The sequence below is a fragment of the Conger conger genome, chromosome 4 (genome assembly GCF_963514075.1).
Source record: "Conger conger chromosome 4, fConCon1.1, whole genome shotgun sequence".
Classification (NCBI taxonomy): domain Eukaryota; kingdom Metazoa; phylum Chordata; class Actinopteri; order Anguilliformes; family Congridae; genus Conger; species Conger conger.
The window spans coordinates 65,745,469-65,809,879 of NC_083763.1; the positions used below are offsets into that span (position 1 = coordinate 65,745,469).

At 44.6% G+C, this 64,411-nt stretch overlaps 4 protein-coding genes across 7 annotated transcripts in view; 2 read left to right on the top strand and 2 right to left on the bottom strand.

Moving 5' to 3' along the window:
- LOC133125698 (glucagon family neuropeptides-like) overlaps positions 1-555 on the bottom strand; it is a 6,681-nt gene extending 6,126 nt beyond the window's left edge. The window contains exon 1 of one of the 3 annotated variants that reach the window (XM_061237214.1): positions 251-555. The gene's annotated coding sequence lies outside the window, so the exon portion shown is untranslated. The remainder of the gene's footprint in view (positions 1-250) is intronic. The other 2 variants (XM_061237213.1, XM_061237215.1) reach the window with 2 other exon arrangements.
- Positions 556-7,766: 7,211 nt separating this feature from the next.
- LOC133126139 (tyrosine-protein kinase yes) lies at positions 7,767-48,390 on the top strand. Of its 2 annotated transcripts, none has more exons than XM_061237989.1 (12): positions 7,767-8,185; positions 28,706-28,984; positions 32,428-32,527; positions 32,994-33,092; positions 34,013-34,116; positions 34,650-34,799; positions 35,608-35,763; positions 38,423-38,602; positions 40,906-40,982; positions 42,954-43,107; positions 44,011-44,142; positions 46,055-48,390. In XM_061237989.1, the coding sequence occupies exons 2-12, from the start codon at positions 28,714-28,716 to the stop codon at positions 46,261-46,263; spliced, it is 1,632 nt and encodes a 543-aa protein (XP_061093973.1). In that variant the 5' UTR covers positions 7,767-8,185; positions 28,706-28,713; the 3' UTR covers positions 46,264-48,390. The 2 variants fall into 2 exon arrangements, with proteins under 2 accessions (XP_061093973.1, XP_061093974.1); XM_061237990.1 differs by lacking the exon at positions 7,767-8,185 and adding an exon at positions 8,413-8,506.
- Positions 48,391-49,185: 795 nt separating this feature from the next.
- On the top strand, positions 49,186-56,638 carry enosf1 (enolase superfamily member 1). Its single transcript, XM_061238612.1, has 16 exons — positions 49,186-49,360; positions 49,591-49,693; positions 50,161-50,276; positions 50,454-50,540; positions 51,009-51,035; positions 51,332-51,404; positions 51,580-51,618; positions 52,441-52,523; positions 52,609-52,643; positions 52,741-52,828; positions 53,198-53,332; positions 53,899-53,940; positions 54,815-54,944; positions 55,388-55,487; positions 55,826-55,907; positions 56,206-56,638. Exons 1-16 carry the CDS (start codon positions 49,277-49,279, stop codon positions 56,296-56,298), a joined length of 1,317 nt encoding a protein of 438 aa, XP_061094596.1. The 5' UTR covers positions 49,186-49,276; the 3' UTR covers positions 56,299-56,638.
- tyms (thymidylate synthetase) lies at positions 56,431-60,125 on the bottom strand. Its single transcript, XM_061238613.1, has 7 exons — positions 59,761-60,125; positions 59,375-59,448; positions 58,750-58,924; positions 58,389-58,490; positions 57,575-57,750; positions 57,040-57,111; positions 56,431-56,811 (listed from the first exon to the last, which is right to left on the bottom strand). The coding sequence occupies exons 1-7, from the start codon at positions 59,981-59,983 to the stop codon at positions 56,674-56,676; spliced, it is 960 nt and encodes a 319-aa protein (XP_061094597.1). The 5' UTR covers positions 59,984-60,125; the 3' UTR covers positions 56,431-56,673.
- Between the last annotated feature and the right edge of the window lie 4,286 nt (positions 60,126-64,411).

The window sequence follows — 64,411 nt, forward strand, 5'->3', positions numbered from 1 at the left end:
TAGAAAGGAACAAAAAATTACAGACATTTTCCCTTACTAAAAACCCAAAGAAAACTTTCTGCATGCAAGTGCAGCGGTGTCCATTTGATGAACGACAATATCGCAACCAAAGAAATAAAAGATGTAAAAAGATTCCCGCTTGATTGTTTTTATCCTCATTGCGCTCCATGTTTCGTCTTCACATGTTTCCCATTTGTTTCATGCCTGCAGTAGGGTCTGACGATTTCAGACATCAAAGATGGTCACATACCTATTGCAGAGTAGAGAGGAGAGCTGGATGCGATCCGGGTGAGGCTGCGACTGTGAGAATGAGATAAAATCTTTCTCACTGCACTACTTCAGTGAAGCGCCTCCGCCGTTTCCTTATGTGCCCGTCAATGTGTCCAACCCTCTACACTTTTATATACAATAAGCAATTATCAAGTTTCTGTGCAAACAAAGCTCCGTGAAAAGGAGTGCAAACATTTGTCTACATATTATCTTTAGCCGAAACTTTTTGCTCTGCGCTCCGATTCCCTCGGATTTTTATTCATGAATCCTGTGGCTTGCCTTTTTCATAAGTCGCATTAAGGATGCTACAGACGTCATCAACCCTTCCTCCCGGAATATAATAGTACTTCTCCTTCCTCGTCAATGAACTAGGCAGAGTCATAACCCTCGCATGGACGATTAGTTAAAAACTTCATTTTCGGACAAAGGATGAATGCTAATGTTTGTCAATGTGTCATATACGACTAGCTGAGGTCAAGATGGGTTCAATAGCATTGGAACAAGTCAGCTTACGCCCTTAGTTGGACGTGTATATATTGTCTATATTTATATATAGGCTAGGAGTATATATAAATAATAATAATAAATAGACGTAAATAATAAATATAGAGATATTCTTATGTTATGGCATGGCCTTTGGGGATGATTGGGCTACTTTGACATGATGCATTGCTGTTAGGAGCTGTCCGTTCCAATGGTTCTGAAATATTAAACCTGAGTTTTACGCGCATTCAAGGCGCTGAAGCCATGGTACCAAAAACAGTTTTCATTAACAGCAGCCATAATTAAGCCACACAATGTTTAACAATGCGACAGATCACGACGATTGTAACTCTAACTAGGATTTCCCAACCTGACATTTTTTTCCTCCGTGATAACAAACACTAAAACATTTTTTGGACGGAAACATTGTTTTCCAAATCAGTTGTTCTAAAAAGTATGCGTTTATAACACACCACAACTGTAGCCTACGTTTTTAAATGTAAATTTAATAAGGTGAGCCGTGAATATTTATTACAATTAGAGTAACAGTTTTATATTTTAAGCCAAGGAAACTTGAATCGTATTTGAGGTCTAATAAATCGGGGGCACTAAAACTCCAAATTCAAAAATTAACTATTACCCTCAAAATAAGAGAAACCTCTTTAAATATAAATTGATGCTTTCATTATATTTTTATATTTCAAATATAAACTGGCGGATGTTGTTCACAATGTATTATAGCCTAGTCTATATTTTTATTTTGCTTATTTAATCGTGCTTATCAGCCTGTGAAATAATTATTTGCTAATTGTAATGTGGGCTTTAAAGTATGAAAATGACGAACTCGGTCTCGGTAACGAATCAATCAAATTCCTTCGATGTTCTGTATAGGAAATACGTTGGTTCACGTATGAATCATGCAGGGGTAGCCTATCCTTTCGTTTACTCCGACGTAAAGTGACGAACGTTTAAAGTCTTGCGTGCGGGAACTTTTTTTTTTTTTTACCAGGGGCCGATTCTAAAAATGACGTAGAAACCCCATGCTTACATAAACTTGTGAAAGTGCCGAGTGAAGAGTGCCATCAAGTGGCCGCTCGAGAAATATTATTTAGTTCGCCTGTACCCCAGTCGTTTCGTAGCCTACAGCTCCTTTTCACATGACAGAATACCACGGGAGCTAATTTTGTCATGGACTTAACTATTCTCACAAAAGTCATTCCTAAAGCTGACGAATTATTGTTTCAGTCATGATAAAACAATTTGTATCAGCTAGCCTAACTCAATGGATACTATAGCCTACATATAACTAACTATCTGTAGGCATAGTTCAAAATGTAAAAATGATCATTGGAGTATCCTTCATTTTCAGACAATGAGCCAATAGCAACTACATTTAATACTTTATGCTTTTTATGAAAGTACAGTCCCCCCCAAAAGTATTGGAACAGCAAGGCCAATTCCTTTGTTTTTGCAATACACTGAATATATTTTGGGATTTGGATAAAAAGATGAACACAAGACAAGAATTTCTGCTTTTATTTCCTGGTATTTATAGCTGGATGTGTTATATTAGGGGAGACCAGAGATGATTATCACACATTTTACTCACTCGTGACAGTATATGACACGTTCAATTTCAGTGCATCATATAAGACTCATTTCAACACTAGTGCAAATGTTTAAGTCTCAGGTAATAGTATGTTTACCTTTTATCCTCACAAAGTATACTCACTGTCACTTTGTATATAAATATTGTAAATATTGTAGTCACCAAATAAGTTTCAAATTTGTAGAAATGTTAAATATAGATAACATCAAAGATGTTTATTTAGAACACAGTGACTATTTAAATTAAAGAAAAATATGCCTGGAGGTGTGTTTCTTTCCAGTTTTTTCCACCAACCTTTCATAGCAACCTTTTCTTAACGAGGTAAAAAGCATTCCTTTGATGGATATAACGAGATAACATTTCAACTGTGTAGGGATAGACATGTTTTTAGGCTAAATATTTGACATGAAAAATGACAAGTGACAACCAACCCCAAAGTAAACGTGACAACCATCCCCAACAGTGCATTTTTGCTAGAATTGTGAGAGGAAAAACCTATATAAATGATAGCCCTCCCTTCACAGCTTTCAATATTGATCATTGTTTGAAGATGAATTAATGGCATAGAAGTATAGAAGAAAAACAGCAATGAGTTGAAATGTTTAAAAACATTAAGCCCCCCTCACTTCAATGATGTGTGGCTTATTCATGAGGTTGAACTCTGACCCCAAAACTGGACATCTTGATACCAAAGTCTTTTTCTGAATTCAAAAGTCAACTTCTGAATTCATCCTGCTGCTGCTATCAATAAAGATTAGTGAGCGCACTCCAAAAGCAGCCATGCAAGCCCAAGCCATGACACTTCCTCCTTTGTGCTTCACAGATGAGCTTGTATGTTTTGGATTGTGAACAGACCCCTTCTTTCCCCACACTTTGGCCTTTCCATCACTTTGGTAGAGGTTAATCTTGGTCTCATCAGTCAATAAAACTTTGTTCCAGAACTTTTGTGGCCCATCTCTGTATTTCTTTGCAAATTGTAATCTCACCTTCCGATTCTTACTACTGACGAGTGGTTGGCATCTTGTGCTTATAGTCTTCTTCAAACAGTTGATTGAGATACCTTAACCTTACCCTGTGGATATTGTTTGTGGTGACACTGGCTGATGTTTTGGGGATTTTCTTCACAGCTCTTACGACTGCTGTTGTTTTCCTTGGTCGACCTGTTCAATGTGTGTTGCTCAGTAAATAGTAAATTATTGGCATTTATATAGCACTTTTATCGAAAGCGATGTACAACTGATTCTTCTCATTCACCATTCATACACACATTCACAGTGAGCATTTGGGAGTTAGGTGTCTTGCTCAGGACACTTCGACACACCCAGGGCGGAATCGAACTGGCAACCCCCAACTGCCAGACGACAGCTCTTACTGCCTGAGCCAATGTTGCCCCAGTATGCCAGCAGTTTATTTCTTTTTCAGGACATTCCAAGTTGCTATCCCCATTTTTCTAAGCTTTAAATGGCTTTTCTCCCAAAGACCCAGGGCTAAAAGCAGGAGTAGACATTCAGAACTATTTATTGTTTAACCAATCAATCTAACAGGACACATCTGGGCAACAAGAAACACCTGTCAGTCACATGTTCCAATACTTTTACTCACCTGAAAAAGGTGATATGTTCTAAGTTGTTAACAAATCTAGATAAAAAGACCAGCAAATAAAAGCTGAAATAAAAATAAGTGCATTCCAAATTATCTACATTCTGTAATTTGCTGTTACTAAGAGCCAATGGAAACGTTTCTGCCTTGTCAGTGTAAAAAAGCTGGTGAGTTGGTCGAAGAATTGAGGCTTCCTTCAGAGAGCTAAATAAATGTATTTCTATCTCCCTTTAATGACATAACTTTGATAGATATCAAGTAACACAATTTCACAAGACATAGCTATTATCCGATTACAAGAACAGAGGAGTGCAATACGATGATATCATTGCAGGGAAACGTTTACTTTATGCCCAGAAACAGTTAACGTTCCTCCTGGGGGGGGGGGGGGGTTAGGGTTAAGTCATTACGAATAAAATAAAAAATAAAAATACACACCAAGATGAATAACACTATTCAACAGTAATGATCAAAAAGTGCATTTGTGCAAAATAGATTCAACTTGTTTGTACAGACAACATTTTTTTTATCACAAATATCTACATAAAAAAACACCAGGAGGCCACTGATTAGGCAACCAGTGGAGGATTTTTCAAAGATTAATTTGGCACAGACACCTACAGGAATCTGTTTGCATTGCATTAGAGTCCCAAAAAGGGAGTTAAGCTTTGAAATGAAGAAATTAAGGTTTGTTCTTTAAGCAGTCAGAGATAAAACAAACAAGACTTTAGTGCCTTATTTGATTGGATAACATTTTACTATCCTTTTTCTGCAGAGAAAATGGACACATCTGGTCCTATTCCACTGTCCATATAAAGGTTTTCTGTGCTGTCGGCTTTTGAACAGTATCACCTACAATTACTATATTTTTTTTACACATTATAATGCAAACAATTAATCAGCACACATAATAATAGATCCACAGAATATTTATATAAACCTATAAGTCACAGGAGTTTTTTTTTTCCTGTCAATTGCACTTCCAATCTAGTGGTCACATTATGCATGAATACTGTATATCACTGAGGGAGGATTAGTACATGAATTATAAAAACATTGTATTTTAATATTATTGCTCAAAAAAAGTTGAAACCGCCCATGCCAAATAAAGTTGATAAGTTACTTGAGGAATGTTGTTTAATGATTTGTATTAACAGAAATACAATAGACAATAGATAAGCTCAGTTATAGTTAACAATGTATGTTGTGAAGCTGAAGAGTACCTTTATGTGAACATTAAGATATTTACATTATGACTCCATTCTGACTCCGTCTGCTTTATTGGTGCCAAGTTAATTATGGGATATAAAATGTAAAAAAAATAGGTGCATGGCCAGGGCTTAAGCAGATGTGTACATTTGAATGCTAATAGCCAACTTTTTGCACAAACCTGTTCCTGCAAACCTGGTTCAACCACTGTAATACTGTTAACATATTGTCACCATGTTGACAATATGACAGTGAAAATCCGTAAACATAACACTTCCTGTAGTTCAACCTTTTTAATAATTTATGGCCCATACTTCCTGCATCTGAGATAAAGAATGACAAGTTGGTCACGGCCAAATATCATTTCCTTATCAGGAAGGACAGGGGACACGGGACGGGAGGTTGTATATCTTAATTAAGCCATATTTTCTGCAAGAATGGGTGCATGCTATGTTTACTCAGTAAATAATTTAGTTGCACATAAACTACATATTTCAAACCATAACAAGATTAATATTTAATTTACTATGCAAAGCTAACTTATATTTTATAGGTTGTTAATGTACACGTATGGCCGAACTTGTAAAGCGCAAACGAAATCTATATCCCATATAGTGAACATTTATGAATAGGCCAACTAGATTTATTCTACCATTATAGCCTTGACCACAACATTTTGTTGCACCCCGTCAATATTTCAGAGGGTTCATCTTACCTTATCCCAATTATAGGTCGATTGCTTCACTTTCCACCAACAGAGGGAGATATTTAGCTGTGTGTCGTAGGCTTACTTGATACCAGCTAGTGTTGGTGTGGAGCAAAGCAAGACAATGCCCTGGAGGTATGAATAAGTAGCTACACTTACCACCAATTAATATTATTTTTTATGGCCCCGTTCCGTTTGAATTCAATTGAGCGCTTACCTGGGTAGGTGTGGTTTCAGCTAGAAGGTGTGGTTTCAGCTAGAAGTCTTCAGCTAGAAGAAACTTGAGGCTCGCAAAACAATCTAAAAATCTACCCCGTAGACGTGATTTGTTACATTATATTACATTATTACATTATTGCCATTTGGCAGACGCTCTTATCCAGAGCGACGTACAACAAAGTGCATACCCATAACCAGGGGTAAGTGCGCTGAAAGACCCTAGAGCTAGAGGGAAGTCCAATTTCAATTGCTACCCGTACAACAAAGATAAGGACCAGGGCCTATTTTTTTTTTTTTTTTTTTTTGTCAACAAATAAACAAACAACAACGCAAAAGTGACCAAACTTAACTATCCAAATACTGCCTACCTAGCCAACTAAAAATACCGAAACACTACGTAAATCACAAAGACAACAATTAAGGTTCACAGAGAGGTAGGGAGGGATGGGGAGAGGTGCTGCTTGAAGAGGTGCGTCTTCAGTTTGCGCTTGAAGGTGGGGAGAGATTCTACAGTTCTGACCTCAACGGGGAGTTCGTTCCACCACCGTGGAGCCAGAACAGACAGTAGTCGTGAGCGTGAGGTGGAGGTTCGGAGAGGGGGAGGTGATTGGTTTACATGACATTACAGTCATTTAGCAGACACTCTAATCCAGAGCGACGTACAATAAAGTGCAAATAATAAAATAAGAACCAGGGACACGTGAATGGTTGGCATTTATATAGCGCCTTTATCGAAATTGTACAATTGATGCTTCTCATTCACAAACACACTCACGATCCCGCCCTGGGTGTGTCAAATTGTCCCTGAGCAAGACTAACATCCAATTGCTGGTTGGTGTCTCGCCATTGGTGCGGACCGGCAACCCTCCGACTGTCAGACTCCGACTGCCAGACGACTGCTTTTATCTCCTGAGCCAATGTAAAAGTACAGTTCCTAGAGTGATTGATAGAGAGAGACATTGATAAAACTTGAACCCTGCATCAACTTTCCAAGTAGGCTAGCATACCACGGTTTTACACTCAAATCTGCAGGACAGTCCACACAGTTTACAATACTATTTAAAATGCGATGCTATTATGAACCCATATCCTTATTTGTAACAACATACCCTATTCATAGCAACAATTTAAACGTGATTAGCTAGATTAAAGAAACAGTCGATCGTTTGGGAACCCAAATTAGCATCCTACAGCGTCCACCTTTCTATGAATAGCCGGCAGATTTAGCCTACGCTAACGATCTACGTTGAACTGCACTGCAGTCAAAGACCTAAGCATTTCAGTAGGCTTTGAACAAGGCAATGTCATTTTACTCTTGAAGAGACATAATGGCTTGGGTTTCATAACGTTGTCTTCGCTTCCTGCTATGTCTTGTATCATTCCCAACATTATTCCTTGACGAAACTAGAGGGCAGCAGAGCATTTGTCACACACAAAAAAACATTGTAGCATGGCAGAACCGATTAACATGCTAGCTATTTATATTATGTTCTGATTAATATTTCCATCGCTACAGTCTTCCTTCTTCGATGTTTGAAATACAGGTTATTGTAAGAGAAATACAATTGCATCTTTTACGCAGCCCCCTCCCCCCAGAGGCAGCTGAGTTGCTATCTCCAGCTGCTCCGTCACTCCCAGGACAGAGGGCGGCCATGTTGTTGGATGGGTTGTTGCAAGTTTAGAAGGGAAGGAAGTAGCTGGAGGAGCTGGGAGAGTTTGCAGGCAGTTGTACGTCCTTTATCATGTAGCTACGTTAAGTACCGATTTTGTTCACTTGCCGTTTTGTTTACCCTTTTTTATTTTATTATTTTAATATAGCGTTTGTCCTTCTGACACTGTAAATTGTTTAGTTTTTTTGTTGTTGCTTGAGTGTTGTGTTATTCCTCGAACTCGATAATCACTGTCACGGTACTCGCCGTGGTGCGTTGGATATGTCGAGATGGGAGAAACTGTGATTTCAAGTTTGAAATAACAACAGTGGCTAACAAGACCGGCCAGTTAGCTGCTGAGGTTCTCTTCGGAAGCAAAGTGTTACTCTGGGCAGAAATACAGAGGGACGTATGTAACAAAGGAGGGAAGATTTCACAACGGTAAGATTATTATAATGGGAAAACGACAGACATTCGGAATGTAGGCCTTCAGGCTGTGTGTGTGTGTGTGTGTGTGTGTGTGTGTGTGTGTGTGTGTGTGTGTGTGTGTGTGTTGTGTCTGTCTCCTTCTCTCTCTATGTATGCGCGCGCGCGCGTGTGTCTGTGCATGCGTGCGTCTATGTCTGTGTGTGTGTGTGTGTGTGTGTGTGTGTGTGTGTGTGTGTGTGTGTGTGTGTGTGTGTGTGTGTGTGTTGGCCGGTGTTCCGTGATTATCGCCATTGATAAACTGCTAACATTGTCTTATATCGCTGCAATATAACGGTAATTTACATATTTTGTCGATGCTGTGCACCTATTTGAGTTTATTATTTTTAAAATTCATTTTGGATTTACGGCCGCCTCCAGTCTGTCTGTGTTGTAATTAATGAACACGTTCGTTAACCACTAACGTTAGCTAGCCACGTACGGACGCTCCTGTATGTTACCGCCTCTGTAAACAACAGTTTCATTTCAGTCTTGTGATACAAACTCGAAAGCCGTCGTTCACGGACAAAGTAGCAAGCTCCTAGTTACGCCAGAGCCTCAGCCTATTTCAAAGTGTGTTTCAAAATGTAATCTGCTTTATGGCCCCAGATTATTATAATGGCAATAGGACAGAAGAAACAGTCTGAATGTAGGCCTTCCAGCGGCGTGTGTGTGTGTGTGTGTGAGAGAGAGGGAGAGGGAGAGGGAGAGGGGGGGGCATCTATGATGAGCTAATATTTTTTTAATGCACATGTTCCTTTTCCTTTACACAGAGTCTGTAAACAGTCTCTCTCTCTCTCTCTCTCTCTCTCTCTCTCTCTCTCTCTCTCTCTCTCTCTCTCTCTCTCTCTCTCTCTCTCTCTCTCTCTCTCTCTCTCTCTCCATCTCACTCTCACTCTCACTCTCTCTCACTCACTATCTGGCCAGTCTTGTCCTCAGGATATGACTCAATGCAGGTAGCCTAATGCTGTTGGAATCTGACCCTGCCATGTTTGTCTTGTAGTCTTGTCATTATTATACAAATTAGTGTGTTGGCATTGAGGCAGCATTTCCTTAGTTGCAGCAGTGAATGCTTGAAGTGAACAGCTGCAAATGGTGCACACCTGACAAATTGCTGCAGCTGCACAGACAAATAATGAGCTACTTGGATAAATCTACAGTGAACCTCAAAAAACACACAGTTCGAAAGATTTGCTGTTGTATGCATCTCATTCAGTGTACTGTTAATATTCCAGTGGCAGTTTTCTTCAGATGCCTAACATTTGCCATAAGTACCGTTCTGCAACGTCAGTTTTGAGCGCTGACAGACTTGTGCAGTTGTGATTTGTTCAGTTATTTATCTGGATCTTGTCAGTGGGCAAATGGATGCAAAAACTAGTTTCTCTTTTTTTACGGCAAGAACTGTAACCAAAGACATTTGCTCAATAAATGTCCAAGCAGTGCTCTGCACATGAGAAGGCTGGGTCTGAGTAAAAACTGGGGATGGAGGCTTGCAGTTTTGAGTGCCAGATTAGCCTATTTCTTCTCAAAACCTTCATGTTGGGCAGGGGTCTCAAACTCCAGTCCTTGAGGGCTGCAGTCTCAACTGGGTTTTGTAGTTTCTTTTCAGTCCAATTTAGGCACACAATTTGCCTAACAGGGTGTGCAGCGTTAGCTAATCCCTGATGTAGGGGAATCTGTATGGCTTGTGTTTTTGTGCAATTTTTGCACATTTCCTTTTTCATATTGGCTGGAGTCATCCGCTTTGCCAGGATGTCCCCGGGATGCATTCTGAACCATTGGCACTGATGAGCTATTCATAAAATTTATGGTATGATCATGTTTCCAGATAAGATTGTGTGCTATAAAGCATTCAGCAGAGTTCAGAGTGTCATGTGCCTACATCCTGTGACCCTGCAGTGACATTGTAGATGGTAGTATTTGTAAGGAGTTCAATGTGGGCAGCAAGTCGTATGGGTACTGGAATTATTTTGCTTTTGATAATTCACAGCAATTGGTCTTTTCGCTACCAATGTGGTTTGAGACGCCTGACTACTGCAGGAGTGGCTTGTGTAGAACCCTTGTCGTGCATTTGTTTTGGGGTAGAGGGTCGGTAATACCAGCAGTGCAATGCTAAAAAATGACCAGGATGCTTGTGTATTCAACAAGCTTCCCAAGCCGCATTCTGCCTCATTGCAGGTGCATTTCTCCTGAGCTGTGGGCTTCTGGGTCACTGAAGCAGAGAAGAGTGATTTTGCCTCGCAGTTCTGCATTAACTTCTCTTACTCAAATTTTAGGTGCTTAAGCATCAGTCAGCCTGCAAATAAGTGCGCACATTTGCAGTATGAAAACGATTTGGCTAGTTGTGTGGATTAATGAAACTCGTGTAGTTCTCGCTGTCTCGTGCATGGAGAACGAGCGCTGCCTCCTGTGGGGGGGAGCGGGGATGCTCGCGTGGATGTGGAGCGCCTCAGCGATTCACCAGAAATGTGGAGAATTTCCCCGTGTCTGTAACCAGCACGACCGGATCACCAGAGGCAATGTCGCCGCGTGGGTCCTGGATGTTGTTCTGGGCCCGTTGCAGCCGGCCGCAGTGGGGAGCGCTGGGTGTCTGCGCATCGCGGCTGGCCTTGTGCTGAAATGACACTGCCGCGGCTGTGCAGAAGCAGCTAATCCCCCTCATGGACATCCTGCAGGGAGAATGCAGGCGGCCCTGTCTGCTGGCGCTGGGCCATACCCAGGCAGCCAATGGTTTTAACACCATCCCTGGCTGTGACTGACTGACTTTAACCCGTTATGGACTGAGGCGCCCGATAGAAAAGCCGTAGAAAGGCCTGGGAATCACAATGCATTTCAACGGTAACGTGTCTTGAAAGGCAGGCATATGATCAAGTACAACGCTGGCGTCACTTCCATGCGTTAAGGGAGATGTAACACGCAGGTCACATCCGCCCATAAGGGGTTAACAGTGCATCCACCTGCAGCCTTCCTGGTGCTGTCATCCAAATGGGCCGTGTCTTGATGGAGATGCACTGGAGTTTTTACGTTTGAGAGTAGAATGTTCCCAAAGAAAAATAAGCATTGCTTTCCCACGCCTGGGCCCACTTGGGATTTTGACTGCAACAAAACAAGCCAGGGGACATTTCCGCTAATCACGCAAAAAGATTAGAATGTCGTCCACGCTGTGTCCGTAGTCTTGTTTTCTGTGAACACAGAGTCAGTGTAAAATGCCTGTGGCGGTATCATCATTTTACAGTGGCTAAAGGAACTAGTTAAAAGGAATTTCGCTTGGGAGAATGATACTGCACTTGCAATAAACGGTTTTGTTTGAATGTTTTATAGATCCCTGGTCAGCGGTAATGATGGGTTCCAGCCCCTTGGCGTGTGGTTGAGGAAGCAGCGGAGGTGCTCCTTTGCTAGCACATCCAGTGTGGCGTCTGCAGCACCCCTGAGCCCTCACAGGATTCTGTTTATACAGCACATTACTGTTTAGGCCCTCCAGTCTCCCACTGGGATTTAAGTCAAGTCCAAACAATGCCTCCAAATTCAGTGCCCTACTCTATGAAATCAAGATAAGGCTGTGCTCCATGTCAAAGAGCAGAACTTTTTGTAGACGGGCTGTAGAATGTGTGTGTGATGAGTCATTCTCTTTGACTGCCAGCACGTTTCTTCTCTGGTCCCCTTTCCGCTCAGAATAATGAGCACAAAAGCTGAGGGAGCCAGACATTTCACACTTCAAATCCTGTATTTAGATTTGATTTCTTTTGTAATTCATGCAGCCCTTGATACTGATTATAAAGTGGTGATGTTATGATGCAGAGGCTTCCCATGCCCTGATGCAGAGTAGCCCTTTTGTGGGCTGAAGCAGAGGTGGGGCGCCACATGCATCTGTTTGTGTTTAAAGTGCGGTGCATCGGCCGCCTCTCACTTGAGCTATGAGAAGCCTGTGTCCATGGCGATGGTAGTATCCTCCTGTTTGGTTGAGCTGTGCCAGGACTTGGACCGTTCCTGAGGCCTTCAAACTCCAGTCCCTAAGATCCCCAAATGTCCATGCTCTATGCCAATGTGAGGGAGGACTGGGGTCTAGAGACACCCCTAATATCCGATTCCTCTCCACATGAGGCAGATAGCATTTCTTCTGTTTTATCAATGCCTGTTTCTGTAGAGACCAGACCCCAAGCTGTCCTTGCCTCTCTGTGATTTTGGATAGCTTTGAACTAGGTCACAGGCGTGACGTTGTACGCTGGTAGGCCTACTGGGGCGGCTTGAGTACTAGCATGCAAACAGAAAACGGAGGCGTATGTAAACCCATTATCCTTCAGTTCATGCTCCGCCAGTCCTTTTGTGTTATGTTCATGTTCTAGTGTCCTGGCACCCTTTGTGCCTTTCAGCCAGATTGTAACATAAAAGTGGTTTTATTTATTTGTTCTTTTCTTTACCTGAAAGTGTGCTGGCAGTGTGGTAATCGTGCTGCAGTGTTATTGAGATGCGGGGTTTGGGCCAGCTAGGGCTCGACCCTGATCTTCAGCTATCTCATTTCAAAGTGGGCCCTGTTTGTCTCTCTCGCTCGAGCTGTTGTGGGATTTGTGAGGGGGAAAGCATAGAGCGCTCATTGAGGGGGCCGTTCTGGGCGCGCTCAATGCGAGCATTCATCGGCGGGGAAGCCTGCCTTCAGTTGTCGTCTCTGGCATTCCTGCCGCTGAAGGGTGTAGCAGGTGGCCTGGCGCTCGACGCCTGCGGAAGGAAGCCCCGTTCAGGGGAGAGAGCGCTCGGTAACTAACGCCGCCACGCTAATGAAGCCGTCTCCCACCCCAGGGCTCCACGCTGCCCCCGTTTTAGGAGCGTTTTCTCCCGATGACTGATGAACGCTAACTGGAAAAATCGTTTAGGAGCACATCTACTAATTGAGGTGATGCGTTCCTGTGCTCCTACATTGCATGTGTGTTCCCTGGAGATAATGTTAGGGTAGATCCCGGCACCCGCTTCCCCCTGCCCCTGTTACATACGTATTCCCATGCTTGCTGTGTTCACGGTTGTTGAAAGGAAATTAGTTTGCGCAGATTGACTCCACAGTTAGACTAGTTTGGTTTTTTGTATTTCTGCCGGCGGCGCTTAAGCTGTGAGAATATTTTCTTTGAAGAAGGCAGCTGGAGCTAAAGGTCTTCCCTTCCACTTTATTTATCTCTAAATGAAGTGGTGCATTATTTATGTTGAAGTGAGTCTTTTATCTTAGGCCTAAACTATTACTGTCAGGTCAGATTCTACAATCAGTAGTGTAGCCCTGCCACCCCTGAGCCTCCATCTATAAGGGTTTGAGATTGGGCCAGCCTGGAGCAAATTTAGGGTAAACTGAGATTGAATCTAGGGGCGGTGACAAAGGAATGTGACCTCTCAGTACTGGTTAGAATGACCACAAGGCCATAAATTGACAACAGGAGATTGTTGTAGTTTAGGGTGGGAATTTGGTTCTTTTCACACTAATGGTTGGGGGAGGGGTTCATCCAATGGCTATTTTTGCCTGTTTCTCTCCTCTAGTTTGTCTTGTGTTCCTGGCTCCCTGTGTTTCTGGACTAGGATTTCAAAAATCCTGTTGACATCTCCTTGAGGTGGAACCCGTTCTGCAGACCTTTGCATTTGTTCATGAGTGTTCTGAATTCAGCAGCTTTCCAGTGCAGTGCATATATGGTGTTGCATGTTTTTAACACCATAATAAAATCATCTCATGTTTTATTATTGAATTTCTTCAACAGGGATGGGAGTTATTTCCAGCTAGTTTCAGAGTTATTTTTTTAGATGTACTGTAAAGGCCCAAATGTACTTCACTGTTGACTGTTGTGGTTGGAGCCATAGGCTAACTGATGGACTCCTCATAAGACTTTTTCACTGAAAGAACCTCACTCTCACTGGCAAATGTGACTTAAGCTTCCAGTGGACCGCAACTTGAAGTCTTAATGTGAACTAGCTTGTTCATTTGACTGGCATGCATACACACACATCATAAACACTGGCAAATCAGGACAAAATGTGATTAATTTTGATTAGTCATAGCTGTCAATCACATTGGAGGAGACAAAAAGAATCATCCTGTTTATTCAGGTGTGGAATTTTGGTAGCTAAATGGCTCAGGAAATGGTGCCCAAAAGCACGGGGAGCTTTTGGCATTGACTGATGCTACGCCATTATGCAGTGCACTAGCCCAGCCTCTGGCTACTTTGTGACTAAGATGGAAGCAGATAAGATATAGGGCTCCATTTTCCCGGTTGGTGGTAGCCTGACGGTAAACGCGGTCGTGAGTGTTCCCAGGCCCGTGTGCAGAATGTGACTGTGTTGCCCACGCGGTGCTTTTGGACCGCTGAGTAGAAACCGCACCTCTCTGCCACCAGCCTGGGGCTTTTCGTGACGCGTGTGTGGAATTTTCTGCCGAGCACAGAGGGAGGGATTCTTGGGTTTCTGAAAGAAAACGTGCGGCTGCTAGTCATTCAGAGTTCACTGCATCGCTGGGTTTTTTTTAGAGTAGGGTAACGGATTACTCCAGATGTTCCCAGCGTACGCAGAGGGCGGGATGGATTGGCTCTGGTGTCCCGTTTGGGTTTTTGTGCTGTATTAGCATTACGGATGTGGGGGTCAGCAGTACAGTGAGCAGTTACTTCCCCAGCTGATGAAAAGCAGTTTCCCCTTTGACTCACCGGGCCTCGACGAGCGGGTCGTTCCTGTCCCTCTGTACTCTCGTCGGTTTGAGACTGGCATGCATGTAGCGAGGGCGGTGTGTATGCGTATGCGCCCCCCTGAGGCTACCGGTACCCATTAGTCCCGCCTGATGATCTCGGCTTGTGTGTCTGTACGTCCACCACACGCATGGGAAGTGCTGCATGGTACTGTTCCCCTGTCCTGGGTGGGATGGAGGGCAGGTGTCGGGGGCTCAGAGGAACAGCAGGCCACACGATCTGTCCCACTGCTGCCTGCCAGAGACCACACAATTCCACATTCACCCCCAAACCCCCCCCCCCCTTCTCACACCAGCTGATGAGATAAGGGCCACGTCCACTGGGATGAGCCAGGCTGGATCATGTGCCAGCTGTGCCCCCCAGCACAGACACACACAGACACTGCATGCACGCACACATGGACACTACACACACAGGCGCCCACACAGCAGAAGTCTGGGCCTGCTTTCAGATTCCCCTGAACATGGGCGGGCCGACAGGGCGTTTCCCTCATCTGAACTCGTGGCCTCAGGCCGGTGACCCCAGAAGGCAGGGCAGTGGAGACCTTTTCATGAACTCCTGCACTGCCCTCACTTTCAAAGCATTTCACCAATAAAGCAAAATGTCGAAATGTTTTATACTACTCTAGGTGTGATCCCAACACCCTCCGCCTCACTCAATATTCTATGTATTATGACTGTATTTGGGTCATATGTTGTTGCTGTGTGTGCGCACAAAGCATTCTGGTTTTTGCCGGTTTTGCAATGTTTTTCGTATTTGCCTCTTCAGATCCAGAGTCAAACATTACATTACGTTATTGCCATTTGGCAGATGCTCTTATTCAGAGCGACGTACAACCAAGTGCCAAGTGAATACCCATAACCAGGAACAAGTGTGCTGAAAGACCCTAGAGGGAAGTACAATTTCAAGTGCTGCAACAAAGATAAGGACTTGAGCCTATTTCATTAATCTGACAATCGATTCTATCTAAAACCGTTTTTCTACAGCACAACACAATGGAACACTAAGCATCTTACATAGCCAAGCAAAATTGTTATCCTAGTGAACAAGTTATGATACAAGTAATGACACACTATTGAGAACTGAAAAAGAGATTACAGGGAGGTAGGGAGGGACAGGGAGAGGTGCAGTTTGAAGAGGTGTGTCTTCAGTCTGTGCTTGAAGGTGGTCAGAGTCTCTGCTGTTCTGACCTCTATGGGGAGGTTGTTCCTCCACTGTGGAGCCAGCACAGACAGTAGTCGTGAGTGACCGGGATGTGGGAGTGTGCCAGGCGTCCGGCAGTGGCTGAATGAAGAGGTCTGACAGGCGTGTACGGTCTGATCTTTTGGGGATAAGCTAGGGCTGACCCCTTAACTGCTTGGAAAGCTAACGCCAGTGTTTTGAAATGACTGGATGAGTTGGAAGGGTCTGAAGGCAAATGCCGGAAGGCCAGCCAAGAGTAGTCCAGTAGGGACAGAATCATCGCCTGGACCAGGAGCTGGGTTGAGTAGGGGGGTGAGTGGGGCGGATTCTCTTGATCTCCAGATTCTCAAGGAAGATTCTGTATGACCGGGTCACCGCCGTGATGTTCTCAGAGAGAGACAGTCTGTTGTCCATCACCACTCTGAGGTTCCTTGCACAGGGTGTTGCTTTCACCGGGTAGTCCCTACGGAAATGGAGAAATCAAGAAGGGGAGAGGTTAGAGCAGGAATGATGATCATTTCAGTTTTAACTTGGGATGGTGGTTGTCTATCCAGCATGTCACTCAAATAAGTAGAAATGGGGGCTGAAACCTGTGTGTCAGATGTTGAGAAGGAGAATAAGGTGTCATCAGCATAGCAGTGGTAAGACAGACCATGAGCAGTAATAACGGGGCCAAGGGATTTAGTGTAAAGGGAGAAAAGAAGCAGGCCCAGGACTGTGCTCTGGGGAACATAGGGGCCAAGGTGTTGATACTGTACCTGTCCAGGCAACCTGGAAGGAGTGACCAGAGAGGTAGGACTCGATCCAGTTCAGGGCTGTGCCACAGAAACATGTTGCTGACAGGAGTGTGGTCGCTTTCGAGTGGCTTGGTCTGAAGCCAAACTGGTGGGGGTCTAGCAGTGGTTCTGGGAAAAGAAAGAATAGAGTTAGAAGCAGCTCATTCAATTGTTTTTTTTTTTTAATAAAAAAGGAAGAAGAGATACCAGACGGTAGTCTGTAATCTTCTCATAGAGGAAAACTGCAAAGTCATCACTGGTGAAGGTGGACTGAGGTGGAGGAGGAGGAGGTGTGCTGGGGAGAGAGGAAAAAATTAAGAGTAGTCGCCAAGGGTTAGAAGTGGAGTTAAGAATTTTCACCTTGGTAGCGGTGACCAGAGAAGAGAATGCCCTCAGGAGAGACTGGTAGGTTGAGAGGTCCTGGATGGGTCTCTGGATTTCCCCCACTTCCTCTCAGATGTGTGAAGATGGGCCCTGTAGGTACGTAGGGTGTCGGACATCCAAGAACTGGGAGGAGATGTCCGAGGTGGCCTTGGGACAGGGGGACAGAGAGATTCAACGGCAGAGGAGAGAGATGAAAGCAGGGTGGGAAACACAGCATTCTATCAGTGAACCCTCTTTCAGCCCATCAGTCAGGATCACAGAAAGAGACGATTATGCAGAAACCCAAGGCTATATTTTGGCATGGGTTTGTATTCAGCACAAAGGCCGAAGCATGATTCATTCAACCATAGACAGCTCCAGTACAGTAGTGTGGCATCTCGAAAACACTGCATTCAGTGTTTCCCAGCCTTGCACAAACTCTTTATCTTTTATATTTGGAAAGTTGTCTTTTATGAAAATGGCAGTGCAATTGCCAAGCCAGGATACAGAGAGCAAAATGCATTGAGCTCCATATTATATTAATGGTTTTTTTATAAACGAGTGATTGAAAGGGGAGAGACAGACTGGTGGCTCTTGCTGGTTAATGCAATCTCCATTATGGACTTATGCAGTCGTAGCATCATACCAAATGAACTGATGCTGGGGGGTCCATTGAAGCTAGAGAGAAGATGAATCCAAACAACATCCTGCAGGGTCTGCTTCTTAAGCTTTTAATATCACAGTTCCAAGATTCTCATTTACCGAGAGGCTTACAAGTCAAATCTGAGCGAGCGGTTTTAAATAACGGCTGTTCGTCCTCCCGCGGTAGCGTTATTAATACGCTGTTTTCTTGTGGGATCGCCTGCAGGGCTTGTGTTCCACGGCCTTCGGTAGGCACGCGAAGGAGGCCGCCAAACCAAAGATTAAAAAAAGAAAGGACGGCTTGTTGGATAACAGGAGGGGGAAAGGGAAGCAGAGCTGTGACTACAAATGACCGTTTCAACCATGCGATCCACGTCAGCGTCTAATCCCGTTTCTTGACATAGCATTACCTGTAGCGCACATCTGCAGCAACATTGATACGGTTTGTATGCCGAGTGAATGTGCAACAGGTCTTGCAGTGCTGTACTTAATTAACATTTAACATGACAAATACCATTCTTAATTAGCATTTAGCTGTTGAGTTGGTTGTGTGGATATTAGATGTTGAGTTACAGTTAAGAGTGGTATTTTATGATGGTGGTAATGAGAAGGTGAGTGCGGATATAGAGCAGGAGGCCTAATTAAAATCCAGTCCAGCCCGGTCTGTTTCTGCGTTGCCGTGTTGATTCAGTGCTAATGGGCTGTGAACTGATTGTCTCACAGCGAATGCGAATGTGGCCTCTACGGACGTTATTGCTGTTGTGCATTTAAAGTCACTCTCTCCACCCCCCAAAAACACACATTTCCTCTGAATGTAGGCCTTCTTTATGAATAAAGTATTTCAGAATTAAACCCAGTAATCAGGACTAAGGTCGGGTTTTTATATAAAATCGAACTAGGTCTTCTCATTGTGTTACCAGCCTAGCACTATTTGAACTAGACACTGCATTTAAGCAGGAGCATAACAGTAATTGCTAGTATAGCATCCTCCATTTTGTATCCGTTCATGTTGTGTTTGATCTCTATTTGATGGCCAGGCTGACTGATTGTATCTGATGCAGATACTGCAGGTATATGTGTTGACTGACCATCGCCACTGTGCCAATGATTATTTACCATGTTTGGCTTTCTCTTGCCTTACTGTGTGGATTAGGATGTAGTAAAGCCTGTAAACAATCGGACATTGCAAAAACGGATTTTTCTTCTTTTTTTCTTCAAGGAAAACCTTTAAGCCGCTTTAGATTTAGTGTGCTTGTGTATTGAGCCTTGTAACGGCTTCTGTGTAGGGCTAAATGATAATCCATTGATACTTGGTGCTATGACGCCAAATTATGCTTATTTGCTGACCTATCAACATCAAAAGATAGGGCTGATTCTTTCATTTTTTTATCCTCTGAAGGATCTCACGTGGCCTCTAAAGTTTGCAGGTGTGGTTCAGCATCTGATGTGATTTGAGCAAAGAGACTAAGGGAAGCCGATACGCACACTGATGATTATTGTTACTGCGCTCCGAATGTTTCTCGATGATTATCATTGTGGTTTATTGCCCAGCCCTACTCCAGTACCAGCCATTAGGCTAGTTCTAATGTGATGCCTCCATCGATACCAGATCATACAGTCTATGGTTTTACTGCAGAAAGTAGCCTATCGATTATAACTTGGCATTTAAATGAGGCCCTTAGATTTTTATGTTTTCCTCATATTGCCAATGCATGTTGCAACAGTTTCAAGGCACAGATTAAGCCTCGTCCAAGATGGAGATTCTCCATATAAAACTCCATTTAGTCCAGGACTAAGGTTAATCTGTGTCCTGTGAAACTGGCCCATTGTGTGTTTGACTGACTGTGTTCCTGCTTCCCTGCATGGGTTATGCACTGCAGTGGGCAGTTCCCACTTTACTGCCCGTTCTGTGCGCTCCTAAGTGTCACCGCTGTCATGACGCAGCCTACGTTTGTGAATTCTGTGTTAGTGGCCCAGTCAGTCACTGTGAATAAAAGCGGAGTTAGCTGAGAACGGTATCGCAGTGACTGATCGGTTGGCCTGACGCGGTGGGTGTTCTGCTTGTTCCCTTCCCCGGTGGACATGGAAAGACATGTCCGTCCTCCTCTGGAAATGCAGAGGTTGGCGTCTGCTGCATTCCAGACATACCGACCTGCACTAGGCTGTTCTTTCATGTGCCACTTGGTTACAGATAGTCGTGCAGTGCAGTGCAGTGCAGAACTTTACTGAGGTAGAGCAGCCTACCCATTGTTTTGCACTGGTGGTTTGTGGGTAGGATTGGCCTGTGTTTTTTGTATGCATTCTCTCTCACATCAGGGAGAGTACTGGTATTGTTAGCGCTTCCCTGTATTCTCAACCCGAGCTGCAGAATTCATTGAAGGCCAGAACAAGCTTCCACGTGGCAATGCACATTAGTCACCCCTAGGGAAGGGAACTTTCTGAGGAAAATGTCGATAGTCCATTAATGAACACCAGATATGTAGATGAGATGTATATTTCTGTCTTTGCAGCTTCTTTTTATTTATATTTTCAGTTGCTGTAAGAAAACAATTAAGAATAGAAAGTACAACATAATCAATTCAAGACTAGTCTTATGACTGAATCAATGATTCTGTACAGCGTGTACGCACGGGCTGTAATTCAAGATGGATACAGGCATTTTTACTCCTGCTCCCTGTCTGTACAGGTCGTGATTAGTGCAGGCTCAGGTAGAATGTTGTGGGGGAGGTGTGTGTTGTCTGTGTGCCGCTGTGTCTGTGGGAGACTCTGTAATGAGGCTCCCCTGTGGGTGTGCGTGTGTGGGAGGTGTGTGTGTGTGGCATGCTCTGTAGTGAGGCTCACCTGTCTCTCTGTGTGTGTGTGTGTGTGTGTGTGTGTGTGTAGGAGGCTCTGTAGTGAAGCTACCCTGTGTGTGTGTGTGTGTGTGTGTGTGTGTGTGTGTGTGTGTGTGTGTGCATGTGCATGTGCGTGTGTGTGTGTGTGTAGCAGGCTCGGTAGTGAAGCTACCCTGTATATATATGTGTGTGTGTGTGTGTGTGTGTGCGTGTGTGTGTAGGAGGCTCTGTAGTGAAGCTACCCTGTGTGTGCGTGCGTGCGTGCGTGCGTGCGTGCGTGTGTTGGAAGGCTTTGTATTGAAGCTACCCCGTGTGTGTGTGTATATGTGTACAGGTGTGTGTGGGACGGTCTGTAGTGACATTGCCCTCAGGCCATGTCTGTCTCTGGGGAGGTGGTGACCTAGTGGGCTGTTTGCCTGCAGTGCGGTCTCCCAGACCCAGGGGAGTCTGCTCGCCCCAGAGATTTAAGGCAAAGATCCCGTCACACTATACGTCACGCCAAACCCTTTCACAAGCCACCGACTCGCTGCCCTGCGTGTGTCTGTGCTCCTGCTCGAGTCTCCTGCCACATACTGTGTTTATCGGGACCCGTGGGCCAGGCTGACTTTCCGCATCCAATGCTAAATGCTCACTGGCATTACTCTTGTCCCCATGGGGCATTTTCATTCTTCTTTCTTTTGGTCGCCCCTCGACCAGTTATTCCCCCGGCGTGACTTCACCGGCGCAGTGTCACTGGCGCGACATGGCGACTGAGCTCCCGCAGGCTTGGTTTGTGTTGCCTAATGCGCTCATGTTTAGGGGCGTAACGCAGTCTGGCTGTGCTGCGTGAGTCATCGCATTGTGTTCCTGCCCTCGGGCTGCCGAATACAGAGCCCCGTATTTAACCGTCCCAATTTAAATACCTGCCAGCGCCGTTCGCTGCTGGCGTTTAAGTGCCTTTACTGTAACCGCCTCTAATGCGTCCACCGCTGTTACTGTGACAGAGGAGGTCCTTGTCCTCCTTCCCCGCTACAGGATTTACGTGCACCGTAAAGCCAGTGTCAGCTTTTTAATGATGAGACTTTATCCATCTTGTACGGCCATTGTTTCCCACACAGCTTAATGGTGCAATATTAAAGTGGATTAGACCGCTTAAAGGCCGCTCCTGCTCCTGTGCCAGTTGGGACCATGCGCTTGAAGCTGTTGGCAGCTTTAATTAATTAACAGTCCAGCTAAAGATAGGAGCGCTTCTACAGCAATGGATGGAAATGTTCTGCCTCCAAGCCTATTCCGCCGTGTGTTTGTGGGCTGATCAGATGACGGAACAGTTGCAGGACCGGTTTTTCTTCTCTGATTTAACGTGTGGTTTGAATAGCAAAGCGGGTATCAACTGCTGTCATATTTTATAAGTGTTCTCAAGCAAAGCCCCCCCACCCACCCCATTTTGTTCTGTTCACTCTTATGATGAACTATTTTCAGTCCCTCCCTACTTCCAGACTAAAGACTTCACTGAGGTAGAGGTTTAGAAGTTGGGATTTCTTTTGTTGCATTGGAACCATGACATTTTTAAAGAATACTGTCTGTATCTAGCCTTTGAAATTTGTGTTTGTATGAGTTGAAGAGTGTTGTTATTGTTCAGCTAGGCTATATAAAGTTTGGACAGCTGATATCTTGGTTTTACTATGATGTTGGTAGCTTTGTTTTCCCAGATCGTCAGTTCGTCGTCTTGCTGTCTGTGCATCAAAGGCTGCTGTTTAACACACCGCAGATTGTACTCGGCAAAAGGTTGGGTAAAAAGTGGCTGCTTCAGTCATTTAAAGCAATGAAACCTCTTCCCATACATGACATAAAAGCTTTTACTCATATTTATGGTCGATTTCATAGTTGATTAGTAGTAGGTTAAGTTTCTTGACATGGAGTTATTCGAGAAAATGTAAAAAATGTTGTATCCATGTGGAATAGATTTGAATGGGGCGTGGGGAGAGCACGAGCAGGTGCGATGGCTGCATACCTTTGACCCTGCACCGGCTTCCCTGCGTTCCCTCAGCGTGCTCTCGTGAAGACCGAGAGCCGTGATGTCAGAGATCAGAGGCCTGTGCGGGGAGCGTGATTCACCCCGGGGTTAATGAATGGCCGTAATCTAAACGCGATGTTCGGCGCTTTGCTCTCTGGTGTGTTTGTCATCTGGGAGCGGCTCCGCACCTGATCCGGGATGTGGAGGAACGTTCTGGAACATCCCGTGTGTGTAATGGTGCCGAGCCTACGGTATGCGCATGTACCACGCATACCTGGGTCCAGTTTCACGCTGGCGGGAGGAATGTACGCAGAGGTTAACGTCTCCAGCAGCTGTCCCGGGATGTCTGCGGGACTTCTCGACACCCGACATCAAAAACATGAGAACAGCTGCGGGCCGGCACGTCTGCTACTCGGAAACAGCCGGAAGGATTGGATATCGCCCCCTTCTTCGGTTTTTGGATCGCAGAGGTTTTTTGTGTGTGTGTGTGTGTGTTGGCCTAGCTGAAGACGCAGTGGCCTTTTGTGAGCTGGATAAAACCTGGGAGGACAGAGACTTCAGGCCCAGCCAGGTCATAGTGCCCCAGTTCATTTGTGTACAACACAACTAATCCCCTGTGTCAGCTTCTGGTACCATCAACACTTTTTTGCTTCGGGACACATTTTTAATAGCCTCTTCAGCAGAGAACTTCACAAGCAGCCTCTGCTGAAGAAACGGTCTGATATTGTGTTGTTTACTTTTGTTTTGTTTGTTCAGCATTTATTCCCAAGTAAACCTCTGCTGATGTAATGCGTTGATTATAATGAAATTGCCCTGCTTATTTCAGAGTTTATCAGGCCACTTTAATTTGAATTGCCTGCGGCCTCCCGGCCCATATCACACTCCATCTATCAGCAGGCCTATTTAATTAATTGGTGTAAAAGGAAATGGCCGCTCATGCTCACGAGTCGGTGTGGAACGGTTAGCCCTCGAGGCTCGTGTCATAATCGGGCGCTCATCTTCGCTGGGGAAATGCGGCACCCCTGTTAGGCTCCGCAAAGAGAGCTATGCTATGAGAGCAGAGATGCTGAGGGCAGAGCAGTATTCTGACAGCTTTACGGAGTGCCAGGGGAAGAAACACAGTGTGTAGCTAGGGGCACAAGGGCAGCTCAGTCAATCATTCTTTTGAAGAAAGCAGAAGTAGTTGGTGTGGTATGTCTCCCGCTCCCTCCCTGTAGCCTGTAGTGTAATCTCTGTTGCAGTCATGAAGTCTGAAGTCTGCTCTTGCTTTCTCTTCCCCCCGCACGGTCCCCACAATGCACCTCCTCCTCCTCCTCACATGGTTCCCCCTGTGTTCAGCTGTTGGGTAGGCCCTGTGAGGAAAGTTCTCTGGGCTGGGAGGTTATTGTGGTTATACTGAGATCCCTCTCTGCTCACTCATAATTAAACAGTAAACTAAGGTTTAGCAGTTTCTGTTGCTTCCTGCTTTAGCTTGTTGGCTCCCTGCAGGATCTCAGAGGAACGTTTTCATCGGGCTGTTTACTCGTGGATTCTTCAATCCTGTATCACGAAGCATCTATCAGCAGTCTCACTGAAGTGTCTCTGAGGCTCTCTCATTGGTACCTCACTTTGTCTTGCTCATTGTTGAAAAATTATAAATAAGTTAAATTTGTTTAAAGTTGTTTATCACTGCCATGTTAATGTAATGGCCTGGTAGCTGAGATCATAATGTTCCTGCTCTGTGTAATGCCAGCAGAGCAGGTGTGAGGGAGCAGAGGGTGAGTCTTGGCCCGGCTGCTGCTCTCACCGCTGTTCATGCGCTCACACAGCTGTGGGGCTCCAGGTACCCTCGTGTGCCAGCTGTCCTCAGGCTCTCCATCTGCTCTTCTCCGGGCTGCGCCCACAGGCCGGCTTTCTACACAAAACTTCAGTCCACAATGCTTCTGATTGGCTAGAAGTGTGAGTGACCCTTCTCATTGGCTAGAAGTGTGAGTGACCCTTCTCATTGGCTAGAAGTGTGGGTGACCCTTCTCATTGGCTAGAAGTGTGGGTGACCTTTCTCACTGGCTAGAAGTGAGTGACCCTGGGTGTCACTCGGCATCTGTTTGAGTGAAGGCTTGTCGCTGGGTCCTTCTCTTGGCAGATTATCGTACTGTGGGTGAATAACCCCGTGGAGACACCAGGCTGGTACAGGCTGAAGGTTCTTATCGATGAAGCACTGGCTCTTCCAGAGGAGAGGTGTCCCGTTGGGATACATCTGTGACCTCAATATCGCAGCAGCCGGAAAGGCATATCCCTTTCATTTTATTCTGCTGCCCGAACACACGCTTCAGTAACCGCACAAACACTTCTGTCCGTTCAAACAGTTGGGCCTTGATGCAGAATGGTGGCTCGAGTTCTGCTCCGAATCCCACCGATGACGATGAACTAAAGAACCTTTGAGGAACCTTCGCCTCCCAGGCCTTTGGATGCCGTAGACTGCCTCGCTGAAAGCGGTGCGGCGGACCCTGGGTTCGGTACATGTTTGTTTTGAAACAAGTCTCCCTGCAGGCTATCAAAGGGCCTTTGTTTTGATGTCCCCATTCCTGTGGAGAGCGAGTGTAAGCCGGTGCTCCCTCCCGGCAGTGTTCCGGGCGGGTCTGTATGAACGGTCTGCGCTCATTATTCACGTGACGGGGCTTTCACCCGGGCGGCCGTCACCCGCGCGCGTTTCCTGATGACGTGTTTATCCGACGGGGAGGAGCGCCTCCCCAGCTGTGCACCTGGGAAAGGTCAGGAGCCGTCAGAGTGACAGCCGTGACCTTCTCCACGCTCTGCGCTGCTCTGCGCAGCTGTCAGCCCGCGAGGGAAGGGGAAACGAAGCACGGCGGCCCCCATCATCCATCTTAAACGCCTCTGAAGACCTCCCCCTTAACTTCCTGCATCAGAACCCTCCCACCGATGGCTCGTTAAGGGAAAAAGTGGGACTTTTCGCTTTTTAGCCCACCGTGTGTAGAGCAGCGTCAACAAAACAAGTCCTACAGAAGCTTCTGGATCAAGCAAAACAACCTACATTCTTTGGAAACTGGCATTCTTCGGCAGTTGCAAAGCCCCTTTTATTCGCTCGTATCTGATTTACTTTGTGTGGGTGTTTTCTGCTGTACTTACACAGGTGTACGTGCCCAGCACCGCACACATACTTCTCTACAGTATGGCTCCACAGTCCACAGACACACACGTACATGTGTCGTTGTGAAACCGGAAGCTGTCGGATGTATCTACATGTAAAAGGCGTGTTTAGTGTTGCGGTGTTGATTATGCTCACACACTGCCTGTGGAGTGTTGCTGGGTTGCATGTGCCACATTAATGCAGAACTTTATTAATCTCTGAGGAGTAACAGTTCTGCTGTAGCACCCGGCACTGAGTGACTGTGGAGGCATATATTTGAAATATACTTTGATAGAAGGGAAGTAATTTTCTTTGCGCTGGAGGATTAGCACTGCTGTTCTGATGAATATAAATTCTAAAAGTTTACCTTCAGAGTAATTAATGCATTTTTGTCCATTTAGGGGTGGAAATGAGTAGGCTATAAAAATTGAATTGGTCTCATGGCTGTCAGATCCAGTGGATGAAGTTGGCTACAATGGGGACTTTAAAATGGTACAATGGATAATCTCTCAGGTAGCAATAAAAAATAATTGGAAATATGCCTGCGTTATGATTGAACTCATTTGCAGAAAATATTACCTTTATGATTACGAAGTTGAAAGATGTGGGTTTTGAAGTGGCCTAGCTCAAGAACATTTTCCCCATCTAGTACAGCCAACCAGGAACATGTAACTCTACCCTTTGAATTTGATTTTATATTTCAATGGGAGTGTCTTGCCATCTAGATTTGACTTGAATCCTGATTTGGAGTTGCCCAATTTTTCCTATAAACCTCTGGATGGCCAGGAAGACGAGTGCAGTGTATCTTTAGTTGTGCAGACTTCCAGAGCACCACTGCATAGTTCCTTTCAAACCCACTGTTTTTCTGTGATTCTATCCTGGTCGACTTGAACTGCCATCTTGGCCAATGTATGTGATGTACAAGGATAGAAACCGTTTTCATGGTTGGCCTAAATTAACTGAGTGCAGTGAAATCTAATACTGTCATTACTGTGAGACTGTGTCTGTGTGTGTGTGTGATTACTGTGAGTCTGTGTCTGTGTGTCTGTGTGTGTCTGTGTGTGTGTGTGTCTGTGTGTGTGTGTGTGTGTGTGTGATTACTGTGAGTGTGTGTCTGTGTGTGTCTGTGTGTGTCTGTGTGTGTGTGTGTGTGTGTGTGTGTGTGTGATTACTGTGGATTAGGCAGGGTGACATCATGATCCACACTATATCTGTCTCTGTTTGCATTGTGTGGGACTACACCATTTCAGATAAAATGTAGTTGAACAGGGGCATTTTTTTGGTGAATCTGGCCCAGCTTCATACAGTCTCTTTGTAATTTCTCCCTTCTCTTTGTGTTCGTAATGTGTTCATAATGAGCGCTTATCTTTGCAGCAAGGGGGGGAATTACAAGATGTCTGGGGTTTGTGCTGTTTTAAGTAGGCCAGGATGTCTCTGTGATGTCATGATGCTGACCTTGAGGAATGAGTGCCTGAGGCCCCCTCCCTCCTCATTTTACATGACCGGCCGCTCCCCTCCCTAACTCAGCACGCCGTTTCCACTTCATACGAGCTGCACTTTCGCAGTCAGATGTGGCCGGCACACGGGCCAACTGCTTTATGTCATAGAAAGCCTGGTCCTCAGCCCTGTTATTCATTTATTTCTTCCATTTTCTTTTTCTTTTTTCTTTTTTCCCCTTTTTCACAAATTGTGCTCATTCATCATGCATTGATAGGTTTTCTGGTTAACTGTTTGTTTTAGTTTTACAGGAAATAGGCTCAGTGATTTAGTGTCTTTTAGGAAACATTGTATTTCTTTCTTCCTTTCAAAATGACAGCATTTTTAGATGTTTTGACGATGTACATTTATTTTACACCATTACCATAGAATAGAACATTTTAAATTGTCCTGTTCAGTGCTCAGTCCATCCGATGGTTTCAGTTCTCTAGCTTCATGTGCAGAAGCATACCTGTGCTGTAGACACTCGTTCGTGTTGCTATCAGTATCTAGGCCAAGTTCGCGGTTGTCTCCATGGAGGAATTCCTAAGTGTTATGTTGGGGTGTTCTGAACTGGTGTGGAATCTCAACAATGCAAATGCAGATCATGCCATAGCTGTGGTCTATGGTTTCGTGTATTTCACCAAAGAGCTTCAAACATTGACGATAAGGCAGGCAGGCTGTGAGTACACTACGCTCTGAATTAATCCAGCAGAACAAAGCGGCATTTGTGTTCCCCCACAATATAAAATTATTCCTTGTGAAGTGATGCATGTGGCAGTTTGAATTTAAATGTCTTGAATTGTGTTTCTCTTCTCGTCACTGAAAGTGTACACGCTGTATATCCGCTGGGCAGAGCGAGTGAAATCCCTGAGGTGTAGAGAGGCGGGGAACGCACAGCGAATGTGGGTGTCTTCAGAGCGAGTGAGCCCGGCGCGGACTGTCACAGTGACAGCGCAGCCTCTGCATTTTAAGCGCTGTGGACCTGAGCTCCGGTTTATTCGCGTCACTACAAGAGACGTTTCTCTGAAAGTGCCAAAGCGGCACTGCTGTTGGAAAAGGAAGTTGGGAAAAGAAACATTTGTTCTACATGCCACAGCGTTGGCCAGCAGTCAGCTCTGCGTCAGCACATCCATCTTACCTGGTCTCAATCCTTCAGACTGTGTGGACACCCAGGGAATGAGCCTGACATACTGTACTAACACACGCAAAACCAGTAATATCACCAGTGATTGGTGCTGACATTTTTCTTGCACCAATCGTTGTCTGGGTTATTGGTTTTGCGTGTGCTGAAAGGATTCGCACGTGCTAATGGTCGTAATAAATCAGACCCGCGGCGTACAGAAACCTTTTTATTGGATATTGACCTTGTTTTTGCATTGTGTCCCCTCCCTTGCAGCTGTGACTATGGGTTGCATCAAGAGCAAAGAGGGCAAAGGCCCCGCCATGAAGTACAGGCCCGAGAACGCCGCGGCAGACTCGGTCAGCGCGCACGTGGGACACTACGGCCCCGACCCCACGCAGCTCAACCAGTCCCCCACGCCCAAGGGCCCGGCCAACAGCTACAACAGCCATTCCATCACCCCCTTCGGAGGCTCGTCCATCATGACCCCCTTCGGAGGGGCCTCCTCCTCCTTCTCCGCCGCCGTTTCCAGCCCCTTCCCCGGAGGCGTGACGGGTGAGTCGCACTACACCTCTCCTGGGTGTTTGTGTGTTTGATATGACGCTAACCGACCTGACAGGGGGAATGCTGATGTGCTATTACGCCATAACTGATAATGCATGCTTTTTATGCAGCAATAACCCAGAGGCACTGCTGAATCAGGGGTTAAATAGGCCTTGTAGCACAATATTCAAAATGGCGTGCAAGTACAAACACTGTAAGAGATGGCAGCGAAAATGGTAGGAGGAAAAATTAAGGCAAATGTAGGGCAAGGCTGACTAAAATAGGTCAAGAGAAATCCACAAATTTTGGGCACATGTTTGTGGTTTATCTGATTTCCTAAGTTGTCTCAATAGTCCAAGCCCAGAGTACAAGCCCATATGGACTGCTCTGTACTTTCCCTACAGTGACACGCTGTTCATTTTTCGCCATCTTAAGCGAGACCCAAGTCAGAAAAGGTAGTCCTTTTAGAAAGGAGCTTCTACTGTGGTAGGTAATAGTTTATATGTTTCCGACTTCAACCTGGAGCCAGACCAACATCCGAGTACCTTGCAGATAGGCTATATATGGAAGGGCCTGCAACAAAAGGATGAGTCACTGGCTCCAGCCTCCCCCCTGGCATCGGCCACATCCAGGGCTGCTGTTTGATGTGCTGCAGTGAGCGGGCGGAATACAGATCCATATTGATCTGCCTTTGCTTGTCCCCTGTGATTCTCCGTGTAGCCCGAGTCCTTTAAATAGACGCAGAGGCCGCAGAGCGCGTGTGTCTCACGCTCCGTGTGCGAATGACGCAACGGCCGTGCGTCTGTCTGTCTCACCGCCGGGCGTTCTCCCGCGCCGAGCACAGCGCCCGTTTGAAACGAGCCGCAGAAGAGCGCTGCTCCGTGTGGCGTTAGCGCCTGGCCGATTTCTGCTCCTCTCTGATCGAGCGGACCAGGTCCTCATCGCTACAGCAACCCGCGGCTGATTGATCCACACTGACCGTCAGTGTGAGCCCCCGGTTCAGTCCCGTCATTAAGCTCATCGTATCACAGCGGTGGCGTTTCACTGGAGCCGGCTGGGCGCGGACCGCGTGTTGCTCATGTGTATTTTACAGGGTTGGGGAGGACAGCTTGGTCGCTGTCTCGTGGTGTGTCATGCTCAAGGAAGTTGCGTTCGTGTCTCCAGACCAAACGTGTCTCAGTCGGAGAGATCCATCTCGCCTCTCAGGATGAAGAGCTCTGTCCCCCTTAAGGATAGGACACTTGGCTTGGGTCCTGCAGAGTGGTCGTTTGACATGCTATCATCTCCGATAAGCTCTCAGACTGTTCGTCTAATTCAATCATTTATCATCCTTTGAGCTTATCAGTGACATTGTGTGATGGGCACTATAGCCCACTGATGATTTTAAAGGTGCATACTGAAGGCCTTGTCAATGTCCTTTAATGAGGACCAAGATGCCCCCCTCCCTCTACCTTGTGTGTTTTTATGAGATGAAAGCTGCAATTCAACCCCATTCTTTCCTGGATTACTCCCTCTGGGAACTGTTTAAGTCCGTGCCTGGGCATTCGGTTTCTTTTGCAGATAAACAGATTAGTGTTCAGTGTCAGATGTTGAACCTCCTTTGTGGACCAATAAGTCATCAGCAATAGCAGTGCTGTAAGATAAAAGAAGCCATTATTCCAGAAGGCTCTGCAGTGGATGCGTGTAGCCGTTCAGACCTCTACGGGCCTTTGCCAGATTTGTTTTACAAGCTTGCGTTCTGCATAATCCTTATTTTGATTTCCCATGGAAATTTTCTCCAGAGCAGCGCAGTTCTGTGTATATGTCCTTACAGTCTGAGCGCGACGTATGAATATGAACTCTCCCCAGCCTCTCTGCTGATCACTTAACAGTTATGACATTTTTATTTCCATCTCGCCAGTAAATAAGACATAAGGAAATCAGTCATTCTGTCTCCAACCAGCAAACAGTCGTGTTTGTAGCAGTTCTCCAGAGTTATGTTCCATTCTAACAGTAGCTCAGTCTTCTCTGTGATACATTTTTCAAGCTCTGCTGCTTCAGATGTAATAGTTTATTTAGTTCTTGCCTTCCCAGAGGTATGTTTCCGTGTTTTATGATTGAGTGCCAGCGCCTGGTATTTCTTTGTTGATGTTCTACAAAAATCGAATTGGATTCTGTTCATGGCCCCAAAGGGTGTTAAAAAATAATAAAGCTGTAGTTGTTCATGAAGGGGTAATGAAATTCATTTTAAGTCTCTGGATCCCTTAAAACCAGATCTATAATACTGAGTATCCATAGTGATGGATGACGATGCACATATGCCCTGGCTGATCGCTTAAATCCAGCAGATTGAGATTATTGTGTGCACCGGGATTAATAAATCGTTGAAGTCATATCACAGTGTAATGCCCTAAAGATCCGGTTAATCCCCTGTTATATCATAGTATCGGGTCGTCTTTGGTGGTAGTGTGGTATAATCGTTATGGTACTGGGCTTTGTAACCCAAAAAAAGGTGCATGTTGAATTCCCACTTAGGACGCTGCCATTGTATCCTTGGGCAAGGTTCAGTATATATCCGGCTTTCGCTGTGTGAAAATGATTAACGTTGTGTATGTCGCTCTGCTAAATGGCAGTAATGCGATGTAATGTCTGTGGAGCCGGGCTAATTTTACTGCAGCGTTTCTGCAGTATTCCTGTCATGAAGCCCAACTATAGGTCATTTTCCAAAGCTCCTCCCCCCTGTACCCGCAGACATCCTTTCATTACCGCTAATGACAGGCCCTGGAAAATCGATCTGTGCGTCGGCCGAATTCACCCCGTTGTTGCAGGCCGGTTCCCTGCTTGCTCCAGAGGCCTGAGGCCTAATCACAGACTACAGCATTCGTCTGCACACGCTCCCTGCTGTCCTGCCCACCACACTTCTCATAAAGCACGTTTCTGCATTTCACAGGGCTATAGTGTGTGTTCAGTGCTGGGTTTGACATCATCTGGTCAACTCAGGACTCGACATGAAGGTCACTGCTCCATCCTACACTTATCCCTTCACCCCATATGACCAGACTGCTCTTATCTGTAGAACACTTGCTTTCTTTGTCCCCCCCTCTGCAAGACCGTTGCTGGACTTTGGCCATACAAATGTAGTGTATGTTTGGCTGACTTCTAGTTATCAGTGGTTTTGGTTATTTGACAAAGCCCATGGTGTTTGGTTGTGATTGAGCTTGATTAAAGTGAGTGGCTAGTAAGGTCAAGGGTGGGTTGGTGTGGTGCTGTCTGTCAGAAGCAGTTGATTTGACTCTGTCTTCCTTACCAATTTCCAAATCTTGTCTTTTTATTAATTTGGCATTAGAATATCATTACAATTTTTGTTGTCTATTGTCCAAATCTTTATCGTGGAGAAATATGTTGCTATGGCTTTTTTACATTATGGAGTCAGATTAATACAAATTTTTTTGTTTTGTTTTGTCATCTGTTTTTAGGTGGGGTTACGTTTTTTGTGGCCTTATACGACTATGAAGCCAGAACATCAGATGACCTGTCATTCAAGAAGGGGGATAGGTTCCAGATCATCAACAACACGTAAGACTTACATTCATCCTTGGTGAAGCCCAATCTGTTCAAAAGCTCTATTCTTCAGTGAGTCCTTTTCATTTAACTGATGCACTTCTCCTCTAATCTGTGTTTATTTGTGTGTTTGTTGGTCCCATATTTTACACATTTCCAGTATTTTATTTTAGGGCCTGACATTTCTCGTCTTATGGATAAAAACAGTGTTTTTGGTCCTTAAAACCAATCTATCCAGTGTCCTATCTCTAGCGCCTCTCATGAGCTTTACCAAGAACAGGCTGTTAGTGACTGTATCTGTTCTGATTGGCTGTTTGTGAGTGAGTGAGTGTTTGTGAGTCTGTTTCCACAATATGGGACCGTTAACGTAGGTTGTCTGATCAACAGCCTGGTGTGGCCATGTCATAACAGGGCAATGCAGCTAGCCTGAAGCTCTACTACCTGCGCATCTCAGTGTAATGTTGTTCTTCTCTATCCGCAGGGAGGGTGACTGGTGGGAAGCCAGGTCCATTAACACGGGGAAGAAAGGATACATTCCAAGTAATTACGTGGCTCCTGCGGACTCCATCCAGGCCGAGGAGTAAGAGCGGTCGTCTCTCCTCCTAATCTGATCACCCCACTGAGATGAATCCTAATCCAGGGAGCGTGATCAATTCCGTAACATTCTTGTCGCGGGCCTCGGTGAAAAGATAATCGCTATGGCAGCGGCCAGACAAACCAGTTTATTTCCTCCAGGACTGTGTGCCCTCAGTACCACTGCAGTGCAGCTTCATTCATTATGCAGTACCACGTCTTCACGCTAAGGATTTTTCCTGTATATTTAAACAAAAATCTACTCCTGCTCATAATGGCCCATCTGTTTCGGCACTGATCGCACACAGCCCAAATAATATGATTTGGTGGATTCTTCTCAAAAGAGCATCTGAATTGAATGTGTGTGTCTCGTTTGTGCTTACATTGGCATCTGCTGAATTAGATTGCTGTGTGTGGAATATCAGAGCGAATACGCTGCCAGTGTTAGGCAGTCATTTTTAATATTGGAATGGGCGCTAGGCTGTAAATACAGCCTCCTTTGCATTTTGATATTTGTGTGTCAACTATTACTTCATCAGATGAATTAACTGTGCTATCCATAGCAGACTTATTATATAGGATAGTGGAAAGCTCCAGTTGTAGCAAACTTAATATCTATTAAAGTGAGGGAATTCAATCTTCTGAATGAATTTATAAAATGTAACATTAAATGTAGTTGACATTCGTTGCTGGTTTATTTATTTTGTTATGGTGCTTGAGGAGTCCTACTTTTAAGATAGTGGTTGGTGTATATGCCCTTAAACTCTCAAACAGTGTGTTTTTGAAGGGAGCTAAAGCCACACGTGTACTCTGTTCTGCTGAACGGACAGCATCATTGAAAAGCTGTAGCTTTTCTAAGTGAATACAGTTTGTTCATCCATTTCCATACAGTACATGGGGAGGTGTTAATGTGTGTGCTTTCTACAGGTGGTACTTTGGCAAAATGGGACGCAAAGATGCAGAGCGGCTACTCTTGAACCCAGGAAACCAGCGGGGAACATTCTTGGTGCGAGAAAGCGAAACTACTAAAGGTAGCTAATCTGAGCATTTTTACGGTCTCTTCTGTTTCTCTGTTCTGGTACAGTTTATAAAATCGGTGATCCGTGTCCGGTTTTCGGCCCTATATGCCATGTCTGGTTTTCACCACTATGCAGTCAGAGAAAAACTGCCACGTTTGGACCGCCATCTGCCACCACAGCTGTAAAGCGCGGTTTCCTCCGGTGGATTTCTGCACTTGCTGAAATGCTTGTTGAAAATAATATTGCCAAATTGTGGACTGTGATGTGAGAAGTAGCTAACATGACCTCTTCTTGGGGAGTACAGCACCTGTCTGTGCTCTCCTGAATGAGTAACAGAGATTGCAGCAATGTACTTGACTTTGTACTTGACAACGTGCTTGAAATGTATAAATAACCGGGCTGTCCAAATTGGAAGTAAAAAGGCTTAAAGAAAGTGTCATTGTCATTTGATTTGATTCAGTTTTAAGATCCTGGAGGAAAGGAAGAGACTACAGACGTTTTGTTTTCTGACATTGTCCCACTTCTCATTGTGCCCGTTCCCACAGGAGCGTTCTCTCTCTCCATACGGGACTGGGACGATGCTAAGGGAGACAATGTGAAACACTACAAAATCCGCAAACTTGACAACGGGGGCTACTACATCACCACCCGGGCGCAGTTCGACACGCTACAGAAGCTGGTGAAACACTACACAGGTACCTCGCTCCCTCACAGTGCCACTCCGCCTCTCCGCAGCGCTGCTGTCACAGGGGCTGCTGTTACAGGCGTACGGCTGAGAGTCCGCTTTTCCCCGCTTGCCATCAAACACGGGGAGCGGCCCAAGCACTCATTAGAGTGAGCTTTTGTGTAGGACTGCAGAACAGCTCCAGTGAAATAGCTGTGACTGCGTCCGGGCAGGAAAGCATGTACGTCTGCGTGATGGCTGAGCAGTGTGGTCAATTCTCCCTAAAGGCATACGTGTTCTTCCTGGTCTAGTGCAGTGTGTGGGTAAGAAGCTCAGTCCAGCGTGCTGAGAGAGAGAGATAGGGAGAGAGAGAGAGTGCGAGTGGGCCTTCCGCTGAGTCTTAAACGGCTCCAGCTGTGTGCTCTGAGACTGCAGTGGGGCTTTAATAGGTCAACAGTCTGCTTTGAAGAACGCCTTTTTAATGAATCCCTGACCCACTAATCATGATGACTACGCCTTTCTCTGACTGGGGGATTCATACTCCCAACCCAGCTGGAAATATTACATTAAACGGCTCTCGAAACAAATCCCGCCCATTTGTTCCGATGGTTACATAGCATAAAATTTGAATGAGCAAAGAAGATTTTCGTGTTTGATATTCGTATCATTCATACATGTCTGGTTTGTAGTCCCGACCAAACAATGTGATCAGGCAGCTCATAGCTTTGTTTGTGATTGCGCTTTCAGCTGTGCGTGTTGTGCGGTTTTGACTCATCCTTATGGTGTCAGTGGAAACACAGATAAGCGCTGAAGCTGACCCACTCTCCCCTCTCCCACAGAGCACGCGGACGGCCTGTGCCACCGCCTCACCACGGTGTGCCCCACGGTGAAGCCCCAGACCCAGGGCCTGGCCAAGGACGCCTGGGAGATCCCCCGCGACTCCCTGAGGCTGGAGGTGAAGCTGGGGCAGGGCTGCTTCGGAGAGGTGTGGATGGGTAAGAGCCTGCCGACTGGGCCTACCAGCCAAACAGCGTGTACACAGCGTAGCCACCGCGCATTTACTGTTGGGTCTACTGCCTGCCAAACAGCGTGTACACAGCGTAGCCACCGCGCATTTACTATTGGAGGCTTACGGCCATGCCAAACAGCGTGTACACCGCGTAGCCACCACGCATTTACTGTTCGGTCTACTTCCTGCCAAACAGCATGTACACAGCATAGCCACCACGCATTTACTATCGGAGGCTTACGGCCTGCCAAACAGCGTGTACACAGCGTAGCCACCATGCATTTACTATCGGAGGCTTACGGCCTGCCAAACAGCGTGTACACAGCGTAGCCACCATGCATTTACTATCGGAGGCTTACGGCCTGCCAAACAGCATGTACACAGCGTAGCCACCATGCATTTACTATCGGAGGCTTACGGCCTGCCAAACAGCATGTACACAGCGTAGCCACCATGCATTTACTATCGGAGGCTTACGGCCTGCCAAACAGCATGTACACAGTGTAGCCACCATGCATTTACTGTTGGGTCTACTGCCTGCCAAACAGCATGTACACAGTGTGGCCAACATGCATTTACTGTTGGGTCTACTGCCTGCCAAACAGCATGTACACAGCGTAGCCACCATGCATTTACTATTGGGTCTACTGCCTGCCAAACAGCATGTACACAGTGTGGCCAACATGCATTTACTATCGGAGGCTTACGGCCTGCCAAACAGCATGTACACAGCGTAGCCACCGTGCATTTACTATTGGGTCTACTGCCTGCCAAACAGCATGTACACAGCGTAGCCACCGCGCATTTACTATTGGGTCTACTGCCTGCCAAACAGCATGTACACAGCGTAGCCACCACGCATTTACTATTGGGTCTACTGCCTGCCAAACAGCGTGTACACAGCGTAGCCACCGTGCATTTACTATCGGAGGCTTACGGCCTGCCAAACAGCATGTACACAGCGTAGCCACCATGCATTTACTATCGGAGGCTTACGGCCTGCCAAACGGCATGTACACAGTGTAGCCACCATGCATTTACTGTTGGGTCTACTGCCTGCCAAACAGCATGTACACAGTGTGGCCAACATGCATTTACTGTTGGGTCTAATGCCTGCCAAACAGCATGTAGGCATTATCGCAGCCTTGCTGGTCTGGGAACACTGGTTTACCGTTGAGTTTAAAAGGGAACTCTACGTTTCTCATTATTCCCACCAGCGTTCCTGACCACACAAGAATGAACCTCCCATTTTATTTCATGTTTCTCTTGCTTTTAAACTTCCCACGTCATTTGCCACATCAAAAAAACTGAAGTATTCCAAACAATAGCTCAAATGCAACATGTTTTTTTGAACAATTCTTTTTTTATATTTCATATTTTCAGCTCGTCTTTTTTGTCATGCTTTTAAGATGGTATTGTTCCACTTCAGCAGAGCATATACTGTGGGCTGCCATGCTCCACTGCTGGCTTTGAAAGGGGAATGACGTTTTTGGGTTTTCATCCTTGCACCCCACTGAGGCTGTGCCCTTCAGTGGTTCCTTTGTGGTAGAAACAGTGCGGTGACTGATGCTTTTTCCTGGGGATGATCAGGATGTTACTCATAGCCTATTTACCTCTTTATTTCCATATGGAGTATCGTTTTAACCGTGTTGTCATATGCCCAGGTCAGGCATCTCCAGGGATTAGCGTTCACATGACTCATTTTTATCATCCCATATTAAATTATGATTGCTCATCTTTTTTTGTACACATCGAGTCATTGTGCTTTTGTTTCACATCCTGGTCTGTTGCCACAGACAAAGCTTATTCATTTCAGAGCTTATGTAGTCTGAAGCCCCTTTCTTTAATGGCACTCGCACCATTTAAACAAATCCGATGGAAAATAAAGAAATTATCATTCTAATGGTCTGCAAATAATTAGATTTTTATTATGAATCACCCACCTCTCTTGGGCATACAATACATTTGATATTCCTCTAAAACACAATCAATTTTTGGGTTTGAAAGGTCAAGGACTAAGAGGCTCCAGGTTTTTCAATTTCCGGTGTCTGAGTTGGCCAGCTGCACATGGAAATTAATTAATCTTTACACAACTGCATTGATTTCCTATTTAAAAAAGCACTCCGAGGCCAGGGTTCTTGATAAATGTCTCAATTACTAATTTTTGCAATGCATTTTCAGTCCCTCCTTACTTAATGCTTCTTGTGTACATTTTGCTTTATTGAAACTCCAATAACACATGGTGTCCACCTCCTCTGTGCTGTGCTGCACTGCATACCTTTTCCATTCATGTCTGTATGACATGAATTTTACATTTATGTCAGTCGTTTTGCTCCTATTAATATAACACCTTTCAAGCAACACAGCCTAAACAAAACATTAAGAAATATCAAGTGGTAAAAGGTTAAAATAATCGTAAAAAGTAAAATAACAAAAAGAAAAAGAAACTCACAGAAGGTAAAACCTATAAAAGGAAAAGGCATTTTTGGATGTTCTGCCCGCCAGACAAGGACTGCTTTGTGTTTTTTCAGCTTTGTAGGTCACGGTGTCCGTGCGGAGTCTTGTCAGTGGGTTTCCTGTTTTTCCGTGCTTAATCGCTGTACGCTGATGTGAAAATAAACTCTGCTGACCCCCGTCACCCGCAGGCACGTGGAACGGGACCACGAAGGTGGCCATCAAGACGCTGAAGCCCGGAACCATGTCCCCAGAGGCCTTCCTGCAGGAGGCCCAGATCATGAAGAAGCTCCGCCATGACAAGCTGGTGCCGCTGTACGCTGTGGTGTCCGAGGAGCCCATCTACATCGTCACCGAGTACATGGGCAAAGGCAAGAGTGCACTGCAAAACCACACAAGCCAAACTAATGAGCTTTAATCATTTCAGTGCCAGTGGGGTAAGAAAATCTCACTTGCCAAGCAATTGGCGACTTAAAACAAGCTTACACTTTATACTTGAGAGATATCAATTGGATTTGAAGTCTCATCACAGGCTAAGACACTTGTTAAGACAGGCTGTTTTTGCAGTGTGCTTCCCCTCCAAACTAGCGCCAGGGCTGGCAGTCGCCCCCCGGGGGCAGCAGATGGGTCTTTGTGCCCCTCGCGCTGTTCCTCCTAATCCTGCAGTGGGTGGCATGGGCTACAACTGCCCGCTTTTGACTCAAGTGATTATTGATGTGTGATTATTAATTTGGCGTGGTAATTAAAGTATAAGCTGGAATAAATGGAGAAGGATACCATGTCCCTGGAGAATGGATTATTCTTTACAGGAACAGATGTAAGCTGTGATGTTTGTGGGGAGTATTTTTTTTTCCTCTTTACTCTGAATTAGAGATGGGCATTTTCAGTATTTTTATGTTTAGGTTAACTGCCGACATTTAATCGATTAACCGATTGAAAATCTTTGATTTATTAATTTATTTATTTATTTATTTTTAGAACTCCCGTAATTGACTGTACAATCATGCTGCAATAGGCTGGACCACAGCCAAAACAATAAAAGTCAGTATATGCACATTCATTAGATATATTACTGCACAACAGGAGCAGTATTTCAGGACGCGACTGCGCATTTAAGGAAAAAAGTCGCGGTTTTCAGTTTTTTGCCCGTTTGCTTGGAAATGTAACAAGCAACCAGTTTTTACACATTTATGGCTAGTTCTCTGTCGTTCAAGGACACCTAGTGTCCTTCGCCGTAGTCTGTTCCTTCTCAAACAGCGTTATACTGATCTTGCGCGATGGTATATTCTGGCTCTAACAATTCCAAGGGTTCAAGAAAGCCTTTATTTAGTTTAACAAAATTAAGATGTCCGACGTGTAATTATACAACTGACGTGCTGTGCAGTAGCTATGCTTCTTTCTGGTTGAATCGCACTCGCGTTGAACTAGAGGATATCGTTTTTCTTCATCTAGAGATTTGTCATGGTGCTTTTGTTGCGCATTATATCACGCAGTTGTTGAACCTTAATTTGATGCGACATGCGACGTTTTTACAGATTATCCTCTTCAAAATGTTACTTGCCTTAGCCTACTCCACTGCGTTTTCGAGTCGGTGGTGCCTCAATCGTGTTAATTTGGCTACTCTGAAATTCTACGACCCCACTGATGTACGCTATCCACAACTCTAATGAAAATATAGAACAGTCTTTCAAAAAAAATATTATAGCCACCGCTATAATGCAGTAATGTTTTTAATTTTTTTTTATTTATTTTTCTTTACGTGTTAACCGGTTAAGACGTTGGCCATTTCGCTCAAGTATCCATTTCGGATAATGGATTAACCATGGCCAGCTCTAATCTGAGTCCAATGAATGTTGCTCTATGGCGTTCTATTGTAACTAAAGTCTGGAGTCACTTCTCCGAAAAAGTATTTAATGAGAAGTGCTCTTTTAAATATCTTCTGACATTTTTTTTTTTTGGGCCATTCTAAGTATAGCATTCTGTCTAACTTCCTTCAAGGGTGATATTAAATTTATGGTGGTTTTAATTAAATTACAGAACACGGGGACAGTTGTCAAATCCCTTGTGTTTCTGTCAAAGGCTCCCGGGCCTCGCGGAAGAATTCCTAATTGAAATGCGCCGTTTTAAAGGCCACAGCTCTCCCTCTTGTCAGCCCTGCTTTCATCTTTTACACCAATAGTGCATTTGCTCGGCTTTAATGTAACTGGTGAAGAATTGATTTAAAGTTTGTATTGCATGGCCCCTCTGGCTGTCTGGCCAGACTCTCATCTGAAGGGTCACTGGTGCATATCCCAGATATATCTAGCTCTCTGTTGACTGTATAAGTATTTATTCATTCATTTTGCCCAGTTTATTTGACCCAAGTGGGCGAGTCGGCAACACACGGTAAATCACATCAACAGTTAGCTTGACACTGACTCTAGATCCAGAGCCTTGTGGTTTTCATGTGACCTTGACATTCACCCAGTGTCTATAAGGGAACAAAAGGCTTATAGAGACTTGTAGAGGATGCTCTGGGAGACCGTGAATAGAAGTCATTAAGACCAAGCTGACCAAATGACCAGTACTTGCATTGCCCAAGAAATGATTTTTTTGTTTTACAGTAAACCAATGCCTTTTTCCAGTATCATATTTGGTGCCCTATCTGATTTTGTTGTTTTTTTGTGTGTTGCAGGAAGTTTATTGGACTTCCTGAAGGAAGGAGAGGGAAAGTATCTAAAGCTCCCTCAACTGGTTGACATGGCTGCCCAGGTAATAAAAATGACTTCTTGGTAGATTAGATTTTTCCTCTTGAGCGTAACCCATCATGTTCACTTAGCTGGTACAGTGATTCATATGGAGGAAAGTGGTACATCTGAGTTGAGTCCCCTGACTCAATTTGGCTGAGACCATTGGCCCTCTTGGCCCTTTGATCATTGAGAGGAAAGAGATGACCATTACTCAGGAATATCTCAGAGAAATTGCATCCTTGTCCTTACTATCTGCACTCAGGTCGACCCACCATTACATTACATTACATTATTGGCATTTGGCAGACGCTCTTATCCAGAGCGACGTACAACAAAGTGCATACCCATAACCAGGGATAAGTTCGCTGAAAGACCCTAGAGGGAAGTACAATTTCAACTGCTACCTGTACAACAAAGATAATGACGAGGGCCAATTTTCTTTTTTTTTTCTTTTTTTGGACAAAGAAACAAACAAACAACAGAGCAAAAGTGACCAAAGTTAACTATCCAAACACTGCTTACCTAGCCAACTAAAAATACTGATACACAAAGCAAGTCACAGAGACAACAATTAAGGTTCATAGGGAGGTAGGGAGGGATGGGGAGAGGTGCTGCTTGAAGAGGTGTGTCTTCAGCTTGCGCTTGAAGGTGGGGAGAGATTCTACAGTTCTGACCTCAACGGGGAGTTCGTTCCACCACCGTGGAGCCAGAACAGACCGTAGTCGTGAGCGTGAGGTGGAGGTTCGGAGAGGGGGAGGTGCCAAGCGGCCTGTGGAGGCTGAACGAAGAGGTCTGGCAGGGGTGTAGGGGTCTGATGATTAAATATTAACAGTGACAGAATATTAAATAATAGCTGGGGTTTGCGCTCAATGCCACTTCAGTTTAGTCAAACTGGGAATCGAATTGAAATTCAATTCATGGAATGAAAAATGGCCATGCTGTTTCATGTGGATTTTACAATGCTCTGTTTTTCAGTTGATTTTCTGATCAATCCCAATGCAGATAACTATGAATGCTTGCTGCTTTGCTACAATACAACCTACTCATACTACGCTGTATGTATGTGGAAACTGTTTGGCCTGCATCCTGCATTTAAAAAAAAAAGGACCCATGCCCTAGGAGAAGCATGTGATGCAGTTCATTCCATTCACTTATTTTGCACCTCCTTCTTCCTTCCTTGCTCCTTTCCTTGCTCCTAGCTCCACCCATCAGGGGAGGCAAGAAAAGGAAGAAAAGAAAACTTTTGGATCCTTTTTCTAGAAACTTTGGCTTCTAGCTCTGAGAGGGAACATTTAACAGATTGGAATTTCCTTAAAGATGGTGGACCTCAATCGATTTCTGGGTCAGGCAAGGAACAAGGAGAAAGGTGGTGAAAGATAAGCAGCTGGAATGAGACCTGTGTGTCCATACCCCAGGGAGTAGGAGAGGTCTGTGGAGGCGCTTGTGTCCATCCCCTCGGACAGGGATACCCAGTCTTCTCCAGAAAGGGCCGGTGTGGGTGCAGGCTTTTGTTCCAACCAACCAGAAACACACCTGATTTTACTAATCAAGGTCCTCAGCGAAAGACTCTAATGGCCAAGTAGTAGAATCAGGTGTGCAACTGCTTGGTTGGAACAAAAGCCTGCACTCACACTGGCCCTTTCTGGATAAGACTGAGTATCCCTGCCCTAGGAGGTATTAGAGGCCTGTGATGGGGCTTGTGTCTGTCCCCTAGGAGAGGTCTGTGATGGAGCTTGTGTCTGTCCCCTAGGAGAGGTCTGTGATGGAGCTTGTGTCTGTCCCCTAGGAGAGGTCTGTGATGGAGCTTGTGTCTGTCCCCTAGGAGAGGTCTGTGATGGAGCTTGTGTCTGTCCCCTAGGAGAGGTCTGTGATGGAGCTTGTGTCTGTCCCCTAGGAGAGGTCTGTGATGCTCGACTGCCTCTGGCTACCAGGCAGCTGCCCGCCTGGCCCTCTCTCTGCAGGGCTCTAACATGGCCGCCTCTGTCATTTCCAGATCGCTGACGGGATGGCTTTCATCGAGAGGATGAACTACATCCACAGAGACCTGCGCGCGGCCAACATTCTCGTAGGGGAGAACCTGGTGTGCAAGATCGCCGATTTCGGCCTGGCCCGGCTGATCGAGGATAACGAGTACACTGCAAGACAAGGCAAGTTTACAATGCGGTCTACTCTACATGACCACTGTGGACCACATCACAATGTTTTCCCACTTCAGCAGCTTGGCTCAAAGGTGAATAACAAGCAGGAAATCCCCCTGATTAGTTTTAGGGGATCTGTTCTTGAGAACAGCCTTGCCTCTGACTGAACGCTTATTTCTGCATCACGATTAGCACGGAAACGGTTATGTAAAAGGATTAGACTTTTGTTTCTTTTCCTGTAACTATGGAGCTATGAGCATTTGATCCTGCCTATAGTACATTTGTTTGTTTTTCCATTTGGTATGACCAGAAATCAAAAGTTCTCCATCAGGCCTTCTCTATTTAATCCCAGAATCAAGTCTGATATGAAAAATGCGTTAAAGCCCTCTCCACATAATCATGATTGATGGCTTGTGAATCTTAATTAAAAGCTGCGTTGACTTCACAAAGCAAGCCTCATTTATAAAGACAGCATCCATGCAGCTTCTGTACTGTGTCTTATTGCACTCTTACCCTCATAGTCACTCATACACGCTTACACACAGTCTTACTCTCATACACTCACATACTTAAACTTGTGCTTACGCACTCATACCTTCTCACACTAACTATGGGGTGGCACGGTGGCATAGCGGTTAGCACTGTTGCCTCACAAGGAGGTCCTGGGTGGAGTTTGCATGTTCTCCCCTTCCTCGTGTGGGTTTACTCCGGGTACTCTGGTTTCCTCCCACATTGAAAGACATGCACGTCAAGTGTACGAAGGCACTGCCCCTAAGTAACTAGGATGGGTCCAACGTAGAAGACGATTTACCCCACAGGGTTCATTGAAGTAATCTGTTCCGTCTACCCTATCTTACATTTCCTCTGACACACAGTAGCCCTGCGCTCACACTCTGTCTCCTCCCGTTGCAGGGGCCAAGTTCCCCATCAAATGGACGGCCCCCGAGGCCGCGCTGTACGGCCGCTTCACCATCAAGTCGGACGTCTGGTCCTTCGGCATCCTGCTGACCGAGCTGGTGACCAAGGGCCGAGTGCCCTATCCAGGTGAGGTGGCTGACGGGAGCGAGCGAACGCCGCGCAGCTCTGAACACGCTTAATTAGCCTGTCTCCCATGGCGATAATTCACGGAGGGAAGCGCAGATGTGACTGCAGGAGGAGTTTAAATCATGTCATCTTATATTTACCTGGGACAGATTCTTAATTGTGTGAGGATCATATTTAGTTTCATGCACCATTACCATTCAGTATGCCATCTGTGTCAGTCCTTTGTCAGCGTGGATTCACATTTGTGTAGTTAGTCAGTTTGATTTATTCATGTGTATTTGCAATGGAAGGTTGACAGTGATTTTTATTTTCTCATAAAAGCTGCAAGAAAAATAGCTTCCGCTTTCTTTTTTTAGCGCTGTTTTTGGCATGCTGCAGGACGGCGACTGCTGTGAAAGTGTGCTGTAAAGCCACAGACAGCCCGGAGCGTCTCTGCTTAAGTCGAGTGTTGTGTTTTATTGTGTGGGAGCTTTGTTGCCTGCCGGTGGCGGAGGCTGTGAGTGGTGTAGTCTCTCAGCTGAGTGAGCGCGTGAGGGCCTTTCATCCTGATGTGCCGGGAGAGCCCAGGGCACCCCTCTCAGCGCTCATATCTCCACTAAACCAACGGGACGTTTCAGTCCCGCACTGCGACTGCGTTCCCGTGCAGTGTTGTGATGAGCCGTAATGGCGGTGTGCTTGCCGGGCTCCAGCCGCACAGGGAGTCATGCACCATCCATGCTGGATACGGTAAAGGGGTGGAATACAGGGGGGAACGTACACCCCAACGCACCCGCGCTCAGGCAACAGCCTGGGTCAGGAAGCTCTGGTAGAAACGGCTTGGCTGCCTCCCTTTTTCCTGTCGGTTTTGGCCGAGTCCTGGAGCCTGTGATATACGAGTGTGGTATGGGTGTGATGTGTGTGTGAGGGGTCAGCCAGGGCCTCGGGTCAGGCCCCCGCTCCTCCTCCTGCGAGGCTGGGACACGGGCGCTGCTGGGAGCCGGGAGCCATCTGGCCCGCGCGCGCATTCTGAGGTCTCACCCGCCATCTGTCCCGAGCCGCCGCATCATCGGCCCGAAAACGCGCTCCTCACTCGCTCACGGTGGCTTTCGCCCTCCCCTGTGCAGTTCTCATTTCTCTCTGTAGTAGTAGGATTAGTGATTGTGATAAAACCTGATGGAGTTGTTTGATTAAAGAGACCCACGCAGTGGGTTCCGTGGCACAGCGCACACACACACAGGTCCGGCGATGTGATTTTATGCATGAGAGAATGTGACCTGCGGTGAAGACGAAAGGGTGAATGAGATCATGCTCATTCCACTGCCTGTCCTCCAAAAGACCAGGCCGTGGGATTTCCCATTTTAGCCTTAAGGTCACGACATCCCTGCTGCTCCACAGAGACCGATACTGAGCAGCGGAAGAGCGCAGTACCGCACTCGGCCTGTAGGCTGCAGTGTTGCTGAGAATAGGGCTGCCTGCTGCCGGCAGACTGCTGGCCTCAGCTGAAATCGTGTCAGGTGCACGTGTAGGGCCGACCCTGTGGATTTGTGTGGCATGTCCGTAATAGAATTCAGAATGGCAGCGTGCTAAATCTCCCAGAAGAAATATAATAATCCCGGAAAGTTAATATTTATATACGGTTCCACAAAATGTGTTTTTAATCTTTGGCAAATAGTCATAGAATTTCATTACTTAAGAGTGCCAAACTGCTGTCCCGGAAAAAAAGCATTAGCGTAGTGTGTTTATCAAGATTGTCACAGCAAATAGAAAATGACGACCCAGTCCTAGAGGGGAGGAGGATGGAATAAAAACTTGTCCACATTGGCAGTTTTCTGTTGGCGTACTCTGAAGGATAAAATGTCATTGTGCTCTTGAGTGGCTGTGAATGTGCGGCCTCACAGTACTGTGGAGTGACTGGGTGTTGCCCTCCCTGCAGGCATGGTGAACCGGGAGGTCCTGGAGCAGGTGGAGCGGGGGTACCGGATGCCCTGCCCACAGGGCTGCCCCGAATCCCTGCACGAGATGATGAAGGTCTGCTGGAAAAAAGACCCGGACGAGAGGCCCACCTTCGAGTACATCCAGTCCTTCCTGGAGGACTACTTCACCGCCACAGAGCCGCAGTACCAGCCGGGAGACAACCTATAGAGCTCCAACATGCTACGCTACGCTACGACCGCAACTCTGCTCTGCGCTACCTATTTCATCCACCAGAGGCGCTCTCACTCTGGGAGGAAACCAGTACAGGAGACGGTTTCAGGACTGAAAATGAATTTGGAGGGGAAAAAAAGAAGAAGCAAAGAGTAGCGTGCTGTTAGAAAAAGAAAAAAGCAAACTGGAAGAACGGTTCAGTTGCACAAACCACTGCTTTTTTCCTTCATTTTTTAAAAATCGTTTTTTGTTTTTTTCGTAATTTTGTCCATTTCAAACACTAATCCTCAACATGCCACAAATGTTTATTGCAGGTACTGAAGGTCTTTGTTGTATAGACATTTTCTTCATTTCTTTTTCTCCTTATGTGTATCTGATTCAAATGTAAATTTCAAGTGACCAATTATTCAGTGTAACCTTTCAGTCCTGTAGAATCATAAAAGCATTGCATTGTGCTGTAAACTTACCGGGCGAGGAGCCTGAAAAGAGAGCGTGGGCTTTCAAATCAAGAGGGCACGGGAGTGGAACGCAGTGCTTGATGAAATCTGAGCTGAGAATATATTTAGAGAAATCATGGAAAATAAAAGAGTGAATGCACTGCTTTCAGCACATTTCATCAGGGTTGCTGAAGGAGAAATTTGTGTATCGTTTTTCTACATAGGTGATTTGGATAGTGAAGATCTGTAGGTTTACTAATTCCTTATTTGTTGATTTCTTTGTGTGATTGTAAGAACTTGAAACATTGTTGTGTTAGAAGATCTTAAAAGAACATGTTTATCATGATGCTCCCCTGTCCTTAAATAACTCAACATTTCCGTAACAGTATGAAAATATCAATTTCAGGGCAAGTGCCATAAAACTAGACAGCTGCTGATTTAAAGTAACGGAATAATTCCTCTCAGAATGTGTTAAATCACAGAAGCCAGACTGAAAAAGTGCACGTGTCACCGTGACACCTGAAAAACGCCATGCGGGGCCAACAATGGCCAAACAGAAAATGAGTATTCATTCAGTGTTGACATGCTGGGACTATACTTCAAAGAAAGTGCATTGTTCTGGGACGTATCATAGCACTACAAAAGAACTGTGGACCAGGATGCACAAGTTCCAAGTATTTCATTGTAAGCATTAGAGCGGAGCCCACTGTGAACATGCCCTTTTAGGCGCCACACTACGAGTATGAGTAAAAATATCAGTGTATTGTGATTGATCTTCCACCCAGTGAAAAATGCCACTTTATCTTAGTCTGGAATTGCTGCCAAAGTACTACATTTCAAGATTGTTCACTGTGTTAATCTTTTTTAATGTTTTTATTATTATTACCTTATTTGGAAGTGGCGTCCCGGATTTCAAGCAGTTTGTCTTCAGTCGTAGATGTAACGCCGTTATGCTCTGTACCAGTTTTTTTTTTTTTTTTTTTTTTTTTGTAAGTTGATGAAATACGTGTATTTGAACCAGCCAGATACAAGTGGTGAATACATTTTACTTAAGATAATTTTTCCTCTTTTTTATTTTAAGGGTTGGTTACCTCTACATCAAAGATTGGAATAAAGCAATATCATTATGCACATGGTAGGCCTACACGTTTGTGTTCTGCTGGTTTCATCCAAGACCTGTTCGGTTTCGTTTTTATTTCGTTTCTTCGATTTTATTTGAATGTAGAAGTATTTGTAGTTCTGCTCTGTGGGACCCATCCGTGATCGTGTTTGAAACTGTGACAGTAACAGGACTCATACCAAGTGTAGTAAATAATGCAGTATGTATGTACAACGAAACGGTCTCCTGGGCGCACCAGATCGTTGTTCTCTGACCTCTTACCTACCACAGTTTTGATGCTCAGTCCCGAACAAAACAAAACTGACCCTCGCAGTGCCATCCTTTTTACATCCTCCATGCTCCTCTTTATTTCGGTTGTGACAGAGGATTTGATAAAGGGCTTGTACAAAGTTTTGAAAACCTCTAATTTTATACAGAAAAGTTTAAAACGACGGCATGAAAACACTGTTTTTTTCAAGGTTTAAAAACTGGAAAAGGAAGCTAAACGCGAAAGAAGGTTCTGGTACAAAATGGGTTAGTTATTTGAATTTGTACAGAGTAAAAATAATAAAACATTTCCCGCTTTTACTACATTGCCTTGTTGCATTTATTTGTACAGCTGGTATCATGATTCGTTTTCTCTTTCCCTTTGGATTTTCTTTGGTGTGTGTGTAGCTGGGGGACTCCAGGAATTTGCCTTTTATCCTTTTCGCAGCACAACAAATGTTGGAATGGACCCAAATGTTATCTTCATTTGACCCTGTCATTAGTTCAATTTTCTTTTCTCACTGATTGATTCAAACGATTACGTACAGACTGATATGCCACAGTTTTCAATGTAATCGTGTACAGTTCATGTTCTTCTGCCTTTTCGCAAAATAGAATAGTTACATAACATAAGGGTGAGGACCGGCCATTCAGTCCACTAATGCTCGCTTTGCTTCCTCCAAAGTGTTAGTTTGCCTGAAAGCTAAATGGTATCTAGCACCGTATCAAGCCTGGTCTTGAAAACCCCCAATGTTTCAGCCTCCACTACATGGCCTGGTAAGCTATTCCACACTGATCACTTTCTCTGTGTGGAAAAAATACTTCATAATATCTGGGGAATTTACCCTTTACCAATTTCCATTTATGCCTCCTGTATTTATTTGCAATCTGTGAACGTGGGGGGTTCTTGCCACAAGCATACATGTACCGTCAATCTCAGCCCTGTGAAAACTTTTATTTTGAGTTTATCAACTATGTAAAAGGGAAAATGGCTTTGACCTAACTCGTTCAGCGCTTCTCTCGTTGTACACGTGATTATGCACGTGACCAAAGACACAATTGCGCATGTTCTGTTGAGCGAAAACATTATACTTCCTGGTTCGGATGCACTCTCAATTGGCTTCTATGGGGGTCGCTGTCTACATATTCAAAGAGCGGCACTCAAACTACAAAGTTGACAACGGTATAAAACTAATCAAATTGCAGAATGCTTAAGGCAAAAATTACTAGATTGTCTGTCAGCGATGTTCGATTCCCTACTTCGTTGGAGCAACATGGTTCGGATGCAATGGTCGGTGTATTCAAGGAGCATTTTTTACATGCATTTGTCAACTGAGCAGCAACTTAATTTCTCAAAAGTGGAGGCGTGGATTTACTTAACTTACGTATTCCTATCGTTTAACAAATACCTAATGTATTCAGCTACTTTCAGTACGATGTCGATTGTAATTAAAGCCTCGTATCGTAATTGTATGTAAAGGTGATGATCATGTGACTCATCATGTGACTCGCTCTCGGCAGCACACAGACCCAGATTACTCCGTTGCCTATGTTGTCATCGAGACAGACGGTGGATTGAAGGGGTACGGCCTAACGTTCACCTTAGGAAAAGGCACGGAAATCGGTAAGATTTGTGCTGCAATACGGAGTTATTTCCTATCCCTATGTTGGTTTATATCACATTCAAGCACCTCCAGTGCCTATGGCACCTCCATGCCGTTATTTTATGTGGCGCCTTGCCATCTGTTATGTTCATGTAAACATTGTTGCCTGGCACCATCTAGTGGTGATTCCCGCCCAATATATATATTTGTCTCGTGTTATGTTTTCAAAGCGTTCCTTGGAAATGCTAATAAAACGAGCATTAGCACTATCATTTTTAAAGATTCAAGTATGCTTTCATAATAAAATTACATTAAATACAATTGGTTCAAAAGTTAATCAAAGACACATGTTGTCCAATTTGTAAATGCCACCAACCCTTCTGTGGAATAACCCATCTGCAGTAATTGAAATAGTTCCGTTGCTTATTTGGCAGTGGGCATAATTTGGCGTAATTTGGCGTCCGTTCCCCGCACTGTGTGTGTGCAGTTGTGTGTGCAGTGGAGGCCCTCTCTGCGTTCGTGGTGGGGACATGCCTAGAGGAGATTGTCAGCGACTTCAGAGCCTTCTACCGGCTCCTGACCAGCGATGGGCAGATGAGATGGGTAAAGAATCACAGCTTTCGTTTGATCATCCCAACACAATAACATACCTGTGTGGATGAATGAAGGAAATAGATTCATTTGAATGTAAGAGTATCTGCTGAAGTCATTTATCCCAGTTGACTGTTTGTAGAGAGGTGTGTGAGGAGTGAGGCGTGGGGTTTTCACCCTGTGCCACAGATTGGGCCAGAGAAAGGGGTGATCCAGTTGGCTACCGCCGCAGTGCTGAATGCAGTGTGGGACCTGTGGGCCAGGGCGGAGGGAAAGGTGGGTGTCCCTTCATCACCAGTACCCAGGCCCTTAGCCTGCTGTCAGTGTGGCACACAGCTGCTCCACCACACCACAGCCTTTACTGCTCCCTCCCCAGGTCTCTGATGCCTGGGGCGGCCTGTAGCGTAGTGGTTAAGGTACATGACTGGGACCCACAAGTTTGGTGGTCCCAGCAGGTTCGGCAAGGCCCTTAACCCTGCATTGCTCCTGGGGAGGACTGTCCTGCTTCGTCTAATCAACTGTACTTCGCTCTGGATAAGAGCTTCTGCCAAATGCCATTAATGTAATGGTGCCACAGACCCATGATTTATATCCTTTCATTGTTCTCAACGCTGACAAAGAGCCAAAATAGCCCAGTTGCCCAGTTCCTGTTTGGCATTTGTGTTTTCTTATCAAGAATGAAGTCATTTATATTGGACCTGAGTAATCTTACATTGCTTTCTGTCTGTTTGTTTTTCTGAACAGCCACTTTGGAAGTTGCTAGTAGACATGGTAAGTTTTCCTGAAAAATGTGAGTGCTTTTGCATTGAACATATTTCAGTGATCTTTATTTCTGACATCTTTGGACTGTGAAGCAAATTAACTGTTGTTTTTTAATGTATTGCAATGCATTGTTCATATTCTGCTTTGTGTTTTATAGTCATAAATGTAATCAAACAGGTTTGAAATTATTTTCGTAGTTATTTTTCAATGTTATGTCTCACGCATGAGTGTGTTTTTAAATAAGGAAATTTGAATCATGATTGATTGTGAATGTGTGATGGCTGTACTGTGTCTCCTTGCCTCAGGATGCCAAAAAACTAATATCGTGCATCGACTTCAGATATATCACTGATGCTCTCACAGAACAAGAGGCCTTGGGTGAGTTTCTCTTTAATTATTCACATCCTCTGTTATGTCTTCCACTGAAATTGTTTACGCAGCAAAATGCTTGTGCAGTGTAAATATAGCACTTCAATATTGCACCTTCTGTTCACTTGTCAGTAGCAGTTATAAAATATGCATGCTATATTAAAAATGTTATTTTCATCTGTAGATATACTGCTGAAAGGTCAAGAAGGGAAAGGTCAAAGAGGTGTGTTGCAATCGGTGGCTTGACATATGTGCATACATCCCTCTTCCTGTAGATATACTGTCCTGTAGGTTTGCGCTCCAACCTTAACAAAGCACACCTCATTCAACAGTGAGATCAGGGCTGCCCAACCCTGTTCCTGGAGATCTTTAGGTGTGCTCCTGCCATTGCTCTTGACCAAGGCGCTTTACTGTAGCTGCCAACTGCTCCTAAGTGAATAGGATGGGTCAAATGCAGAGGACAAACTACCCCACATGGTTCAATAAGGTATATCTATCTATCTATTTATCTAAACCTATAGGACTGAAGATCTCCAGGTGCAGGATTGGGCAGCCCGGGTATAAAATGTTAAATGACTAATGGTACTATTCACACAAATACTGTATGTATGCATTTGAACAACAATGAAATCTATTGTCAATGCTCCAATCTTCTGAAATTAAATTTTAATTAAATAATCAATTTCTGTGAGAAATGTTGTTGGAACAATCAGGATTTGAATCCAGCCTCAATTGTACCATAAATCTTTCTCACAGTGCAAAACCTTTGTTTACTTGATCTTAGTTATGTATGTCCCAACAACTGTCTTTTTTTTAGCTGACATCTGCATTTAAAAGTCAAAGAGAGAAGTAGCATTGGCCCATATGCAGTAAAGCATGTCAGATTAGGGCTGCTGAGATCAGTTTTGTGTGTTAGATCTTAATGGATAAGATTATGATAGAAGGACATGGGTAACTGATCCTAGATCAGCACTTTTCTATGAGAAGTTCATTAATCTGTGCCCTGCTCTCACCCTGTCACATGACCTCTGCTGCTGGACCCCAGAGGAGCAGATGCTGAAGGAGGGGTACCCAGCATACACCACTTCCTGTGCCTGGATAGGATACCCTGACCAGCAGCTCAAACAGGTCTCAAACACAGCTGTTTAAATATATTAGAAAATGAATGAACCAGTTAATTTACTGTGTTGTAAACATTTCTGTGTTGTTGCAGCTCTGCACTGAGGCACTGAAAGATGGCTGGACGAGGTGAGATGCGTGTACACGTGCATGGGTATGTCTGAGCGGTGTGTGTGCCTGTGTGTACGCTCGTGTGTATTGAAGCGTAAATGCCGCCTCTCCGTAGGTTCAAAGTGAAGGTGGGGGTGGACCTGCAGGATGACATCCGTAGGTGCCGTCTCATCAGGCAGATAATCGGACCCAGCAACACTCTGGTAAGACGGATCTGGCACCTTTGTGAAAGGAGCTGATTGCAGTCTGTGTTCAGTGTGCATTATTCACAGTGTACCAGTGAGACGCTTTCATTCTCGCTGAGCGCCTGGAGGGCTTCCCTGGCCTGCAGCTGTGTCACTGCCAAACGGCAGACCGGCTCTGGCGTTAATTGGACTCGGGGGAGCGTTATGAAGGCTATGGGGATGTGCATCTGGACGTGGGGAAATTGGCTCTGATCCCTCCGCTCTGCCTCAGGAGCCATCTCCCTGCTGCTTCGCTGGTGTCTGTTCTGGGAGAAGGGATGAAGGGAGGTGTTTAGCTGCTGCGTGTCGTGGAAAACGGCCTGCTACCTCCGCCCTCTCCCCTTCCAGATGATCGACGCCAACCAGAGGTGGGACGTGGGGGAGGCCGTAACCTGGGTGACCAGCCTGGCGGAGTTCCAGCCGCTGTGGATCGAGGAGCCCACGTCCCCCGACGACATCCTGGGCCATGCGACCATCTCCAAGGTACGGCTGGGCAGGGAGGGAGAACAGAGCACAGAGGGGCTGAACGCCCCATTCTCATTGTCATGTAGTGTTCTGACGTTGTTATTGTCGTCAGTGAAGCTGCGTTGAATCTCAGTCCCAGGAAGAGAGTGGTGTACAGGAAGGGGGGGGGGGGGGGGGGGTTAGGGGATGAGGAGTTCAGGGAAGGCATGGGAAACGCAGTGAGCCGACAGATGGCTGACACCCATGGCCCTAATCGACTGCGCACATTAACATGCACTCCCAGCCTGGCTAGGCCATCAGACCGGGCTGCTGTCGGGCCTGGAGTGGGCTACCGCTGGTCTGCGGTGGCTGAGGAGGCCCTGTGATTACAGCACTGTACGAGAGGCCCCGCCTCCAGCCATGTCAGCAGGATTTAGAGCCACAGGTCTGCTCTGACTCTGTGGGAGGCTGACGCAGAGGCTGTGTGCACCTGCTCATTAAGGGCCGTGCGCTGTGACTCATACCATCACTAGCCCTCACTCCCCCTCTCTACCCCTCTCTACCCCTCACTACCCCTCACTACCCCTCACTCCTCTCTGCTGCAGGCCCTGGCTCCGCTCGGCATCGGCGTGGCCACTGGCGAGCAGGTGAGTCATGTGACATTCAGCTGCTCTTTGATTAGGGAGAGTCGTGCGTCTGCCAGGTGCTCAGCTCACCTGTAATAATGACGTTGGCTGACCTCACCTGTGCTGTCATCATTCATGCGCGTGTCTAGTTTCGGCTCTGATGGGCATTTTCATTCCTGCGTGTATGTAACGCATGGCAAACTTTCGTTTGATGACGAGTGGAACAATCCTAACTGACAGTGTTTGTATGCTCTCCATTGTTCTAAATTTAGTTAAACATGTCACAGCATCTGTCGGCGTACAGCGCAAGCTGTTAGAGACTGTGGGCTGAATGTGACTTCAAAACCTTAATCAATCAAAACAGAAAAAAATGCTTTTGAAAGCACATCCCTAAACAGCCCTTTTGTTGAAGGACGGTTGAAAAGCCCTTATGATTTATTTCATTTCATTTTGATTTTGGTCCACCGTGTATTGCGTTTGTAGTTCAGATTATAAGCAAAAACAGTGGCAGTCTGAAAACTCAAGCCCTTATTGGCAGGGGGTAGGTGTCTCTGGCTTGTTTATCTGTCAGCTGTAGAAGCAGGTTTGGTTCTGTTGAAACAGGTTGTAGCAGAAATTAGATATATGGCTGATACAGACATTCTACTGAGATGCTTTTCAAGATTTTGAAATGCTTTTCAAGTAGGTAGCTGAGGTCTTACGTTTCTGAAAGTTACTTTTTATATTTTATTGATCATAAAGATATGTCAAAAAAGCAATAGAAATTGCCCATCATTTGTTGCAGGCAACCTTTTTTTAAATATCATAACGCAAAAATGTGAATGTCATTAAAAAAGTGAGCCGCATTTTGAATGCGAGTGATTTGTTGTGACTGGCACGGCCTCCCCCCCTGCAGTGTCATAACCGGGTGATGTTCAAGCAGCTGCTGCAGGCCTCTGCGCTGCAGTTTGTGCAGATCGACAGCTGCAGGCTGGGCAGCGTCAACGAGAACCTGGCCGTGCTCCTCATGGCCTGCAAGTTCCAGGGTGAGACCCCGCCCGGCCGCTCACCTGCACGTACCTAATCTAAGTGGATGTGTTCTTCAAGGGTTCACATTGTACCTTGTGTGGTCATGCTAGGACTCGGAACCGTACTTTCCTCTAGGGTCCTTATGTCTTGTTATGTAATGTAATGCTACTCAAGACTCTGACCTCTGACCCAAAGGAACACCGGTACAGCCAGTGCCCATAGCTAACTGGGTCAGTCTGTGGTGAAGGCATGATTCTGCTAGCTAGATGCAATACTAAAATAGTCATTTATTAAGGTGCTTTCCAACTTTCTTTCTGTGATGACATTGTACATGACATTGTGCATGATCACTTGTCTTCATCTAAATGCTGTATCTAAATGAAGTTGTGTTGTAAATGGTGCTGTGCTTTGAATGCAGGGTGGTTGTGAGTTGACAGTGTGCCTGCTGTGTTTTGGGCAGTGCCTGTGTGCCCCCATGCAGGGGGAGTGGGTCTCTGTGAGCTGGTGCAGCACCTGATACTCTTCGACTACATCTCCGTGTCTGCCAGCCTCCACAACCGGTCAGTGCTCACAGGCAGACACTCGGTGACCTTCTCCTTAACGGCATAAACGTGCATTAACACAGTATGAATTTCAACAGTTAATTATTTTGAACAGTATTGATTACATTACATTACAGCAGCTGCGTATATTTTTTTATATGAAGTAGTGGTGCATTAGTTAGCTTTTTTCAAAATCTCTGCATTGGTCTTGGACACAAACTTAGATGCCTGAATAGTCTGGACACATTTAAGTCAATAATTCAACCCTGACATCAATTCTCAAGGAACTGAAATATCTGGTGTGCTTATAGCACCCTCTCCTGTCTGTAATACATCATTACATTGTTTTTCTTTAGGATGTGTGAGTACGTGGATCATCTCCATGAGCACTTTAAAAGTCCGGTTGAGATTCAGAATGCCCACTACATGCCACCGAAGGTGAGTTAAGTCTGCCAAAGGTTTTTTTCAACGGTCAAACCTTCTCATTACATTTAACACGCGGGTTAGGAAGACTAGAAATGCTTTCAGTCCTTTTGGTGGACACTTTAATCCAGAGCATTTCTACATTTGAAACCAAAATATTGTGCTGCATGTAAAGTATTTTGAGCTACATTTTATGTATGAAAGGTGCTGATGTCCAGGAACAGGCTTGAGTATCCCTGCTGCACTGTGAGAAGGTGCATTGTAATGTTCTTAGCCCAGTTGTCATTGTGTGGGAACCGTGTGGTTTGTGCAGGACCCAGGGTACTCCACAGAGATGCTGGAGGAATCGGTGCTGCAGCACCAGTACCCTCAGGGGGACGTGTGGCAGGGCCATCCAGGACGCTGATCAGCACCTTACAGTTAAGCACTGACACCAATCTGATTACTGCAGTAATATGAAAAGTGTAAGTAACAGATATGCTGCTTTGTTGGTATTATAGATGAACTTTAATATTAATTTTAATTAATTTGTAAGAACTTTCTTTTGTTGTAGCGGCACAAGATTTGTATTAGATTTGTACAAAGGTCAGAATCATCCTGCATCACTAAACAAAAATATTAAACGATGTACAAACAATATTTACAGTAAAATAAATTCCTGCCATTTCCCCCGGGTTTTATACTTAGTGACACCCAAAAATCTAACGTAACAGAAACATGCAAAAGGCCACTGGAGAATGACAGTATTATTACACACACAAATTCATATTCCAGCATACATCTAAACTGCCATTTGCATTTTAATTGTGGGATGGGGGTTGTAGTTGCAGATTTCAAAATCTTCAGCGTGGAAGTCATCGATGCGCTCCACGGTGCGTAGGATCTTCAGCTTGGGAAAGGGGCGGGGCTCCCTCTGGAGCTGAAAGGAAGTGAGGAATGAGGCACGATCCGACTCGATCGCGCGCGCGCGCGCACGCACGCACACACACACACCTGTGGTTTTGGCCTACAGTATTACTCTAAAAATATTTTCCAGGACACTGAAAATTCTCTGCTCCTTCCATGGCTGGAAAAACTGCATCAAAAAGGCTCTGCACACAGCAATTATGTACAATTCAGTCATGGCCTTGAACGGTAAGCAACATACCTGGAGTTTCAGAGGCTCGATGTGGTTGCTGTAAACGTGAGCGTCTCCCAAAGTGTGCACAAAGTCACCAGGCTGTGGAAGAGGAGCGATCCCAACAGTCAGTGACAGACAGAACACCAAATGACATAGGGCCCTTGCACACCAACTCCAGGAGGTTGCTCCACAGCACCTCTTGTATTTTTCTTTCTGTGCGTTAGTAGACAATTATGATCTATAAAATCCCTGAAAACTCAAGCTTCATACTCCATTTCATTTTCCCAGTACAGCCATTTAAAGTTTGCTGGGTTGTGGCACAAAATGTGATATTTAGAGGTCCAAAACATTGTAAAGAAAACCCTAAATCGTTGTAAATTTGAATGTAGGGATATTTTGTCGTGTTGAATTAATCTCTCACCTCAGACAACATGCATCAACTTTTGATTTGGAGATATTTGGCCCTAAACATACACTTTTTACCAGGGACCAATTTTCTTGGGGGTGACTTGATACTTTTATTGTGAAAAGTGGCCAGCGCTGCGAGTCCGGCATGGCGTACCTTCAGCCCAGTGATGTGGGCGATCATGTACGTGAGCAGGGCGTAGCTGGCGATGTTGAAGGGCACACCTAAGCCCATGTCTCCCGACCGCTGGTACAGCTGGCAGGACAGCTCTCCGTCACACACGTAGAACTGGCACAGGGCATGGCAGGGGGGCAAGGCCATCTGGGGCATGTCTGGGACGAGAGAAATGGAGGATGCAACAAATCTTACACCTGGACTGCAGAAACCTCAGAGCCTGTTCAGGGATTTGCATTACAGACAGTATTCAAATTATTCAGTTTTGTCCATCAGCTACAAAATTTCACCCATTGGAATAGTTTTACATAGACTCATGTGCAATACAGAGAGAAAATTCACTTTACTCTTGACATAGAGAATGTCCACTAATTATTGTACATGATGGTCTGTGTAAAGGCCAGTTTAATGTATCATCGGCCGATGGATACTGCTATATCGCACCAACATTACTTTATCGCTAGACTTTAATTTTGAACTCTGCCACTCATGAAAAGTATGGACTAAGAAAGCTTTGCCAAATTGGAGTCATTGCGAGCTCAACTGTGGCTAGGCGATGACACTTCGCTAAAGATGATTACAGATGAGAACGTTCTAGAAATAAGGTTTCAATGACATTTGATCCATCATTTTAGTTTAAACTAATAATCGTTGTGACCTACCATCAAATATGAGAATCGCTAGTGGCAACAATCATGCATTGGTCAACTATGTACTGTCCTTAAGACTGTAGAGATGGGTAAAAAATGGTAGCTGATTGAGTAAACTGAATTTTTCTAAAGGGCAAAGGAAATACCTTTTGGATTCCAAGCACACATAATGATCCTCCGGTCCTCAGGGTTGGTCTTTATGGTATCAATGATCTTCTGCAGCTGGTCTACTCCTTGTCCAGTGTAATCTGTAGAAAAGTCAAGGAAACTGTTCTCACAAGTCGGGTCTCCTAAAGTATTTGCGCATTGTGGTTAATAATACTTTTGATCCAGTTTCCCCCTCATCTACCCACTGGAATGTCGCACCGATGGCAACAATTTTAGTATGGGAACGGTTCAGTTAAATGTTTAAAAGTCAACAATTCCAAAATGTCCTTTAAGAGCAATCAAAACTGTATCATCTGCTTCTTTATAGCAGTGTAGACCAGACATGCAAGTGACATTTACCTGTGTGCATGTCTTTGTATTCAGCCCCAAAGTGTCTCCATTGGAAACCATAAACAGGGCCCAAGTCCCCTTCCTCCCTGTCAATGAATCCACTCTTGTCCAGAAACTCACGAGAACCATTTGCATCCCAAATTTTCACACCTTTCTCTGACAGCTCTTTGGAATTTGTTGACCCCTGTAACAAAAATGGCCAAACAGGTACAATTTGGTGTCATACAGCAGAACATCAGCTGGAAAGAAACCAGCTTGTGTGATCACCACTCTGCTACACACACAGTCAACTTCTCAGTGGTAAACATTACATTACATTAATTACATTAATCAGTGTAAACAAAACCAAAAAATGTAACCAGGAATAATTATTGCATATACGTTTGCAATTTAGGAATTATTTGTATCCCAGGAAGATAGTTCATTCATTTTACTGTAGATTATCAACCATGATAATGTGTGATTGTTCCTGCAAATGCTTTTTCAAATGTAATTTTGCTAATAATTGGTGTAAGGATATTCAAACACGCGAGTGAGTAAGTAAAATACTAGCCTATTTCTAACTCTGGTGTGTATCGCTTTCGTGTATCATAAGTCTGTCCAAGATATAGATTATTCATTATACAGTTCTTACTTTAATAAACCACAGCAGTTCTTCTAAGATTGCTTTCCAGAAAACCCTCTTCGTTGTCAACAAAGGGAATTGGTCTGTAAATAAACCACAAAATCATAAATATTCAATGTACAGTTCTACCACAACACAACAGCACTTCCCGCCAACCAGCACACAGCACTCATTGGTTCCTGCATGTGGGACGGAAGAAAAATGAACGCGCCTTTTATTTTAAAAAGTAATAATAAAAATTAGACATGGAGCATCGGAAACAGTGAAAAGAAAACTATTCATAAAAAATGCATTACTTTATGACAATATACAAAAGTCCGGTAAATTGTATCAGTGGAAGTTAGTTAGGCCACGTAGCTAATGTTAGCTAACTAATTCGAAAGAAAATCACTCACCCCGGAGACTGTATCTTGCCTGTGAGCCAAATACTGAAATAACTCCGGTTCCTGTGCGGTCTCCTTTTCGGGAACCGTGCTGCAAAATGTAATCTACCTGGCTCAAATAGCCTCGCTCATCGCAAAACAAAGAAAACGATTTTTTCTCAGTTGGACAACTAATTCCGTTCTCCCCTTTATCGTCGTAACTGGCAGAATCATTGATTTCTGTATTTAGAGGCATTTTAAAACTACGGCAGTTAAATGCGGGAAATGGTCCTTTGAAGACAGTGGCAGGAAAGATGCATCCGACACCTGAATTTACTCAAAAATGAATGACGCCACTTCAAAACTCCCGGGCAAGGGAGAGTAATCGCCGCCTACTCAGTTCCAACGTCAAATATTGGCTCTGTCTCTGATTAAAGGAGGAGTTTATACTTTAGGTTCAGCTTGTGCAATAAACGTACTAGTCATAGGCAGTGTTGCCAAGTCCGCTTATAATAAGCGGCTTTGGGCTTGAAAGTTGCTAGAAAAAATCACGAGTCGCGGGTTGCGTTTTTTGGGCTTGTTTTAAAAATATGGTCGCGTGTTAGTAAACTCTAAAACTGACTAGTTTTAAAGCCTGTGCGGCTCTCTGTTTTCTAGTCTTCTGTTCTGTTAAATACCTTTTTGATAATACTCTTCTGTTATTGAGCCCTGCGAGGTCCTTGTTTGGAATATTTTCATTTCATTTTCTAAAGTAAAAGACATTTTCACTTCAACACCAGTCTGCGCCTGCGTTTTGGTTCTGTACAAATCCTTGACAAAAACAAGCAAAACACTAATAAACACATACCCATATATAGTAATAATAATATTATATGGTTTTAATAATTTTTATTATAAATATGTGACCATAATAGAGTTGGGCTTGTTTTGGGCTTGTTTCCGAAGATCTGTCTCGCGAGAGTTGGCAACCCTGGTCATAGGCCACAGAACCTACTGGCCATACCTACTTTGGTAAAAAAAAAAATCGAATATATACGCAAATACATTACGTTCTTAATGTATTGAACTTTTGCGCGCTTCCCGGGCTAATTTCCACTAGCTGTAAGCCTACGTACAGTACGTAGCCTATCACAAGCAACAAACTGTTTCCTAATGATTGATTGGTTATTTGTGTCACGTGAGCTTAGCGTCACACAATTGAATTTCACGCGCTCTATAGACTAACTGCTAGTTAGTGATGGGAATTCCGGCTCTTTTGGCTCGGCTACCTAAAAAGAGCCGGCTCTTTCGGCTCCCAAGTGGCTCTTCAGATTTTTTGGTGTTTAAATTAATTCATTACCAAAAATAACATTAAATTATATGTAAAATGAATTACTAATGTAAAAACCATACATTATATCAAATGTTTATTATTTATATGGCTTATTATACTCAATAAGGAGCAGAGTGCTACAAAAAATAAATTATAAAGTACAAAAACAAAGACCCAACTCAATTAGACAAAAGGTCCAATCTCTGATTGTATTATTTATTAACTTTTAACTATTTACAGTGAAACAACATAGAGAAGCTTAGAGAATCACACTTTACAAAATAATAACACAATAAGGTTTTTGAAATAAACAATAATAATAATAATAATAATAATAATAATAATAATAATAACTCAGTGGGTAAAAGCAAGCACTTAAACAACAGCCTGGCACATAAATAAATTTACATCAAGTAACGGTAATGCAGCCTTTAAAACCAGGAAAAAAACAACTTCTGTGCCATACCTCAATATAGCAGTATCCAATATAGCTCAGTGCAGAGACACACACGTCACATATCGTGTAGTTGACCAATCACGTGCGGCTTGAACAGAAAAAAAGAAAAAACAAAGCGGCTCCCGTTGTTCACTTCAAAGAGCCGGCTCTAAGAGCCGTTTCGTTCGCGACCGACACATCACTACTGCTAGTGTGTTCGCTAAACTTTAAGCAAAATTGAATGATAAATAACTGATTTCTTCGGGTCCAAGGTGGCTGAGACAACCACCGTCACTCCAGCCCACAACGAGCCCTGCTCTGAGGAACCAGAAGTAGAATTTCTAACTGTCGCTGCTCCAGCTAGCCCCTCTGCCGCTACCTCCAACGCTATGAGCCTCACCCCAGCCGACAATGAGCCCTCTGAGCTTGAAGAAGCAGCAGAATTGCTAATAAGCCCCACAACTGTCAGTGCTCCAGCTAGTGTTCGCCCCTCTGCCGCTACCTCTAACGTTACGAGCCTCGCAGAAGTCCCTCTGAGGATAAGTCTGGCGCCAGTTGTCCCTCTATGTATCTCATGGCTCAGGTCGCATGAAGACATATCTAAGGTCAACAATGACTCAAAGGAGACTCAATGGCTTGATGTGCAGCCACACACACAGGGATGCTTGATGTGCAGCCACACACAGGGATGCTTTGGCCAATGTGGACGGTCTCGCCATTGCCAGTGACTTCATCCAGCACAACGAGAGACGAAGGAACTTATTTGGGAACGTTTAAGACAGGTTGGTGAGCGTTGACATTTTTTTTATCCTATGCAACTGGACTTGACGTGTCAAATGATTTACGCTTTCTAATTATACTGATTAAGTAATGCATATTATACTCTTTTATTGTGACTCAAGTATGGGCTATAACCAGGACAAATAAAAACGGCAATAATAAATAAATTTATGCGTTACGAATGTGGCTTGGGAGGGGGGGCAATGTCACGTCATTGGCCCTACTCATTCGAAATGCGTTCCGCGGCCTATGGTACTAGTTAACTAAATTCATCGTGAGATGAAGAATGCATCAGATTATATATCGATTATATATTTCAATATACAATAATACATAGCCAGATACAAGTTTAACACTCTGGGCTGCGAACTAGGCCATTATTTTAACAAGAAACTTGCAAACAGTCATCTTGCATCAGAATGCATTCACAAATGCTACTTGTCTGACGTAATGCGCCCTGAGCCTCATATACACATTGCCTTCAAGGCGCGCCAAAAATCAAACTTGGTTCCTCTTGCATTTCCTAAACTGACCACTTCAGAACAAGCGCTGTGCAAATTGTACAGTCTGATAAATTAGTTAATTTGTTGTACTTTCTATTTTTGTTCCCTGGCTTCACTTCACTTGTGTTGATGCGCGCGCGTATAGTGTAGAGGGGGTGAGCGTCATTGGAATCAGCATGGTGCATGTCGTCATAATAAAGTGATTCATAAAAATATATATTTTTACGCTGTTTTTGCATTGTTTGTTATTGTTATTGTTTGACATGGGCATTTTCTTGCAACGTCACAGTCTACATGGAACACTATTCGTAGACTGAATGATTAATTTACCAATGACGTATCGATTCCGAATCAGGTGTGTGTTCTATAGGCTATGAAGTGTTATGTAGCAATTTAAATTAAAGTGCATACTGGAGATTACTCATTCTGTTGCTGATGCTAAATTGGTGACGTATTGTCAAAACTTTTTCAAGCTTGAGAAAACCCGACTACTTTTACTACTACATGGAACTTTTTTTTTTTTACGATTTTGAAAGGACATTAATTTTACATTCTTGGAGGAACGCAGGAAAGCTTCAATTGTTTGGGTTTTAAAAACAGTTTGCCAGTATGAATGAATAGATATAGATAATGAGTATATAATTCATTTGAGTATCAGAAATAAATTCAAATAGGCTAATAAGCAGTTGTGTCGCAGAGAAACCAAAAATGTAAATTTTCACATTTATAATACAATGGGCAAGCTAAATAAAAAATATTTAAAATAAAATCATCTATTTGCAAGAAATAGCTGGCAAGCCGCTTGTAAGATGCTAGTAGAAAATAATGTTTTGTGTACACTTCATAACACATTATGTTGCCTTGACAATATATTTGTTTAAAGTAGCCATTTTTCTTGGACAGTTTCAATCAAAGTGTGTCCAATAAATAATCCAGGTGAAAAATTACATTACATTACATTATTGGCATTTGGCAGACACTCTTATCCAGAGCGACGTACAGTTGATTAGACTTAGCAGGAGACAATCCTCCTCTGGAGCAATGCAGAGTTAACGGTCTTGCTCAAGGGTCCAACGGCTGGGTGGATCTTATTGTGGCTACACCGGGGATTCAAACCACCGACCTTGCGTTTCCCAGTCATTTACCTTAACTACGCTACAGGCCGCCCCATCGAAAGCGCTGTACAATTCCTATGAATTCCATTCATACATGCAAGGCACCGACCAGCTTATTAATTAGGTCTTACACAGGGTATGAGTGGTTTCCTCTGTCCTGCAATGTTTAGTGAAACAGTAAAAGCTTAGCTGAAATCAATGAATACAATGTATCTGATTGCAGTGCAGCAACATTTTTTTATATAGGCCTATGATTTTGTCATTGGCTGCAAATAGGTGTGTAGTAGTGTGTCACTGTGTCATGGTAATGTCACTTGCTGGATCAGTGGTGATGTAACACAGCTTGCTTATTTGTGGTTATTGACAGCATTTAATAAGTGTCAATGAAGTGTGTTTGAAAGAGATTTTCACTGTTTACACTGAAATAGTCAGGAACAGTTTAAACAATATTTTAATGACCAAAGTACTTCTAAAATATTTCCACATGTTCCAATGAATCACGAGTGAGCTGAGGGTTTCAAATTTGTTGGAATCAGCT

Bases quoted from the DNA above. Each gene is read 5' to 3' on its own strand.
- enosf1 (XM_061238612.1), top strand. From the start codon at position 49,277: ATGCTTAAGGCAAAAATTACTAGATTGTCTGTCAGCGATGTTCGATTC. The intron at 50,277-50,453 runs GTAAAGAATCAC...CCTGTGCCACAG, and splicing joins GCGATGGGCAGATGAGATGG to ATTGGGCCAGAGAAAGGGGT. The intron at 55,488-55,825 runs GTCAGTGCTCAC...GTTTTTCTTTAG, and splicing joins TCTGCCAGCCTCCACAACCG to GATGTGTGAGTACGTGGATC.
- LOC133126139 (XM_061237989.1), top strand. From the start codon at position 28,714: ATGGGTTGCATCAAGAGCAAAGAGGGCAAAGGCCCCGCCATGAAGTAC. The intron at 28,985-32,427 runs GTGAGTCGCACT...ATCTGTTTTTAG, and splicing joins CTTCCCCGGAGGCGTGACGG to GTGGGGTTACGTTTTTTGTG. The intron at 34,117-34,649 runs GTAGCTAATCTG...CCGTTCCCACAG, and splicing joins AGAAAGCGAAACTACTAAAG to GAGCGTTCTCTCTCTCCATA.
- tyms (XM_061238613.1), bottom strand. From the start codon at position 59,983: ATGCCTCTAAATACAGAAATCAATGATTCTGCCAGTTACGACGATAAA. The intron at 59,449-59,760 runs GTGAGTGATTTT...GTTTATTTACAG, and splicing joins GGCAAGATACAGTCTCCGGG to ACCAATTCCCTTTGTTGACA. The intron at 58,925-59,374 runs GTAAGAACTGTA...TTTTTGTTACAG, and splicing joins AACTGCTGTGGTTTATTAAA to GGGTCAACAAATTCCAAAGA.